Source organism: Artemia sp. Qi Xiang Cuo, chromosome 7, assembly GCF_049724085.1.
Source record: "Artemia sp. Qi Xiang Cuo chromosome 7, ASM4972408v1, whole genome shotgun sequence".
NCBI classification, from domain to species: Eukaryota; Metazoa; Arthropoda; class Branchiopoda; order Anostraca; family Artemiidae; genus Artemia; species Artemia sp. Qi Xiang Cuo.
This window is the reverse complement of record NC_142800.1, coordinates 45,925,186-45,997,274: the sequence shown is the minus strand read 5'-3', so window position 1 is coordinate 45,997,274 and position 72,089 is coordinate 45,925,186.

The window sequence follows — 72,089 nt, the reverse complement described above, 5'->3', positions numbered from 1 at the left end:
AGTTTTCTCTATAAAAACAAGTATTGTAAACAGATTTATCGGAAAGGAGTAATTTTAAAGCCCCCAAAAAACTGAATTCTAGTTGTTCCTTTATTCCTATAATAACTTAACAGCGTCAATCGATTGATTGATAGTCAATTTAAAGCATGATTCTTTCCTTGATTGACATCCGTTAGCATTTACCGATTGGATCCATCTTAGCCACTCCTTGATTTACATAATGAGGAAACCCTTTAATTTATCTAATCAGAATTCAGGAGGAAAGGACAGAGAAGTCAAAGTATTGCCTTGTCACAAAGACAGCTCAAGAGAATTTAAAAAGCTCATTGAAGTACTTTCTGAAACTCTTGCGGCTCGTTCTTTCAATTCCAAAACCTGATTTACTTCATTTGTTGTTTCTTTTATTTTGAACGTTTTATGCCTTTAAGAATGTGTTAAATGTTTTTCAAGTTTTAAACAAAGAATTAAGAGTATGTCTTGTATTAGTACGCTACCATTAGTGACCTCTTTTTATGTTCTTCATTGTCAAAGAAATCCCGACCTGAAATGCAACCCCTAAGGAATCAAAAGTTATTTAAGAAAGCTTAGCCACTTATCATATCAAAAAATAAAACTATTGACAAGGAAAAATATTTATTTCACGCAAAATATATAAGCCCTTATCAAAATTAAAGGATTTTCATTTTTTCGACAATAGAAGAAGTTAAGAATAGCCCATTATGAAATCTCCAATATAAACTTATCTAAGATCGTCTTATAAGTTCCGGGTCTCTCTTTCTTGGGGGAAGAAAGAGGTAAGGTGATCTTTAGACTCTACTGTCACTAATGTTTGTGTGATCATAGCTTAGTCTTAACGGCGAGGGGTTGCCCTCTATCCCGGACCAGATGGATAACTTAGAACACCACTTGTCAAGCCACGATCGGTATATTTTAACCCTTTTGCGTCACATTTTGTACCACACTTGGCAGTTCTGTACCAGACCCCTTAGCTAACACTTCAGGCTCAATTCCTGTAGCATCATTAGTTTGACTAATACACTCTAATCATTTCTATGTACTTGTTGAAGCACAAGAGGGTTCTCTTTTTTTGGGAGGGGGGGGGTGGCTCTAATTTTCATTTTTCTGAAGATAAGGCTAAGATGGCCTATTCGAAATAGTTTGAGCTCAATTGACAGATCTTCATGTATCCAGACAATGTTTTTCAGAACATCACTTAATTCTATAAAACTCCCTATATGGCTGAATGTAGGAAATTCTATTAAATCAGAAATCAGCGCAGCAGCGCTGATGGGCCTTATGCCCAAATCATTGATAGCATTTTAGTTTTATCTTTGTTTTATCTTGTCTGGTCTCGTGTAGCTACGATCTGGGAAGACAGGAAATTCAGGCAAACTCACTATTACAATGTTCAGTTTATACATAACATAGTATTTTCCATCTTAATATAGCAAGTATTTTAAAGTATCAGATCTCTATTGATTTATTTGAGTCCTTCTGGACATAGGATTTTTTGATTTTCGAACTAGTAAGTACATAAATAAATCGAAAGGTACGGTTCCAATTACGGCTCCATAATGGAACCGCTCCATAGGGACGTACCTCCAGCATTTTAATTGGGGAGGCAACGGGTCTCCATCCAGAGAGTCAAGGGGCATGGGCTACATAATAACTTTTTCTCCGAATTATTGGTTAGGAAACTGCCCCCCTTGCCCACCCACCCCCCTCCCCCAAAAAATGATGCCACTGCCGCTCCATATATATATATATATATATATATATATATATATATATATATATATATATATATATATATATATATATATATATATATATATATATATATATATATATATATATATATATATATATATATATATATATATATATATATATATATATATATATATATATATATATATATATATATATATATATATATATATATATATATATATATATATATATATATATATATATATATATATATATATATATATATATATATATATATATATATATATATATATATATATATATATATATATATATATATATATATATATATATATATATATATATATCAAAAGAAAAGTATTTATTATGATTCTGAATATGTATAACTCATTCAGTTTAAAGTTAAACATCAAAAGTTAAGAGCCTGATAAAATTTGGTCAATTTTTAAAAAAGAGGCCAACAGTCTTTATTTAGTCTTCAGCCTGTGAAGATCTATCTATTCTTCGAAAAAAAAAGGTGATCTTAGTTTTGAACCAATGTTGAAAAAGGATTATATTATTAATTAATTAGACACTGAATCCATTTAGTAGTAACGAAAAAGTGAGAAAACTCTTAAGTATTGTAAAATTACTGAAAGTAATTATTCAGAGATCGAGGAATTATAACGAAAATTCTAGTTTTGGATTAAATTTTATTCTAATTCATCTTGCCTACGTATTCAAAGACTAATTGAATTGAACATACTTAAAGGACATGTTAAGAATTGTGTAATGAAGATGAGCTGTCCTCAGCCCCCCTCAGCCGTCACTCCAAGATAAGTTTATGTCTCTGTTTATATTGCTTTAATAGCCATGGCTTTCCAAAAGTTTGATTTTGCTCTTGCAAAATTTAAGGACTTTCCTCTTTGGCCGTTTAGAATTATAAGGACTGCTAAAAATTCACGAGGCAAGCACGATTATAAAGTATTTTTTTTATGAATCTCATGGCAAATTCCGGCTGATTGATGCTGATTTCCATGTTTACGATACTACTGTTGACAGCTCATCTACTCCTGGTGTAAAAAAAAGGTTTGCCTGACCTGCCAGTAATCCTGATATTTTTCGAAGGTTGTGCAAATCCTACCTTGCCCTTAAGGTCAATTTCCGAGACAAATCTAAATTCTTAGCACCGTCAAGGTGTATTAGCCCGATTCACCAACAGCTTGTTACGACTCAAGCAGATAGGGAGAAAACAAACCACGACTTGATGGACAGCATTCTTTACATTCCTATTATTTTCATATGATCTATCACTCAAATATTTCTTGTACGAGCACCTCCTCTTCTCTACTAAAAGTAGTGTTTTCACTCTTATTCCTAGCTGTGTTTCCAACTTTTTTCCCCAAGACACCAACTGCTACTTTACAAACTAATTTCCTAAAGTCATTCCGTTCATCTTCTAAACTGTCCAGTTTTAGACTCTTTATTTAATATTTAACTGCCCCGCAAAGTTTCTCTCAGGTTCTCATCTTTGAGTCTACCAATAGTCGGAATAGTAACATCATAGATTCCCGGAAGGTAGTTATCCTTCCTAAATTTCAGCTTTAGATTGACTCTAGACCAGTTTGTTCCAAACTGGGAGGCAAGATCCAATCCTAGACCAGAAAATTCATCTAAGTCAGTACTATCTCCATCACCCGGTTCTATGGGACCATATGCTACCATGACCGACACACTTAACTTTATAGTTGTAAAATGACCTACTAGCATTCTATTATTATTTACGCCTTCCCTGCCTAAACAAAACTTAGCAGCTTCTTTATTAGTCATAAGCCCTAATTCCTGTCTGTGCACTTCATCCTTCCCGTCTGAGGAAATAAATTCCATGTCACTTAATTTCATGTTTCCTATCACCTCAAACAAATTGCAACAGTTTAGATTTTGTTACCATTCGAACTGGAAAAAAAATTGCCTACAACATATAAGAAATGAGCCAAAATCGTACAAGACAAAATTGACCGTTTTTCGTCTTTTCATCTAAAATGACGACTTTTTACAAACAACTTAATTATCACGTAAACAAAGTCGGTAATACATAAATCTGGTACGTAGAACACGAGTATGCAGCTTGTTTTTGTTTTTAACGCTCAGGTTCAATTTCCCCTCTCTCCCGCCCATAAATCAAGCGTTGATATAGGTCCAAGAGCAACATTACGCGAAGTTGAATTCATACAGAAAAAATTGGGCTGCTAATGCAGAAAAGAAGTCCATGTCATTTTACGCCCCCACCCTCCACCCTAAATGTTACCACCCCAAAATCTTCTCACAACTAGCTAAGTCATTGATATTAATTTGAACAAAAAAATCAAAGATAATTTGAAATTGCAAAAGGATTTGAGATTTATCACATTTATTTGATTAATAAAATGTCTTTCATCTTCGATTTGAATCTGAGTATTAGAGCAACGAGTTCTCTTGCAATATTTGCAAGCAATGTCGCATTCGATGCCATTTCGATGACAGCTGCACCGGTTACTATCAGAGGATCCCTTACAACCGCCCTTCACGTCGGTGAGAATTTTCTTTGGTGCCACTGGAAGATCTGTCAGGATAGGGTACAGCATGCCGTTCTGGAGTCTCCATCTCCAATTCTCAAGATAAAGGAAAGGGCTTTGAAACCCAATCCAATCTTGTACTTGAAGGTAGGTTCGGAAACAGTAAAATTTTGCTGCTGCTGAAGTAGGAGGTAGATCTTGGGGATGAACGAAAGTTGTAGACGTTGCTACTTTTTACTGGAAGATTCGGTGTCGTTAACTGTCGAGATTGTCAGTAGATTTTGCACCGTACAATAAAGAAAGTGCAGCCTGTTCCGCTGCTTTAATTTCTTCTTTTGAGGCATCAACTCGAGAAAACGTTGAAGCATTTCACCTAGGCTGTTTGCTGTCTCTCAATCGTATAGCCCAATCCCTTTGCCAAGTTATGAATTGAAGTTATCAAGTATTTTGGGCAATAGGTTGCACCAAGACTGGGCTGGGTAATTGTAGACAGAGAAAATCCAAGACCAGATAGTCCAAGTAATTGAGAGGCAAATGTTTCAATGGCTGAGGCACGGGTAAATGGCAGGAGTATGAATGACTCTCTTATTGGACACATACTTGTCAGGTTAGTTTTTGGAAAGGCATACCTGCCTAGAGTCTTAGGCATGCTGATGAAGAATTTAAAAAAGAGGCATTTTAGACAAAAAGTTGTGTCGCAGCCAAGAATTCTGTGAACAAAAGGAAGCAATTTTCAGATTTTAGTCCCAATCTTCTTTACAATGGCTTTGATATCCCAAGTACCCTCTGAACTGGATGGCTTAGGCTCACTGTTCGGGTAGACCTTGTGGTGCTCAGGAATAAAATGATAAAGTTACAACACCAACAAGTCGGTATCGTCACCGATAACTACAGTGTCCCAAATCTTCAGATACTCAACCGCTGTGAGCACAATAAGCAATTCAGCATCGACTTTAGCTTGGATGGTTCGCAGACCTTCGCCTCGTAAAAAATCAGGAAGTACATTGACGAAATGGCTTTATTCTTTTTGCACGAAAGAAATTCCTCTTTTTTAAGGGTCATTCTCATTTCAGGTCTAAACAGTAGATTACTTCCCGTCCAGTGACACAGTTTCGCTTAAGATATGTCATATCTTTTGTCGAAGAAGCGATGTCGTAGCCATCAAAGACAATAATTGCGGCTGGATATTTGGCCGAAACGTAGTTCCAGTATCGCTCTAATATCTGTGAATATGTTTCTTTCTTCACCCAGGGAATTCTGTGAAGCAAAGCACTCTTGTCTAACACGTAGGTTTAAATCAGACTAATATTTTCCCAAATGGTATCAGTATCTGAAAGTTGCCTGATAGCTTTTGCTAGCTCTGGTTTATTTGGCTTTTGAAACGTGCCAGAATCATCAAAAAGCTACGCAGGATAGGAGCAAAGTTCGTATTCAAATGAAGAGCAATGAAAGGAAATGGGGGATTTCTCCTCCATTTTTTACTTCACCGTCCTAAGGGCTGCCTGTTGCTTCCATTTTTCATAAATTCTTCTTCAGAGATTTCCCTACAATTCTGTCAAGAAGCTTCTTCCCGACTTCAACTGTATTGTCAGCGTTCAAGTTTTCTGCAGCAGTCACGCCAGTAGCAAGGCTTCGAAGCGATAGTGGATCACCCTTAGAGGAGACGGCTGCTTGACAAATCAATAACTATTTGTGTGTCTTTGTAGTCCCTCTGCTACCTTGATATACCAGATTCTTTGTGTTGGTCGCTTGTGTGATACTAAATTTGCGTCAGTTCTTGCATCAGAAGTTTAGCGTGAGCGCAAGCTGGACGTCCCATTACCCAATGAAGTCTCTGTACTTCCGCCATTCCTATATCTCTAGTCAATCCAGATGCCGTTTTCAGACTTCTCATCAGTTCTTGTTCTATGACCAAATCTGTAGATAAATTGGCCCGAAAGCTTTCCAATCTTCTCACAACGTGCAAGCCTTTTTCGAAAGACTGGACAAGTGTTAAGCTTGTATGTTCAAGCCTGTTAATCTGCTGCAGATACAGCCTTGCTACCTTCGTGCAGTTGTTGTGACCAGCAACTGCGAGGTAAGGGAGTATGTCGGAAACTGTTTGTAAATGAAGTTTCCATTGACCTGTACGTTCAACTCTGAGGAAATTTCGAAAAATGGCAACCATGTCCATGTACAGCATCCACAGTTTTCCTGTTCGAGTCTCGTGACGTCTCTCTGATTTAAGAGCCGACAGAGAAGCTTTGACTTTCATGAGACTTGAAGACTGGGAGATATGTTCAAGAGAAGCTCGTCCATATATTTCAGCTTGTCAAAACCTACCTTGGATCTTGAATGTAACTAAAAACTAACTAGAAGCCAAAATTCATCAGTAAGCGTACTGCTTACGCGTTTTTTCAAACTCGAATGTCAGCAAAATGGGTCAGCTTGTTTTTGCTCATCACCACATCTATTGAATAATTTCTCACCAAGAGTGTTGATGAGTTTTAAGATGTGTGCAAAACCATTTGCTTTACTGGGTGTGTGTTAGGGGGGGGAATATTCAAAATACTAGTACATGACTTTTTCCTAGCATTTCGGCACAAGAAGTGTAAATTCTCTATGCGTGGATCCGACTTCGTGTATATCCAATGTACATTAATGCACGTTTTATCTTGCGAGTGTGTGTCTGTCTTTGGGAGGGGGAGGGGGGGTTGCAAACGACTCGGAGATGGTCAAGACACAGACTGAGTCCATATTCATGATCTATGTACCAGATTTTCCTATCATTGGATCTTTAAAAGTGTAAATTAATTTTTTTTAAAGTCGTTATTTTAGAACAAAAGACTAAAAAATGTCAATTTCGCTTCGACCGGTCTTGGTCGATTTCTATATGTTGTAGATAATCTTTTCTGGTTCGAATGACACCAAAATCAAAACTAAGGCAATTTGTTGGAGGTAACCCCTAAAATTAATTTAGATTGACTGCACTAACAAGTCGAGTTCAAAATGTCGGAATTTATCTATCGGAATATAAATGCGATAGTCGTTTTTCAACGTTGGAAAGTTCCAAGTTGCAACTTTCTTATTATTTGAATCGTTTAAATCATATGAGAATAAAATAGTCCGTTTAACTTACGATAGAGATTTTCTTTTTCTATAGTCTGAAATACAATTGTCAGACCATTCATAAAAAAAAAGCTCCGCTCTGTTCCAGAGGTCCACTCTGGACATGCTCCCCCAACCTTCTCCAATCACGCGAATTGGAAGTTCTCATGATTCGAGCACACATCGTCAATGCATTCAAGTCAGTCGACACTGCAAAAATATAATCTTTTCTGCACATTAGTTGTTTTGACCATAGATTTATTAGATAAATATGTATGTATTTTATTCAGTGTAATCTATAAGATGTTTTGTTTCAAGAAATCACGGTGATCGAATCATTACTATTTTTTTTTTTAGCCTATTTCGGCCCGCTATACGTAATAATTTTTGTTTACCGTTCCAGTTCGAACAAGGAGCTGCCTACTTACCTTTAAATTAAAAAGTTGACAGTGGAAGGAAGGGATGTTGTTAGGTTTCTAGCACTATTTTGATCCTCCAATCATACAAGTTAATAGCCGCTGCATATTTCCAGTTTAGGTAAGATGCTAAAGGAGCTATCTGCAGTCTTTTTGCTAACGCCACCATCACCTGCCTCTTTAACAAATTGTTGTCTTTGATTTGTTTTAGCTGTTTCTTTCAGTAAGTTATCCATTCATAGCTACTACATTACACATCTCTGGGAATATGGATAAAACAGATTTGGTCGAAATATCAATTATGCTTTTCTAGAGGTATTAGATCACTGTTTTGTCAATGGACATGGAATAAATAAAAATTTTATTTTCAGCTTTATGCATGAATAGTCTGACAATTGTATTTCAGACTACAGAAAAAGAAAATCTCAATCGAAAGTTAAATGGACTATTTTATTCTAGTTCCCACACCAGAAGCCAATGACAAAAGCCAGTAAACAAAAGCCTAACCGTTACATCACAGGAAAGTTTAAAAGTCTTTGAAAGACGATATAAGGCACACGACACGCGTCTTAAGCGTCAATATAAGAAAGGGGCGTCAGTTTAAAGGGACGCCCATTATGACGCTGCCATCACCTGCCTCTTTAATAAACAATCGCTTTGATTTAAAATTAGGGATAGAATAAAAGTGCTTGGGCTTAAAGGGCGACGGTTGACTTGGGGAGGAAACATCTGGAGTCGATTTAAAGGGAAGGGTCTATGTTCTACCAGAAAGCACTAGTTCTCACAGAAATCACGCGGAACCCTTACTATTTAATAGCAAAGGCTATACTTTAATTTACTTTGCAGTATTGGAATTTCAAATAGTCAGCTTGTAAATGTAGGAGCACGCGGATTTTACAGCTTATGCTTTACTTTCTTGGGTACTATCCCATTATCCGGGCCTCTCGGGTTAATCACTATAGAGTAGGAAATGATAAAACCCGTTTTTGGCATCTTAACTGTTATAGAGCAGGCAATGATAGCAAGATTTTCATAAAGTATACGATATTAAACTGTTTTTTGGGGTTTAGGGGGGGGGGTAGGTACCTAGGTTAGGTTAGGTTACGTATTTAATATATGCAATGCTTTACCCTCCACCCCCCTCCCCTAATGTGCAAATATATAGCCCAAAATTGTTTCTAAACTATTATATATTCATCTTGTTTTATTTTATTTCATTAGCACTTTTTAGAGAGGCCCGGAAAATGGGATAGTACCCTTTTTTGTTGCTGTATAGTCAACTTAAAGGTTATTCGGTACTGGTGCATTATGCGGACACCACTATATACTGTATGTGGAATATCAAACGGAAAATGCTACAGTCATCCGACAAAACCCGTCAAACGGGCTATCAAACAGTTCGTGGTAATGAACTGTAAGTAAGGAGCGACCCGGCTCAGTGGTAACCGAAACTCTAGAAAACGGTTTTTTGATACCAATATATACATATAGTCCAATGAAGCCAAATGAAGTAATCCAAGTCCAATGAAGGAATCAACCGAAAAGATTAAAAAGGAATTTGGAGAATCTACTGGGTTTTTGGAAAATAGTAGTATGATCCTAGTAAAGTTGAATTAAATAAATCTGATTTTGCATACACTGTCCAGGGGCCCATTTGACCAAGTCCAATGAAACAATCAACCGAAAAGATTAAAAAGGAATTTGGAGAACCTACTGGGTTTTTGGAAAATAGTAGTATGATCCTAGTAAAGTTGAATTAAATAAATCTGATTTTGCATACACTGTTCAGGGGCCCATTTGACCAAGTCCAATGAAGCAATCAACCGAAAAGATTAAAAAGGAATTCGGAGAATCTACTGGGTTTTTGGAAAATAGAAGTATGATCCTAGTAAAGTTGAATTAAATAAATCTGATTTTGCATACACTGTTCAGGGGCCCATTTGGCCAAGTCCAATGAAACAATCAACCGAAAAGATTAATAAGAAATTTTGAGAATCTACTGGGTTCTTAGAAAATTTTAGTATGATTACAGTCAAGTTGACTTCAAAAAGTCTGATTTTGCATACACTGTTCAAAGGCACATTTGACCAAGCTCAATGAAACGATAAACTGAAAAGATTAAAAAGGAATTTGGAGAATCTACTGGGTTTTTGGAAAATGTTAGTATGATCATAGTAAAGTTGTCTTCAGTAAATCTGATTTTGCACACACTGTTCAGAGGCCCATTTGACCCAGTCCAATGAAACAATTAACCGAAAAGATTGAAAAAAAAATTCGGAGAACCTACTGGCTTTTGGAAAATGTTAGTATTATCCTAGTAAAGTTGAATTAAATATATCTGATTTTGCATACACTGTTCAGGGGCCCATTTGACCAAGTCCAAAGAAACAATCAACCGAAAAGATTAAAAAGAAATTTTGAGAATCTACTGGGTTCTTAGAAAATTTTAGTATGATTACAGTTAAGTTGACTTCAAAAAGTCTGATTTTGCATATACTGTTCAGAGGCCCATTTGACCAAGTCCAATGAAACAGTCAACCGAAAAGATTAAAAAGAAATTTGGAGAATCTAATGGGTTTTTGCAAAATGTTAGTATGATCATGGTAAAGTTGACTTCAATAAATCTGATTTTGCATACACTATTCTGAAGCCCATTCGACTAAGGCGAATGAAACAATCAACCGAAATGATTAAAAAGAAATTTGGAGAATCTACTTGGTTTTTGGAAAATGTTAGTATGATCACAGTAAAGTTAACGTCAATAAATCTAATTTTGCATATACTGTTCATAGACCCATATGACCAAGTTCAATGAAACAATCAACCGAAATGATTAAAAAGAAATTTAGAGAATCTACTGGGTTGTTGGAAAATGTTAGTATGATCGTAGTATAGTTGACTTCAATAAATCTTACTTTGAGTATACATTTGACCAAGTCCAATGAAGCAATCAACCGAAAAGATTAAAAAGAAATTTGAAGAATCTACTGGATTTGTGGAAAATGTTAGTATGATCATAGTGAAGTTGACTTCAATAAATCTTATTTGACATATACTGTTCATAGGCCCATTTGGCTGAGTCCAATGAAACAATAAACCGAAAAGATAAAAAAGAAATTTGGAGATGTTCAGAGGCCCATTTGTCCCAGTCCAATGAAACAATTAACCGAAAAGATTGAAAAGAAATTTGGAGAACCTACTGGGTTTTTGAAAAATAGTAGTATGATCCTAGTAAAGTTGAATTAAATAAATCTGATTTTGCATACACTGTTCAGGCGCCCATTTGACCAAGTCCAATAAAATAATCAACCGAAAAGATTAAAAAGAAATTTGGAGAACCTACTGGGTTCTTGGAAAATAGTAGTATGATCCTAGTAAAGTTGAATTAAATAAATCGGAATTTGCATACACTGTTCAGGGGCCCATTTGACCAAGTCTAATGAAACAATCAACCGAAAATATTAAAAAGAAATTTTGAGAACCTACTAGGTTCTTAGAAAATTTTAGTATGATTACAGTCAAGTTGACTTCATAAAGTCTGATTTTGCACACCCTCTTCAAAGGCACATTTGACCAAGTTCAATGAAAAGATAAACTGAAATGATTAAAAAAGAACCTACTTGGTTTTTAGAAAATGTTAGTATGATCATAGTAAAGTTGACGTCAATAAATCTGAGTTTTCATACACTGTTCAGAGGACCATTTGACCAAGTCCAATAAAACAATCAACCGAAAAGATTAAAAAGGAATTTGGAGAATCTACTGGGTTTTTGGAAAATAGTAGTATGATCCTAGTAAAGTTGAATTAAATAAATCTGATTTTGCATACACTGTTCAGGGGCCCATTTGACCAAGTCCAATGAAACAATCAATTGAAAAGATTAAAAAGGAATTTGGAGAATATACTGGGTTTTTGGAAAATAGTAGTATGATCCTAGTAAAGTATAATTAAATAAATCTGATTTTGCATACACTGTTCAGCGGCCCATTTGACCAAGTCCAATGAAACAATCAACCGAAAGGATTAAAAAAGGAATTTGGAGAACCTACTGGGTCTTTGGAAAATAGTAGTATGATCCTAGTAAAGTTGAGTTAAATGAATCTGATTTTGCATACACTGTTCAGGGGCCCATTTGACCAAGTCCAATGAAACAATCAACCGAAAAGATTAAAAAGGAATTTGGAGAATCTACTGGGTTTTTGGAAAATAGTAGTATGATCCTAGTAAAGTTGAATTAAATAAATCTGATTTTGGATACACTGTTCAGGGACCGATTTGACCAAGTCCAATGAAACAATCAACCAAAAGATTAAAAAGAAATTTTGAGAATCTTCTGAGTTCTTAGAAAATTGTAGTATGATTACAGTCAAGTTGACTTCAAAAAGTCTGATTTTGCATACACTGTTCAAAGGCACATTTGGCCAAGTTCAATGAAACGATAAACTGAAAAGATTAAAAAGGAATTTGGAGAATCTACTGGGTTTTTGGAAAACGTTAGTATGATCATAGTAAAGTTGTCTTCAGTAAATCTGATTTTGCACACACTGTTCAGAGGCCCATTTGACCCAGTCCAATGAAACAATTAACCGGAAAGATTGAAAATAAATTCGGAGAACCTACTGGGTTTTTGAAAAATAGTAGTATGATCCTAGTAAAGTTGAATTAAATAAATCTGATTTTGCATACACTGTTCAGGGGCCCATTTGACCAAGTCCAACGAAACAATCAACCAAAAAGATTAAAAAGAAATTTTGAGAATGTACTGGGTTCATAGAAAATTTTAGTATGATTACAGTCAAGTTGACTTCAAAAAGTCTGATTTTGCATACACTGTTCAAAGGCATATTTGACCAAGTCCAATGATACAATAAACTGAAAAGATTAAAAAGGAATTTGGAGAATCTACTGGGTTTTGGAAAATGTTAGTATGATCATAGTAAAGTTGTCTTCAGTAAATCTGATTCTGCATACACTGTTCTGAGGCACATTTGACCAAGGCCAATGAAACAATCAACCGAAAAGATTAAAAAGAAATTTGGAGAATCTACTTGGTTTTTGGAAAATGTTAGTATGATCACAGTAAAGTTAACTTCAATAAATCTAATTTTGCATATACTGTTCAGAGACCCATATGACCAAGTTCAATGAAACAATCAACCGAAATGATTAAAAAGAAATTTGGAGAATCTACTGGGTTGTTGGAAAATGTTAGTATGATCGTAGTATAGTTGACTTCAATAAATCTTACTTTGAGTATACTGTTCATAGGCAGATTTGACCAGGTCCAATGAAGCAATCAACCGAAAAGATTAAAAAGAAATTTGAAGAATCTACTGGATTTGTGGAAAATGTTAGTATGATCATAGTGAAGTTGACTTCAATAAATCTTATTTGACATATACTGTTCATAGGCCCATTTGGCTAAGTCCAATGAAACAATAAACCGAAAAGATAAAAAAGAAATTTGGAGAATCTACTGGGTTTTTGAAAAATGGTTCTACGATAATTGTAAAGTTGACTTCAATAAATCTGATTTTGCATACACTGTTCAGAGGCGCATTTCACCAAGTCCAATGAAACAATCAACCGAAAAGGTCAAAACTAAAATTTGGAATATCTACTGGGTTTTTGGAAAATGTAAGTTTGATCATAGTAAATCTGACATTAATAAATCTGATTTTGTACAGACAATACAGAAGTCCAATGAAACAATCAACCGAAAATATGAAAAAGAAATTTGGAGAATCTACTCTCTCTGGAAAATGTTAGCATGATCATAGTAACGTTGACTTCAATAAATCTGACTCTGAATACACTGTTTTTAGAGCCCATTTGACCAAGTCCAATTAAACAATTAACCGCCGACATACAAACAGACAAATACCAGCCAGTCAATTTGTACCTAGGCCCGGGTACCTGCATCCAACATTAAATCCCCGCTTTTCAAATAACTTCCTTTAAGATAGGTTCATTTAGGTTCACTTAGCGTGGCGTGCTACTCTAAATGAGCCTAAATACACCTAGCTTAAATTAAGTTATTTGAAAAAAAATTGGGGATTTAGGTTTGCTGCAGATATCCAGGTCTAGGTAAAATTGACTGGCTGGTCTTTGTTTTTTTGTATGTGTGCGATTGATTGTTTCATTTTACTTGGTCAAATGGGCCTCTTAACAGTGCATGGAAAATTATATTTATTGAAGTCAACTTTACTATGATCATTCTAACATTTTCAAAAACCCAGTAGATTCTCTAAATTTATTTTTAATCTTTTCGGTTGATTGTTACATTTGACTTGGTCAAATAGACCTCTCAATAGTCTATGCAAAGTCAGATTTATTGAAATCATCTTTACTATAATAATACTAACATTTTCCAAAACCCAGTAGATTTTTCAAATTTCGTTTTCACCTTTTCGGTTGATTGTTTCATTGGACTTCGTCAAATGGGCCTCTGAACAGTGTATGCAAAATCAAGTTTATTGAAGTAAAATTAACTATGATCCATTTTCAAAAACTGAATAGATTTTCCAAATTTATTTTTAATCTTTTCGGTTGATTGTTTCATTGGACTTGGTCAAATAGACCTCTGGAGAGTCTATGCAAAATCAGATTTGTTGAAGTAAACTTTACTATGATCATACTAACATTTCCACAAGCCCAGTAGATTCTCCAAATTTATTTTTAATCTTTTCGGTTGATTGTTTAATTAGACTTGGTCAAATGGGCCTCTGAATAGTGTACGCCAGATCAGATTTATTAAAGTCGAATTTACCATGATCATACTAACATTTTCCAAAAACCCAGTAGACTCTCCAAATTTGTTTTGAATCTTTTCGCTTGATTGTTTCATTGGACTTAGTCACATGGGCTTCTGAACAGTGTATGTCAAAGCAGATTTATTTAAGTCAACTCTCCTATGATCATACTAACATTTTCCAAAAACCCAGTAGATTCCCAAAATTTTTTTTTAACCTTTTCAGTTTTTTATTGGACTTGGTCAAATGAGGTTATATCAAATCAAGTTTGAATCGAATAAAAATAACTACAAACAAGAGTTTGGGTATTTTCTCACTGCAGAAGCCTAAAGCCTACTGTGTCATTGGCGCTTTACTGAAAACAATTCTTTGAAATATTTTCACTTTTGTAACTTTAAGAAATCAAAAATTAATTAAGATTTTGGGGAATAAATATCAGCATATGTATATTAAATTGACAATGCACACTTTTTCTCAGTAAACTCATTTGAATTTTTTTTCAGTAAAGTACAAATTATATTCTGGCTTTTAGAAGGCATAGGGGTTTTACACCCTACTCACATTAATTTATGTTCGTTTTGAGTTTGACTGTAATATTTATTTTAATTTTTGTTTGTTTTGGGTTTCATTTATTTATTGATACAAATTTGGGGTAGTTGTATGCTTGGTAGATTATATGATAGTCCGGACGCAAGGTGTTGAAAAAGTGAACCATACCACGACGGAATGGGGCTGCTATGAGAATTAGCGTACCCTCCAACGCCTAAATTGACCATACGGATTCAAAAATACCAATAGCACTTGCTTGCGAGTGGTGGAACACTCCGAAACTTGACATTTTGTTATATTTTGGTGTTTCATGCAAGAAAATGCATGTTCCAGAAAGTTTCCGCTCAAATAGTTTCCGCTCAAGTTTTCCGCTCAAATAGAAATGCCTAGAAACCATAGAATGTTTTTATAACAAACTAACACGATTAGTTACAAAAAATGGCAGAGTTCAAAAAATGGCAAAACTATATGAGTCTTGAACAGTCTTGGAAAGTATGAACAAAATCAAATTGAATATTACATATATAATGACATTAATTGTTGAAAGATCCATCAGTTCAAGATTTTTTTTTTTCACTTTAATTTTTTATTTTCATTTTCAATGCTGTAAGAACTGGAAAATAATAAATTTGTAATATACGAGTAATTCGTTTTCAGTGAAGCACCAATGATGCAGAACTCTTTAGGTTTTTTACAGTTAAAGAAGGGGGCAGTATCCAAATTTTGCTTGTAGTGAAACTATATTTGTCTTGACCAATCTTGAAAAGAACTAATAAATAAAACTGAATATTTGATGCATAATGATATTAATTGCTAAAAGCTCATCAGTTCAAAATTGTACTGTAATTTTAATATTTATTTTCAATATTAAGTACAAAAGAAAACATTTATAGTATAATTCTTTTTCAGTAAAGCGCCAATGACGGAGTAGGTTTTAGGCTTCTGCAGTGAGACAATACCCAAACTCTTGTTTGTAGTTATTTTTATTCGATTCAAACTTGATTTGCATATTCAATTTAAGTTTCACTCGTTTTAAGATTCATTTATACTTTAATAGCAAAATATTTTTTTCGTTTTAAGCTTGATTTTCATATTCAATCTAAGCATTACTCGCTTTAAGATCTATTTATTCATTTATATTATTACTTGTGGTATGTTTTTTGCTATGGTTGTTTATTCAATTTTTGTTTGTTTTGGGTTTCATTTGTTTTTTAATAGTATTTTCTGGTCGTTTTGAGATTTAATTTTAACATGTATTTGCATCTCGTGAGATTAAGTTTTAAATGGCCTTTAATTTTATTTGAAAAATTTATTTTTCGGAAATTTTTTTTTAAATAGTTTTTGTTTGTTTTTGATTTCATAAATTTTCAAGTTTCTATTGCTTGAGGGGGAGGGGGGCGCTTACTCTTCGATTATTCTTGACTTTAAAAAACGGATCTAGAACTTTCAATTTAAATCGAATGAGGCTTTTTTCAAAGTCTATACGATTACCTCTTTGATAAAAACCGTATGTATGAACAATAGACAGCTTGCATAACTTTTGGACAGCGATTGACAACAATGAATGGATTGAAAAAACAGCTCCAATAAGGGGGTTTAGGGCATTTCACTTGCTGACACAAAGGAATCACGGCTGTTTGGAATTGACCTTAATAGGAATTTGTGTGCCAAAGCAATTTTGCATCTATCATAGAGTATGTATTTTAACCTTATAATTGGATAATTATAATAGATTTCCTATGTGTTCTTCCCATACAAAACCCCTTCCCATAAGTTATAAGCCCCTCTTAATAAGTTATGCCCCAGGGAATAATTTACAATGCCTGCCCCTGGGCCCTGGTCGGCTGTGTCGACACCGGAGTTTTTTGTTATGAGAACTTTGAACTATTTTAACAAAATGTCTATCTCAAAATTTTTATCTGATGCATTTAGGGCGTGGAGGAGGGAGAGCGGCTAGTTGGCCTTCAATCTCTTTTGACTCTTAAAAAGTGAACAAGAAATTTCAATTTTCAATCAAATGAGCCCTCTCTGAAGTTTATACGAGCCTCCCTTCCATAAGAAATAATATGAAGGATTTGGAGAATCCTTAAATTACCACCCTTGCCCTGAGGGTTGTGGGGGAGTGTCCTCCTCAAAAATATATTTTCTATCTGGAAATCAACTACGCTGAACAAAATGGCTATCTCAAAATTTTTATTGGATGTGTTTGGGTGAATGATGGACGTGGTGGGGGGCTAGTTGCCCTCCAATCCCTTTCGACTATTAAAAAGGGCACTAGCTCTTTGAATTTCCAATTGAATGTGCCTGTTTTGAAGTTTCTACGACAACGCCTTCTATAAAAACCTTATATGCCCCCAAGGCATAACTTAAAACTCTTACCCCAAGGGTTGTGGGGGAGTGTCCTCCTAAAAAACAAATTTTCTATCTGGAAATCAACTAAACTGAACAAAATGGCTATCTCAAAATTTTGATTGGATGTGTTTGGGGGAATGATGGGCGTGGGAGGGGGCTAGTTGCCCCCCAATCACTTTCGACTATTAAAAAGGGCACTATCCCTTTGAATTTCCAATCGAATGAGCCTTTTTGAAGTTTCTACGACAACGCCTTCTATATAAACCTTAAAAGCCCCCAGGGCATATCTTAAAACCCTTGCCCTGAAGGTTCTAGGGGGGTATCCTCCTCAAAACTATATTTTCTATCTGGAAATCAACTACGCTGAATAAAATGGCTATCTCAAAATTTTGATTGGATGTGTTGGGGGGAATTATGGGCGTGGGGGAGGGGGTATAGTTGCCTTCCAATCATTTTTGACTATTAAAAAGGGCACTAGCCCTTTAATTTCCAATCGAATGAGCCTGTTTTGAAGTTTATACGACAACTCCTTCTATAAATACCTTGTATACCCCTAGGGCATAACTTAAGACCCTTGCCCTGAGGGTTGTGGGGGAGTGTCCTCCACAAAAATATATTTTCTATCTGAAAATCAACTCCGCTCAACAAAATGGCTATCTGAAAATTTTGATTGGATGTGTTTGGGGAAATGATGGGCATGGGGGGGGGGGAGGGGGGCTACTTACAATCCAATCACCTTCGACTATTAAAAAGGGCACTAGCTCTTTAATTTCCAATCGAATGAGCAGAAAAGAGAAACTAAAACTAAAAGAGAGACTAAAAAGAGAACTAAAACTTTCAGTTTCCAATCAAATTAGGTCCCCTCCAAAGTATATGCGACTACCCATTCCATGGATACCTTATATGCCCCTGGGCTATAACTTAAAACACTTGCCTCCTGGCTCTGGGGGCTGTGTCGACCCTGCAGTTTTTGTTATCCATTTTCTAGGCCATTTTGAACAAAATGGCTATCTCAAAATTTCCATTAAATGCATTTGGAGAAAAGAGGGTGTGAGTTAGGAGGGCTATGTGTCCTCCAATCTCTATGAAGTCTTAAAAAGGGAACTAGAACTTACAATCAAATGAGCCCACTCCAAATTTTATATGACCACTTCATCCATAAACACCTTATGTGCCCCCGGCTCATAACTTATAAAACCTGTCCCTGGTTTCTGGGGGTTGTGTCGATCCCGAAGTTTTTGTTTTCTGATCTTTGGACTATTTTGGACAAAATGGAAATCTCAAAATATTCCTCGGATATATTTGGGGAAAAGAGTCCGTGGGAGAGGGAGAGGGGCTAGTGGCCCTCCAGTCACTTTTGACTCTTGAAAAGGGTACTAGAACTTCCAATTTCAAATCGAATGAGCACCCGCCAAAGTTTACACGACCACCCCTTTTGCATTAAGTGCCTCTGGGAAAAATAATGAATAGTAAAACATTGAAGCCATAGCCTACGACCTTTACTATAGGCAACAATTTAGTGTTGACTCTGATCATATTCATACCCCTCTCTAACTTCACAACCACCATATTTAGAAAAATTATTTGTCACACTATCAAGACCTGGGGGCTCACTGTTTCAAGTCCTTTTAGTGCTGTAACCAATTCTTCTTCCCTAAACAAATCTTCCTTAACTTCCCAAGTGCTACAGACTTTTTTACTCTTTTCTTTATCTTTTCCTGTAACTTTAACATAGTTTAGCACGTTTTCAAAAGGACCTGCGCATCTCTTTACAACTCTTCCCTTATCAGTAATTGTGGTCTCACTCCTACCTTTAACTTCGGGAAGTCTATATTGCCTGTTCCCTCTCAATTCTTTAAATTACCAGTATTAAGATTTACTATAACACCATATGGCTGCATCTTCCAGATCTTCAGCCATTTTATCTACAAAATCCACTTTACACCTTCTTAATTCATATTTTCATAATTACTTTACTTTCCTGACCGTCTCCTTATTTCCATATGATCTATCACTCAAGTATTTCTTATACAAGCCCATCCTTTTCCTTACTAAACTAAAAGTATTTTTAATAACATTCATAACTGTGTTTCTAGCTTTTCTCCCTAAGGATACTATTTGCTACTTAAAAAAATATTTTCTAGAAAAGAATTATATCTATCTTCTACATTGTCAAATTTTAGACTCTCCAATTCAGTTTCAGTCTTCAACTGTTTCTGGAGGGTTTCTCTCAAGTTCTCATCCTGGATTCTACCAACGTCATAACTTTCCGGCAGGTACTTATATTTCATAAATTTCAGCTTTAGATTAAACCTAAACACTACTAGATGGTGACATTTACTTTCAACATCAATACTAGAACTTCCATCTTATATCGATCGTGCCAGTCTTCGGTATATAATAAATAAGTTTAGGTTAGCTTTTTAACCATCATGTGAATACCATGTTATGGGTCATTTATGACCAAAAACTGTATTAGTTTTTACTAGATAGTATATACCAAATATTGTATACTATTGCAGCACTGTTTGCAGTCACGGTTCTGCCTATAGTATCCAAGGCTCGTTATCGTTCAAAAAAGGGAGGGGGTGGCTCACATCAGCCGCAGTTGGTTTGAGGGTGGATTCTGGGGTAATTGGGAGCGCTGATAACGAAATATTGGGGTGCGGTAGTTCGCACGCCTGTAGAACATGGTTATTTCAGCCTATAAAGTCAAATTTGACCTATAACGACGTCATACCACTCTCGATTTTTTTTACACTGTAAAATAAAATGAAAACTTTATAAACTTAACATATTCTGAATTCTAAGAACAAGTGCTTTCACCTAGTATTTTTATTTTTTCCCCGAAACCTTTATTTTTTTTTAGTTAACTCCTATCCAATTTTGAAAATAAGGCTTTTTAATATACTTTTTCTTAGTTCTGAAATCAGGTTTTCTGAAAATTTTCCCTACATAAGTATTTTTTATGCTTTATTTGAATTCTCTCGTCATTGCGAGTCTAACTATGCGCCTCTTTTCCAAAAAATCTTAACTCTTTAGCAACTACTTGTTTTTTTCTAAATAAGGTCATAGCTTTCAGAAATTAGCCTACAATGACCAAGGTTATTTAAAAATTTTAGCTGTTAAGAAAAATGAAAACGAATCAAACTGCACATCACTAAAAACCGTCAGAATTTCCTTTAAACGTTGTTAATAAAAACAAAGTCGAGACTTGCATCTGAAAAACTGCACAAGTGGTTTAACAAGAAAAATCCCCCCCCCCCCAAAAAAAATAAAATTTTCTGAATAGTGGCGTTTTACTCTAAATATTTTCAACAGAACCTATATTTTTTATCTCACCAAATGATAGATCACTCTTTTCTGAATCAAATAACGTATTTACATTGGTTACAACTAATATTTTTAACCAGGAAAAAAAAACAGATGCCTCGTTCTGCGATCGCATGTGCGAATTTGGTTTCCATAGCAATAAAAACACCAAGCATCTTACATATCGGGTGTTTGTTGCATAAAGTACTTAACCATAAAAGGCTAATTTCTCCTTTATAGGCTAAAATCGTCCCGTTCTAAATTAGTACGAGCATGTGCACCCCGATACTCGTTTTAAGCAACTTAGATTACGCCGGCATCCGTACTCAAACCAACTGCGGCTGATGTGAGCCACCGCCTCCCTTTTTTTTAATGATAGCGAGCCTTGGATCACTGACTATTGCATAAAGTACTGAAAACTACGACATAAAAGAAAAGGATTTAGGACATTTATCTGATCTAGCTAAAGGTAAGGATTCCGTCACCAATGATTTTAGGGGGTGTAAGTTGTCTTGCGTGAGGTACACGATGTTGGTACAACTAGTTCTGAAGCATGTAAACAGATAGGGGATGAGTTGGACAGCATTGCACCGCTTTTCTTGAAGTACAACGAGTCCAGATCTACCATAAGGAATCATAACCTCTGGATAAACTATTTAGATCTTATCCGTACCAGAAACGACTATCTTTATGCTGAAAGAGCTGCGGACTGGGGATCACACTTAAATGCCACAAAAGAAATGACGCATCCAGCCTCACTTGCAGCATTATCATCAAGTCGTAGGGAGCCTCAGCTACGTACTGGTACAAAATCAATAGCCTTGAACTACATTCTGCAATATTCTGGCTTGCAGTCATGGCCAAAATTATTCCACATACACTTTTTGAAGATTCGATCTTATTATATAAATGATGTCATGAGTGTCATAAGGTGTTATCGACCAGAACAAAATGAGACACTAGCAAATTTTGGAATAAGAGTTTACAATGGGATTCTTAGAAACACGCCCGAAGCGTGTCAGTCTGTCCATCCCTTTCATTGGAAACAGGTATGACGGTCTTAGTGACGATAGAATCCGTGATGGCTACTCGTTCAACGTCCAAGAAACATTTGGTTGTCGAGAAAGAAGAGAAAATCCCAGAGGAAATATTTCCAGCCCGTTCACTTCCTAAAGCAAAGTTGCAACACTCTGGGACGGGATTATCAGTAGTCGCTCAGCCAAAGGTTCTTTTCGAGGTCTGGGAGTACAAAATTTCGGCCTGTCTGATGGTTCATCTCGCTGGAGGTTTTGAGAGTCGACATAGAGCTGTTACCGTTCCACCCCATGGAATCTCCGTTGATGGCGATCTCTCGTCTGGCTCTGAGGAAGCAGACACTCGGGTGTTATACTACACAGCAGTTGCCGCAAAACAAAATACCACACTTGTGATAATACAAGCCAACGATACTGATATCGTCTTACTAGCTTCATACTATTTCCAGTATCTTGCTAGTTTCGGCCTCAAGCAGCTCTGGGTTAAGTTTCCATCCTACTGCATACCTATTCTTACGGCAGCACATAAACTAGGAGTAAAATTTTGCAACGCCTTGCCGCTTGTCCACACCTTGAGTGGATGTGGCACCACAAGATTTCTGTATGGAATTGGAAAGGTCCGCTTTTTTCGAGCTGCGAAGTCTTTGGAAACTTTGCTGGGGTCATTAGGTGATGAAGTTCGAGCCCTTGCAGAGAAGCCATCATCTGCGCAAAGTGACGGTTTAGTCAACGTCTGTAAGCAGCTTGTGGTTAAAGCGTATGGCAAAAGTGCGACTAACTTCAATAGTCTGAATGACCTTTGAGCACATTTGTACCCAAGATTGGAGGATTTGCAGCGTTTACCACCAACTCATATCTTGTTTCTGCTTCATTTGAAAAGGTACATGTTCCAGTCAATGATTTGGATTCAAAGCTACATGCCCCGTATTGATTTACCTCAGGCTACCGATATGGGCTGGAGAGTTGAAGATCATGAACTGAAGCCAGAACTAGTTTCTGCGATGCCGCATGGGCTAGCATCACTTTCTTCTTGAAACTGTGACAAGACAAGGTGTGGCTCACGCTGCAAATGTTCCAAAATAGGTTTCTGTGACAGCGCATGCAAGTGTGGAGCTGACCCCCAAAAATGCCTAATTTCCGATGTGAATCAGAACGAGTCCGAAGACCAAGATGAAGAAGAAAAAGGGATTTGAGCCACAGTTTCATGTTCAGTTTTAAATATTTAATTTTTATTTGTTTTGATATTAAACTGCGAATGCAGTCGTCTAAACCTTACTTTCGGCTGATCATGACAGTTACCATCTACTACTCAGTGGCCGATGACTCGATCCAACCAATCGGATCATTGGCTCCTGCTATGCTGGGAATTAAAGAAAATGGTGTCTTAAATCAGCCTTAGTCACCTTTGCACCACACGTTCACACGGCTTCGCCACCTTGAGGCTCGTATATGAGAGTACGTAAGCCAGGTGGTAGTTACTACTACGGTAGTAGTAGTTTTTTTTCCTCGTTAAAAATATTAGTTGTATAGAATGTAAATAAATGATTTGATTCAAAAAACAGCGATCTATCGTTTGGTGAAATAAAAATTATAGGTTTTGTTAAAAATATTTGGAACAAAATGCCATTATTCAGAAAATTTTCTTTTTTGGGGGGGGGGGGGGGGGGATTTTCTTTTTCAAACGCTTATATATTCTAATAGATTCAAGTCTCGACTTTGTTCTCATTAACAAAGCGTAAAGAACATTTTGAAGGTTCGAATTATGTGCTGTTTGATTCGTTTTCGTTTTTTTTAATAGCTAAAAAAATACAAAAACTTGGTCATTCTTGGCTAATTTGTGAAAGCTATGACATTATTTAGAAAAAATACATAGTTGCTGAAGAATTAAGTTTTTTTTGAAAAGATGCAAATGGTTTGACTCGTAATGACGAGCAGAATTCAAATAAAGCATAAAAAAATGTACTTATGCAGGGAAAAATTTCAGAAAAACCGAAAAAACTTTGTTTTCAAAATTAAACAGGAGTTAACTAAAATAAAGGTTGTGGGGGAAAACTAAAACTACAAAGTGAAAGCACTCGTTCTTAGAGTTCAGAGTATGTCAAGTTTATAAAGTTTTCAGTTTTTAGTAAAAAAATCAAGAGCAGTATGACGTCATTATAGGCCAAATTTGACTTTATAGGCTAAAATGACCATGTTCTACACGCGTGCGAACTTGTGCACCCCAATATTCGTTATCAGTGCCCTCGATTACCCTGAAATCCACCCTTGAACCAATTGCGGTGAATGTGAGCCACCCCTTGAAAGATAACGGTCCCTGGATCACTGACTACTAGGCAAACTCGTGAAAAATTCACCCTGACGCCTTACGCTACTAAGAGGCAACGCGAGCAGGATTTCAATTTCAGGACAGGGACAGGGGAAGGAGTTTATAACGGAGTGGACTTATCTCATCTATCCCACACCAAAACAACTCGAACATTTTACACTTATCCCAATAATCACTACTCGTATAAATTCACCCGCCCAAAAGGGACAAATTCCCTCATGAACTATTTCCTGTACAAATAACTTCCATTTGAATTTGACTAAACTAAAAACTTAAATTTTCTGTCTATGAAAAAGTCTCCCCGAAATTTTCACCAGTCCCATCCCCTTCACATAAAAGTTTGGCTTTGAGACACTGTTCATAAAACCTTAGTTGCGACCAACCATTTCCAAAAGAAATTACTTATTTTCGTGTCAGATCTAATAGGGTGTACTAACCGGATATATCTATGGTTTAAGGAAGGATTTACCTGTTAAACTTTGACAGCCTTGTAATCTATAAATACCATACAGACTCTAGGAAAGATCTTATCGAAAGGGCATAATTAGAAGGTCTAAAGTAACCGGAAGAATCTATTTTACGGAGAACAAAAGTTTAATAGACTTTTAACTGGACATCTAAAACTTCAAAACAGCTGGACAACGTTTATAAACTTTATATAAAATATCATAATATATATTCCTCGCAAATTTAATGTTGCAAAAATATATGCTCGATAATACAGAAAATTCGGCATTTTGATAAAGTCTAATTGTCTATCTGAATTTCGGTAAAATAAAAGCTGAAAAATAACCAATTTGCATTAAAAGTAAAACTCTCGTTTATACTGATGCTGATTAAATAGCCATAAATTAAACATGGGTACCCATAAGGGGGCAAGGGGGCGCCAGACCCCTGGCTGAATGACGGTGTCATATGTTTGTATTAATTAATAAGACTTTATCTGCAGAATAAGTTTTTAAAGAAAAGTAAAGAGCTCTATTAAGCCAAAAATGCGCAGAAATAAAGTCAAATAATCTTCCAAGCTTAAAACTACCACAAATCACTATCAACAATTAAATGAAACTAAAAAAAAAACCAGAAAATATAATAAATAGCCGAGTCTAACTCAAAACGAGCAAAAATTAACATTACTAGGGCTGACAACCTCCATGCCTTCAAAAGACCAGAATATAACTTAGGTATATAACTTATATAAGTAAAAAAAGTGAAAATATTTAAATATTTTGTTTTCAGTAAAGCGCAAATTGTGTTCTGGTCTTGAGAAGGCATGGGGGTTATCAGCCCTACTAATGTTAATTTTTGCTCGTTTCGAGTTTTACTCGGCTATTTATTCTAATTTTTGTTCATTTTGAGTTTCATTTATTTATTGATAGTAATTTGTGGTAGTTTTACGCTTGGATGATTACTTGACTTCATTTCTGCCCATTTTCGGCTTAATGGAGCTCTTTACTTTTCTTTGAAAAACTTGTTTTGTGGAAAAAAAAATTCGATTATTTTCTTTTCGTTTTTTATTGACAAAGTCATTTTCATGAAAAAAATAAAATTTTATATCTTTTCGTTTTTTTTTCGTTTTTTTCTCTATAAAAGAATTCATAGTTTGGCTTGCTATTTGTATGTTGGGAGAAACTTTCTCAACAATTTTTAATCCTGACAAAAAAAGTATTTTTTTTTTATATTCAATTTTATGCCTCCTCAAGTTGACCTGAAAGAATAAAATTTAATATAATTCCCAAAAGATTCAATCTATGCTCTTTGACAACCTAGATATACTTAAAATATATTTATTTGTTTAAAATGTAAGAGCAGAAGTAGTAATAGTAGTCGTCCCAAACGCTTTAACTTAATACCCCAGTAGTTTTCGATATATTGCTGAAGTGTCTTACTGGCAACAACCGCAAAAACAATGCGTTTTGATTAAGTTTTAAAGTAGCATTCAGTTATATAGCATAATGGACCAATTGCATAATTGTGGTGATTTGACATGTCCAATATCCCTAAAGACATAGTTGCTGGACTATTCTACTATGCTGAACAAGTTGTCTCAAAATTTTGACTAGATGTGTTTGGGAAGTAAATCCACTTGAGAGACGGGCTGATTGCCCTCCAATCTCTTTTTACTCTTAGAAAGGACCCTAGAACTTTTAATTTTAAATCGAATCAGCTTCTTTAAATCTTTCAATGATATTTCTAGCTATTATAGGGTGGTGCTGCCTATGATATTGCTTATATGCCTTTTTGAAAATCTGCATGTATACAGTTTTTTTGTTCAATTGGAACGCCCCCTAAACACTTTCTGGAAGTTTCACCTTACTACTCTAAGTGTCATTAGTTACAGTAACTGTAGTTGTAGCATTAAAAGTATACACTTAGTGCCTTCTGGCTAGTTCAAAATCCCCCACAACCTACTCTTAAAGATCTAACTTAATAACACAAGTTGTTCTTGAGATATTGCTTTGTCACCTTTTTGAAAGTCCACATGGTCATAGTTCGTTTTGATTTAGTTCAACGTCCGACTAAATATTTATTATATTTTATTACTGAAGACATTGTTATATTCTCTTTGGACTATTGGCTACAAAATGGCTATCTCACAATTTCGATCGAACGTGTTTGGGGAAAAGAGGATATCACGGAGGGGGGCTATTTTCTCTCGATCACGCTTGACTCTTAAAATGGAACTAGAACTATGGATTTCTAATTAAATGAGCATTCTCTAAAGTTCACAAGACCACCTCTTCAGAAAAACCTTACATCCCCCCGGGGTATAACTTAAAACCCTTTCCCCCATACTCTGGGGGGTTGTGTCAACACCAAAAGTCATGTTATGAGATCTTTGGAATATTTTATAACAAATAGCTATCTTAGAATATCTATCGGATGCATATGGGGAAAATATGACATGGGGGGGGTATAGCTGCCCTTCGATAAATTTTACTCTTAAAAATTACTCTTCAACTTCTGATTTCCAATTGAATGAGCCGCCTCCAAAGTATATACGGCACACCGTTTTCATAAAAACCTTAAATGCCCTCGGAGCATACCTTACAACCCTTGCCATGAGAACTGTGAGGGGGTTCTCGTCCTCAAAGACATAATTTCTGAACTTCTAAACTGCGTCAAACCAAATAACTATCTTGAAATTCTGACTGGGAGTTTTTGGGGGAATTATGGGCGGGGGGGGGGGGTGATGGTTGCCCTCCGATTAATTCTGACTATAAAGAGGGCTGAGCCCTTTCCGGAGTTTCTACAACAACAAATGGCCATCTTAAAATTTATATCAGAATCATTTCGCGAAAATACACTGTGTGTATGTGTGGGGGGGGGCGGATTTGCCTTCTGATCACTTTGACTCTTAAAGGCCAGTAGAACTTCTGATTACCAATCGAATGAGCCCCCTCTGAGGTTTATACGACCACCCTTTCTATGAAAAACCTTATATCCCCTCAGGGCATAACTTACAACCCTTTCTCTGAGGTTTGCAGGGGGGAGAGGAGTTATCAATCTCCAAGTAATAATTTCCAGACCTTTAAACTACGCTGAACAAAATGGCTATCTCAAAATTTTGATTGGGTGTGTTTGGGGAAGTGATTGACGGGTGGAGGGGGGAGGGGGAGGTGGTTGCCCTCCATCAGCTCTTTTTGAAGTTCCTATGACCTTTCTTTCTATAAGAAGTGCACTGGTCTAAAAAACAAAACAATATAGTGTGCCCACATTACTCTTTACTTTCACTGCCCGCATTGCTCTTTGTGTTATTTTGTCTTGAGGTTTTCATTATACGGCACTGGAAGTGACGATTAGACCAGGTAAGCCCCCCCCCCTAAAATTCAGCCTATGGGCGCCCATGAAATTAAATGAACATACATATTATACTGACTCGCAAAAAAGATTATGTATTCGGTAATTCCTTTTTTACATCTAATGCTATAAATGAAATTCGAAAAACTTTACGCAAAAACCTATATATGATATGTTATGAATTATTCTGCCAAGCTTAACCCTTCAGTTTCTTACTAATTGAACTGACCTTCTTTTCGAGTTGCAAAAACTTCTTCTAATTATAAACTAACACAAATTGTTGCTGGTCACTGTAAATTAAATTCATTTTTAAGTAGAATTAATAAAAGTATTTATTCCACTTGTGATTGTGGTGGTGAAGCGACTTTATATCAGTATCTTTTTGAACGTAAACGTTTTGAAAACGAAAGAACCGAATGAAATTTAAATTATAAGAGTTTTTTTTACTCTGATATTTTTAACATTACTGTTATTTGGTTTATTAAAGCGGCTCGGTTTGCCGTTTTAGCATACTTGAACCGAACAAACAGACTGGACATTGTTAAAATTTTTTTTGCCTTTTTGCTATTTAAGAATTTTGTAGCTGTATTTGTGAAATAAGCTACGGGCTGTATTTTGTAGACTAGATAGTGAAATACTCTGCACGGGTTTGTCACGGTTGCAGCGGTAGCTGCAACCTAGTAAAGAGCGAACAACAGCCCATAGTAACCAAAAGTTAAAAAAACGCGTTTAGAAAAAAAACTGCCTAGTAAAAAAAATTGCCATCTGACACTGATTCAAAAATTATAACTATTATTTCTGTTTGTATTAAAAATAAAAATTTATTGCGAAAAGGAATTTATAGTAATTTTGAAAAAAAGCCTGACATCCTCAAAAATGACGTCAGATCGAAATGGAAAGTGTTGTATTGGAATGAGCATAGTCGAAAACCTGGCACAGGGAAATTACAGTCCCCCACCCTGAACAACAAGGAAAATCACCTTTTTGCATGGGAAGCACTGATCTGTCTCCCGTTTTTTTTTCTCCAGGGCTAGTGGTTTACCAGAAATGTTTAATGGCTGATTTAAAAGCTATTTTTTATATATAAGTAGCTTTTTATAAATTCTCTCACCTGCAAGTGCCATAAGGCACTATAAATGGCCCTTTTGTGTCATTTATCAGGGTGTGGGGCTAGCGGGCAGCATGAACATCGTAGACAGATTTTTAATAGCACACATAAAACCTATTTCTCATTTCTATTTTTTCTTTATAAATTCCACTACCTACAAGTGCCAAATGACAATATTGATGTCATGTCTCAAATGGAAAAGCTAGGGGCTAGTGGGCTGCCAGAACTTCTTAGAGAGATGTTTAATGACTGATTTGAAAGCTATTACACATATCTACGTGCTTTTAATCAGTTTTGTCATCCGAAAGCGCCAAATAGTACTGAAAACGGCACTTTTGGTGCCATGTCTCAAGTGGAAAAGCTTTGGCTAGTGGACCGCCAGTACTTTTTAGGGTAACGTTTAATGGCTCATTTGACAGGTATTGATCATACCCACATGATGTTTATCAATTCTACTATCCGTAAGTGTGATAAAGCACTAAAAACAATACTTTTGATCTCACTTTTTAAGTAAAAAAGCTTGGAAGTATAAAACGAAATCATCATTGTAATAATGATGGTCCATAACCCGTACCCGGAGGTTTGTAATAACACCTCTCGTATGTTCCTCCTCCAAGCCCCCTTAATAAGCTACGCAATTAAGGTACACGCATTAATATTTAAAATCACACTGTTAGAGGCGTGGTTCTGTTGGTAAAGCGTTTGACTTCGAAATAGAATGTCTTGAGTTCGATTCCTGCTTAGGAGTCTTGTTTTCAATTATGGTTTTCTCCCTTCTATAAGATCATTTTCAGATAATTTCACTGTTTTTGTAAATGTGATGCACTCATTTTTCAAAAAATGTCCCAGGAAGGTATTTCGTCAAGCATTTTGATTCAAAAGGGAATAGAGGTCATCCAGTTCATGGTTTGCAATGACATTCTGAGTAGATCTCTAAATCCATACCCCAACTAATGGCGTACTTTCGTCAAAATCCTCTGGAACTTTTCAGAATCAAGTGAAACTGATAGAGAAAACTGAATGACTAGCCGTATAGTAATAAAAGAGGTAAAAATGTACTAAAGAAAAATGACCTGTTTCAGTTGAAGCTTGAATTGTGCAGGTTTATCTTAGTTTTGACAATATTTTTGGAGAAACTGAATTTCGGCTGGAAGGGGGGGGGGCAACCTGGGGTTTGGAGAACTGAAACTGGGGTTTGCAATTATGGTTTTCGCCATTCTATAAGATCATTTTCAGATAAATTCACTATTTTTGTAAATGCGATGCACTCAGTTTTTAAAGAATGTCCCAGGAAGGTATTTGGTCATGCATTTTGATTCAAAAGGGAACAGAGGACATCCAGTTCATGGTTTGCAATGACAATCTGAGTAGATCTCTAAATCCATACCCCAACGAATGGCGTACTTCTGTCAAAATCCTGTGAATTTTTCAGAATCAAGTGAAAATGATAGAGAGAACTGAATAACTAGCCGTATAGCAATAAAAAAGGTAAAAATGTACTAAAGAAAAATGACCTGTTAGTAGTGATAGTGTACGCTACGCGACTGGGACAAGGAACGGGACAAGGAATCCTACGCATGAGGCATGAATATACAGTGCAGTTTAACCGGTACATTGACTTACCAAGGACAGTCACCTATTACTATGAGTAGAGTGTATCTATGGAATTCTATAGAAGCTCTACACCTTTTCAAAGAGAGTGAGTACCCCCTCACATGGCCTTCCATTTCTATAGAAGCTCTACACCTTTTCAAAGAAAGTGAATATCCTCTCACACCTGTTCCATTTCTTTGAAGTATGTGCTATCAGACTGGTTTTTCTGATTTTTTGGACAATTGCCTTAACTCGAGAGTAGTTTGTTATTAATGCGTCGTTGCTAATTAAAAAATTGGATGCTGCAATCAGAATTGTTTGATTGGCATTTGCAAAAAGGGATAAGGGATTCGCGAATTGGACTGTACGAACGATCTTATTTGAATAATAGGGGAAAAACAGAGCTAGATAACATTTGCGAATTAGATCATATGAAGGTGGAGAAAAAAAAAAGGTTAAACCGATTAGCAGTTAAGATAACCTCGAAGAGCATGTTAACTCATAGCTTATTTATTATAAATTTGGAACAATATCCATCTATGTAAATGGTTAACGATGATAAAATGGTCTTATGACTTGACCTAGCTTTACTTCTTCGATGTGCTCTGTATAATACAGAAGTGGTGTTTGAACAGTGTTGTCAATTTAAAATAGAGTTTAACGTTATAGTATACAAAGCAGATGATGCTCAAAGAAATGTTGATGGCAAGAAAATAATTTTAATAATGAAATTCAGAACAAACCTTAGAAATCCTTGCAAATCAAGTAGTAAGGTGTATGTGAGTACGAACCATCAAGGATCATAAGCACCAACGACCCTAACCACCAGACCTCAACCCTCCCCCTAAAGGTCCCCTATCCTTGAACTCGAAGGGCGCCCCCTCCCTCCAACTTTTTGGCCCCCTCCCTCCAACTTTTTGGCCCCCCCCTCCCCATTTTTTTGAATTTTTTTTTGAATTTTTTTTTTAAGTTTTTTTTTTAACTTTTTTTTATAATTTTTTTTAACATGATATATTTTTTTCAACTTTTTTTTACAATGTCTTCGAATGAGATGAAACATACTTAAAACAAAAAAAAATCACATTTACTATATTCCAAACTCAAAAATGAGAATGGTATAGACATTTTACTCATGACCTTTACTATTAGAAAAATAATGTTTGTAGTAGCACTTTTTTTGTATTGAACTAATTTTTTTGGACTTCGAAATTATTCAACTTTTTTTTACGTATCTTAAAATGACATAAAATATGCTTACGGCTCAAACAATTGTACTCTCTGCTTGCTCAAGGACACGATGCGGCTTTCCCACTGGTACTTTATGGCGGTTTATCGACACTATCTAGTTTATTGCATGGATCAAATCAGTATTTTTAACGCAATGGAACAATAAACAAATAAGTCATATCTTTAAAAAAAAGATGATGGAGCACTTTAATAAAGTGTGTTCACATGACAATGTTATTGCAGCATTGAATGCCGACAAGGAGAAGTATTTAAACATAGAAACAAGTAGAAGTGGTAGCACTATTGGAAATGCATGCATGCATTGTCATGACAGTAAGGAATTAAGTTTCTTTGGAGTATCGAAAAAAATCAACTCTTATGTTGATGGATATGCAAGATTGAGATCTCCAGAGATGATTGCACTCAAAGAGAATGCCAACATAAATATAATTGTTGATGATAGAGGAAAACTCATTGCTACTGTTGCAGGTAACTTATTACCTACTGATACATCCTATCGTCAGCTTTCGGGTATTAGCATTCAACGGAAGGTCAAAAAAGAAAGGCCTACTCTTCTACTAATATCATAAACCATATCTTGTCTAAGTGCCGAAACTGTTACCTGTGTAAAAATAATGTGATAATAGACTGTGAAATTGCCAGAAAAATAAAAAGGGCAATGGCAGAAAATATCACAATGGAATATAAAGATGAATCGATGAAAAACAAAGCACCAGCAAACGTTACTGCCATTGATCAAACAGTCAATGAACCAAATAATACAAAAGACGAAAAGCATATTTAGCATTTCGATGACACGCCAGTAAAAGTTGTGAGTGACTCAAAATGGAATAATGATTATTCTACTGATTACGAACTAAGAGAAAACAATAGCTACAATATCAAGAGAAAACATGGTGAACTATTTTATGAAACAGATTCAAAATGTCCAAAGTTGATCATTGATATTAATAATGTATCATAATGTATTTTTGTATTAATATTATACATAGCATTATTTCATTAAAAATATATTATGCATTACATTGTTATGTGTTCATTATTTTTAGAGTATGCTAGCATATCAAACATTTAGAATGTCTATTAAAACATTGGAGATGTAGGAAAAGGAATTTGCATACATCTATTGTCAGACACATGGGATGACATTGACAAAATCTAGGTATCAGAATGAACAAATTCTTTATCAACATCCGTTGTTGGATATGTCATTATGAAAAAATTGTAAATAAGTAAGTAAGTAATTAACAAACTCTTTCTTGAATTCACCTCTGGGATACACAATACAGAAATTTTATTCAGAAAATTATGAAAGAAAATTGAACAAATTCTTTATTAATATTCATTATCGATTGAAGTCACTTCCTAGACAGACACTAAAGCCATTTTACAAAATCTAAGTATAAGAGTGATTAAATTCTATATCAACATCCATTTCTCGGATACATAGGAACAAGTTGACAAAATTTAAGTGCTAGAGTGAATAAATTTTTTTTTTATCAACATCTTTTGTCGGATACATCGGATAAAATTGACAGAATCTAAGTGACAGAGTGAATACATTTTCTATCAACATCCTTTGTCAGATACATCAAATAAAATTGACAAAATCTAAATTTCAGAATGAATAAATGCTTTAACAACATTCTTTGTCGGATATGTCGGATGAAATTGACAAAATGGAAGCATTAGAGTGACTGAATTCTATATCAACGTCCTTTTCTCGGATACATAGGACAAAATTGACAAATTCTAAGCGTTAGAGTGAATAAATTTTTTGTTATCGACATCCTTTGCCAGATACAACGGATAGAATTGACAAACTCTAAGTATCAGAGTGAATAAATTCATTATCAACATCCTTTGTCGGATATGTCGGATAAAATTGACAAAATCTAAGTATCAATGTGCACAATTTTTTTAACAACATCCTTTGCCAGATACATCGAATAAAATTGATAAAATATAAGTGTCAGCGTGAATAAATTTTTTTTATAAATATCCTTTGTCAGATACATCAAATAAAATTGACAAAATATAAATTTCAGAATGAATAAATGCTTTAACAACATCCTTTATCGGATATGTCGGATAAAATTGACAAAATCTAAGTATCAGAGTGACTAAATTCTATATTAACATCCTTTTCTCGGATACATAGGATAAAATATACAAATTCTAAGTGTTAGAGTGAACAATTTTTTTTATAAACATCCTTTGTCAGATACATCAAATAAAATTTACAAAATCTAAAATTTAGAATAAATAAATGATTTAACAACATCCTTTATCGGATATGTCGGATAAAATTGACAAAATCTTAGTATCAGAGTGACAAAATTCTATATCAACATCCTTTTCTCAGATACATAGGATAAAATTGACAGAATCTACGTGTCAGAGTGAATAAATTTTTTATCAACATCCTTTTCTCGGATACACAGAATAAAATTGACAAAATCTAAATTTCAAAATGAATAAATTCATTATCAACATCCTTTGTCCGATATGTCGGATAAAATTGACAAATCGAAGTATCAGGGTGAATAATTTTTTTTTTTATCAACATCCATTGCCAGATACATCGAATAAAATTGATAAAATATAAGTGTCAGAGTGAATAAATTTTTTTCATCAGCATCCTTTGTCAGATACATCAAACAAAATTGACAAAATATAAATTTCAGAATGAATAAATTCTATAACAATATCCTTTATCGGATATGTCGCATAAAATTCACAAAATCTAAGTATCAGCGTGACCAAATTCTATATCAACATCCTTTTCTCGAATACATAGGATAAAATTGACAAATTCTAAGTGTTAGAGTGAATAATTTTTTTTATCAACATCCTTTGCCAGATACATCGGATAAAATTGACAAAATCTAAGTATCAGAGTGAATAAATTCATTATCAACATCCTTCGTCGGATATGTTGGATAAAATTGACAAAATCTAAGTATCAAGGTGAATAATTTTTTTAACAACATCCTTTGCCAGATACATCGAATAACATTGATAAAATATAAGTGTCAGAGTTAATAATTTTTTTTTATCAACATCCTTTGTCAGATACATCAATTAAATTGACAAAATCTAAATTTGAGAATTAATAAATGCTTTAACAACATCCTTTATCGGATATGTCGGATAAAATTGACAAAATCTAAGTATCAGAGTGAGTAAATTCTATATCAACATCCTTTTCTGGGATACATAGGATAAAATCTACAAATTCTAAGTGTTAGAGTGAACAATTTTTTTTATCAACATCCTTTGTCAGATACATCAAATAAAATTTACAAAATCTAAAATTTAGAATAAATAAATGATTTAACAACATCCTTTATCGGATATGTCGGATAAAATTGACAAAATCTAAGTATCAGAGTGACTAAATTCTATATCAACATCCTTTTCTCGGATACATAGGATAAAATTGACAGAATCTAAGTGTCAGAGTTAATAAATTTTTTTATCAACATCCATTTCTCGAATACATAGGATAAAATTGACAAAATCTAAGTATCAGAGTGACTAAATTCTATATCAACATCCTTTTCTTGGATACATAGGGTAAAATTGACAAATTCTAAGTGTTAGAGTGAATAATTTTTTTTATCAACATCCTTCGTCAGATACACCGGATATAATTGACAAAATCTAAGTATCAGAGTAAATAAATTCATTATCAACATCCTTTGTCAGATATATCAGATAAAATTGACAAAATCTAAGTGTCAGAGTGAATAATTTTTTTATCAACATCCTTTGCCAGATACATCGAATAAAATTGACAGAATCTAAGTGTCAGAGTGAATAAATTTTTTTATCAACATCCTTTGTCAGATACATCGAATAAAAATTGACAAAATCTAAATATAAGAATGAATAAATGCTTTAACAACAGACTTTATCGGATTTGTCGGATAAAATTGACAAAATCTAAGTATCAGAGTGATTAAATTCTACATCAACATCCTTTTCTGGGATACATAGATTAAAATTGACAAAATCTAAGTGTTAGAGTGAATTTTTTTTATCAACATCCTTTGTCAGTTACATAGGGTAAAATTGGCAAAATCTAAGTGTCGGAGTGATTAAATTCCATATCAATATCATTTTCTTGGATACATGGGATAAAATTGACAAAATCTAAGTATCAGAGTGAATAAATGCTTTATCAACATCCTTTAAATGCATTATCAACATAATTTGTCGGCTATATCAGATAAAATTGACAGAATCTAAGTATCAGATTGATTAAATTCTATATCAACATCTCTTTCTTGGGTACATGGGATAAAATTCACGAAATCTAAGTATCAGATTGATTAAATTCTATATCAACATCCCTTTCTTGGGTACATGGGATAAAATTGACAAAATCTGAGTATCAGAGTGAATAATTTATTTTTTATCAACATCTTTTATCAGTTACAACAATTATAATTAACAAAATCTAAATGTCTGAGTGAATAAATGCTTTTTCAGCATTCTTTGTCGGATATGTTGAATAAAATTGACAAAATCTAAATATCAGAATGAATAAATGCTTTAACAACATCCTTTGTCGGATATGTTGGATAGAATTGACAGAATCTAAGTATCAGAGTTATTAAATTCTATATAAACATCCCTTACTCGGATACATGGGATAAAATTGACAAAATCTAAGTATCAGAGTGAATAAATTCATTATCAACATCCTTTGTCGGATATGTCGGATAAAACTGGCAGAATCTAAGTATCAGAGTGAATAAATGCTTTATCAACATCCTTTAAATGCATTATCATCATCATTTGTCGGCTATATCGGATAAAATATACAGAATCTAAGTATCAGATTGATTAAATTCTATATCAACCTCTCTTTCTTGGGTACATGGGATAAAATTGACTAAATCTAAGTATCAGATTGATTAAATTCTATATCAACATCCCTTTCTCGGGTACATGGGATAAAATTGACAAAATCTAAGTATCAGAGTGAATAATTTATTTTTTATCAACATCTTTTATCAGTTACAACAATTATAATTAACAAAATCTAAATATCAGAGTGAATAAATGATTTTTCAGCATCCTTTGTCGGATATGTTGAATATAATTGACAAAATCTAAATATCAGAATGAATAAATGCTTTAACAATATCCTTTGTCGGATATGTTCGATAAAATTGACAGAATCTAAGTATTAGAGTTATTAAATTCTATATCAACATCCCTTACTCGGATACATGGGATAAAATTGACAAAATCTAAGTATCAGAGTGAATAAATCCATTATCAACATCCTTTGTCGGATATGGCGGATAAAACTGACAGAATCTAAGTATCAGAGTGATTAAAATCCATATCAACATCCCTTTCTCGGATACACGGGATAAGATTGACAAAATCTAAGTATCAGAGTGAATGCCTTATCAACATCCTTGAAATGCATTATCAACATCATTTGTCGGATACATCGGATAAAATTGACAAAATCTAAGTGTCTGAATGAATAATTTTTTTTATCAACATCCTTTGTCAGATACATCAAATAAAATTGACAAAATCTAAATTTTAGAACGAATAAATGCTTTAACAGCATCCTTTGTCGGCTATATCGGATAAAATTGACAAAATCTTAGTATCAGATTGATTAAATTCTATATCAACATCCCTTTCTCGAATACTTGGGATAAACTTGACAAAATCTAAGCATCAGAGTTATTAAATTCTACATCAACATCCCTTTCTCAGATAAATGGGATGAAATTGACAAAATCTAAGTATCAGAGTGAATAAATGCTTTTTCAATATCCCTTAAATGCATTATCAACATCACATGTCAGAAACATCGGATAAAATTGACAAAATCTAAGTATCAGAAAGAATAAATTCGTTTTCAATTTTTTATCGGATACATCAGATAACATTCATAAAATCCGAGTTCTATTCATTTTGACTTTTTGTATTGTTAAGTGGAATTTAGGTTCGACTGGTAATAGGTGGTAGTACACCCGCTCAGCCACACAGTTTTAGTGAGAGCGACATTCAAAAAGTTGGGTTAATTTAGGTTCACTTGGAGTGGTGGGACATGCATTGGAATAAGCAAACACCCGCCCAGACACAAACGCAAAAAGAGTAAGAGAGATAAAAACACATACAAATATGTAGATTTAGACACAAAAACCGAGAAAGATATGGAGTGTACCCCACGACGGCGCATACATAGTGAGAGAGATATGCAAAGTCGACATAGCTTTATTTTATTTTTTTAAGGTAAATTAGACTAGGTTACGTGCGCCGCACGTAACCTATCATAGTAATAGGTGACAGTTATTGGTAAGTCAATGTACCGGTTAAACTGCACTGTATATTCATGCCTCATGCGCAGGATTCCTTGTCCCGTTCCTTGTCCCGGTCGCGTAGCGTACACTATCACTACTAACAGGTCATTTTTGTGTCTAAATCTACATATTTGTATGTGTTTTTATCTCTCTCACTTTTTGCCTGTGTGTCTGGGCGGGTGTTTGCTTATTCCAATGCATGTCTGGCCACTCTAAGTGAACCTAAATTAACTCAACTTTTTGAATATCTCTCTCACTATGACTGTGTGTCTGAGCGGGTGTACTGCCATCTATAACCGGTCTAACCTAAATTCAACGTAACGACGCGTGAAGTCAAAATGAATAGAACTTGGATTTTATAACTGTTATGTGATGTATCCGATAAAAACTTTGAAAACAAATTTATTCTTTCTGGTACTTAGATTTTGTCAATTTTATCCGATATATCTGACATGTGATGTTGATAATGCATTTAAGGGGTATTGATAAAGCATTTATTCACTCTGATACTTAGATTTTGTCAATTTTATCCCATGCTATCTGAGAAAGTGATGTTGATATAGAATTTAATAACTCTGATACTTAGATTTTGTCAAGTTTATCCCAAGTATTCGAGAAAGGGATGTTGATATAGAATTTAATCATTCTGATACTTATATTTTGTCAATTCTATCCGATATAGCCGACAAATGATGTTGATAATGCATTTAAAGATTGTTTATAAAGAATTTATTCACTCTGATACTTATATTTTATCAATTTTATGCCATGTATCCGAGAAAGGGCTGTTGATATAGAATTTAATCGCTCTGATACTTAGATTCTGTCAGTTTTATCCGACATATCCGATATTGAAAAAGCATTTATTCACTCTGATACTTAGATTTTGTCGATTTTATCCCATGTATATGAGAAAGGGATGTTGATATAGAATTTAATAACTCTGATACTTAGATTTTGTCAAGTTTGTTCCATGTATTTGAGAATAGTATATTGATATAGAATTGAATCATTCAGATACTTAGAATTTGTGAATTTTATCTGATATAGCCGACTAATTATGTTTATAATGAATTTCAAGCATGTTGATACAGCGCTTACTACATCTGAAACTTAGATTTTGTCAATCTTATCCCATGTATCCCAGAAAGGGATGTTGATATGGAATTTAATCACTCTGATACTTAGATTTAATCAATTTTATCCCATGTACCAAAGAAAGATATGTTGATATAGAATTTAATCAATCTGATACTTAGATTCTGTCAATTTTATCCGATATAGCCGACAATTGATGTTGATAATGCATTTTTAGGGTGTTGATAAAGCATTTATTTACTCTGATACTTAGATTTTGTCAATTTTATCCCATGTATCCGAGAAAATGATATTGATATGGAATTTAATCACTCTGACACTTATATTTTGTCAATTTTATCCGATGTAACTGACAAAGGATGTTGATAAAAAAAATTCATTCTAACACTTAGATTTTGTCAATTTTAATCTATGTATCTGAGAAAAGGATGTTGATGTAGAATTTAATCACTCTGACACTTAGATTTTCTCAATTTTATCCGACAAATCCGATAAAGGATGTTGTTAAAGCATTTATTCATTCTGATATTTAGATATTGTCAATTTTTATTCGATGTATCTGACAAAGGATGTTGATAAAAAAATTTGTTCACTCTGACACTTAGATTCTGTCAATTTTATTCGATGTATCTGGCAAAGGATGTCTATAAAAAATTTATTCACTCAGATACTTAGATTTTGTCAATTTTATCCGATATATCCGACAAAGGATATTGATAATGAATTTATTCACTCTGATACTTATATTTTGTCAATTTTATCCGATGCATCTGTCAAAAGATATTGATAAAAAAATTTATTCACTCTAACACTTAGAATTTGTCTATTTTACCCTATGTATCCAAGAAAAGGATGTTGATATAGAATTTGGTCACTCTGATACTTAGATTTTGTCAATTTTATCCAACATATCCGATAAAGGATATTGTTACAGCATTTATTCATTCTGAAATTTAGATTTTGTCAATTTTGTTTGATGTATCTGACAAAGGATGCTGATGAAAAAAATTTATTCACTCTGACACTTATATTTTATCAATTTTATTCGATGTATCTGGCAATGGATGTTGATAAAAAAAAAAATTATTCACCCTGATACTTAGATTTGTCAATTTTATCCGACATATCGGACAAAGGATGTTGATAATGAATTTATTCATTCTGAAATTTAGATTTTGTCAATTTTATCCTATGTATTCGAGAAAAGGATGTTGATCAAAAAAATTTATTCACTCTGACACTTAGATTCTGTCAATTTTATCCTATATATCCGAGAAAAGGATGTTGATATAGAATTTAGTCACTCTGATACTTAGAGTTTGTCAATTTTATCAGACATATCCGATAAAGGATGTTGTTTAAGCATTTATTTATTCTAAAATTTAGATTTTGTCAATTTTATTTGATATATCTGACAAAGGATGTTGATAAAAAAAAATTTATTCACTCTGACACTTATATTTTGTCAATTTTATCCGACATATCCGACAAAGGATGTTGATAATGAATTTATTCATTCTGAAATTTAGATTTTGTAAATTTTATTTGATGTATCTGACAAAAGATGTTGATAAAAAAATTTATTCACGCTGACCCTTTTATTTTATCAATTTTATTCGATGTATCTGGCAAAGGATGTTGTTAAAAAAAATTATTCACTCTGATACTTAGATTTTGTCAGTTTTATCCAACATATCCGACGAAGGATGTTGATAATGAATTTATTCACTCTGATACTTAGTTTTTGTCAATTTTATCAGACGTATCTGGCAAAGGATGTTGATAAAAAAAATTTATTCACTCTAACACTTAGAATTTGTCAATTTTATCCTACGTATCCGAGAAAAGGATGTTGATATAGAATTTAGTCACTCTGATACTTAGATTTTTTCAATTTTACCCGACATACCCGATAAAGGATGTTGTTAAAGCATTTATTCATTCGGAAATTTAGATTTTGTCAATTTTATTTGATGTATCTGACAAAGGATGTTGATAGAAAAATTTATTCACTCAGACACTTAGATTCTGTCAATTTTATCCGATGTATCCGACAAAAGATGTTGATAAAAAAATTTATTCACTCTAACACTTAGATTTTGTCAACTTTATCCTATGTATCCGAGAAATGGATGTTGATATAGAATTTAATCACTCTTATACTTAGATTTTGTGAAATTGCTTTATTGTCTGTCTAGGAAGCGACTTCAATCTATAATGAATGTTAATAAAGAATTTGTTCAATTTTTTTCATAATTTTCTGAATGAAATTTCTGTATTGTGTATCCGAGAGGTGAAATCAAGAAAGAGTTTGTTAATTACTTACTTACTTATTTACAATTTTTTCATAATGACATATCCAACAACGGATGTTGATAAAGAATTTATTCGTTCTGATACCTAGATTTTGTCAATGTTATCCCATGTGTCTGACAATAGATGTATGCAAATTCCTTTTCTTACATCTCCAATGTTTTAATAGACATTCTAAATGTTTGATATGCTAACATACTCTAAAAATAATGAACACATAACAATGTTATGCAAAATATATTTTTAATGAAATAATGCTATGTAGAATATTAATACAGAAATATATTATGATACATTATTAATATGAATGATCAACTTTGGACATTTTGAATCTGTTTCATAAAATAGTTCACCATGTTCTCTCTCGATATTGTAGCTATTGCTTTCTCTTAGTTCGTAGTCAGTAGAATAATCATTATTCCATTTTGAGTCACACACAACTTTTACTGGCGTGTCATCGACATGCTCAATATGCTTTTCGTCTTTGGTATTATTTGGTTCATTGACTTTTTGATCAATGGCAGTAACGTTTGCTGTTACTTTGTTTTTCATCGATTCATCTTTATATTCCATTGTGATATTTTCTGCCATTGCCCTTTTTATTTTTCTGGCAATTTCACTGTCTATTATCACATTGTTTTTACACAGGTAACAGTTTCGGCACGTAGACAAGATATGGTTTGTGATATTAGTAGAAGAGTACGCCTGTCTTTTTTGACCTTCCGTTGAATGCTAATACCCGAAAGCTGACGATAGGATGTATCAGTAGGTAATGTGTTACCTGCAACAGTAGCAAGGAGTTGTCCTCTTTCATCGACGAATATTTTTATGCTGGCATTCTCTTTGAGTGAAATCATCTCTGGAGATCTCAATCTTGCATATCCACCAATATAAGAGTTGAATTTTTTTGATACTCCAAAGAAACTTAATTCCTTACTGTCATGACAATACATGCATGCATTTCCAATAGTGCTACCACTTCTACTTGATTCATAGTTTAAATACTTATCCTTGTCGGCATTCAATTCTGCAATAACATTGTCATGTGAACACACTTTATTAAAGTGCTCCATCATCTTTTTTTTAAAGATATGACTTATTTGTTTATTGTTCCATTGCGTTAAAAATACTGATTTGATACATGCAATAAACTAGGTATCGTTATCAAACAGCCGTAAAGCGTCATGGGAGAAGCCTTATCGTGTCTTTGAGCAAGCATAGAGAACAATTGCTTGGGCCATAAGTATATTTCATGCCATTTTTGGATGCGTAAAAAAAAGTTGGTTAGCTTTGAAGTACAAAACAAATTTAGTCCAATAAAAAAAAAGTGCTACTACAAACATTATTTTTCTAATAGTAAAGGTCATGAGTAAAATGTCTATACAATTCTCATTTTTTAGTTTGGAATATAGTAAATGTGATTTTTTTTAAAGTATGTTTCATCTCATTCGAAGACATGTAAAAAAAAAGTTGAAAAAAATATATCATGTTAAAAAAAATTATAAAAAAAAAGTTTAAAAAAAAAGCTTAAAAAAAATTCAAAAAAAAAACTAAAAAAATGGGGGGGGCAAAAAGTTGGAGGGAGGGGGCCAAAAAGTTGGAGGGAGGGGGCACCCTTCGAGTTCAAGGATAGGGGACCTTTAGGGGGAGGGTTGAGGTCTGGTGGTTAGGGTCGTTGGTGCTTATGATCCTTGATGGTTCGTACTCACATACACCTTACTACTTGATTTGCAAGGATTTATAAGGTTTTATCTGAATTTCATTATTAAATTCTTTTCTTGCCATCAACATCTCTTTTAGTATCAACTTTTTAGTATACTATAACGTTAAACTCTATTTTAAATTGACAACACTGTTCAAACACCACTTGTGTATTATACAGAACACATCGAAGAAGTAAAGCTAGGTCAAGTCTTAAGACCATTTTATCATCGTAAACCATTTCCATAGATTGATATAGTTCCAAATTTATAATAAATAAGCTATGAGTTAACATGCTCTTCGAGGTTACCTTAACTGCTAATCGGTTTAACCCTTTTTTTTTCTCCACCTTCATACGATCCAATTTTCAAATGTTAACTAGCTCTGTTTTTTCCCTATTATTCCAATTAGATCGTTCGTACAGTCCAATTCATTAATCCCTTATCCCTTTTTGAAAATGTCAATCAAACAATTCTGATAGTAGCATCCAATTTTTTAATTAGCAACGATGCATTAATAACAAACTACTCTCGAGTTAAGGCAATTGTCCAAAAAATCAGAAAAACCAGTCAGATAGCACATACTTCAAAGAAACGGAACAGGTGTGAGAGGATATTCACTCTCTTTGAAAAGGTGTAGAGCTTCTATAGAAATGGAAGGCCATGTGAGGGGGGTACTCACTCTCTTTGAAAAGGTGTAGAGCTTCTTTAGAATTCCATAAATACACTCTACTACTATGAACGATACACGAGTTACCAAACTGGTTTCTGAGGTAACACCCATTTTTTGGGTGGTCAATCAGAGAGAGCGGATACAGAGGGTACTCCATATATGGTAACTTAATTAGAGGCATGAATATACAGTGCAGTTTAACCGGTACATTGAGTTACCACGGTCATTCAACTATTATCATGTTTGGTATATGCCTTAGCAGACAGGTTTCTGACTCGACAGTCAAGCCGCTCAGATTTCAGTCATAATTCAACTATTATCACGAACGGTATATGCCTTAGCAGACAGGTTTCTGGGCCAAAACCCATTTTCTGGGCCAAGCAGAGAGAGGTGATACAGAGGGTATTCCATATACGGTAACTTGATTAGTAATCGGATTCAAATATAAGGAGTAATTTTTATTATCGAGATTGTGTAATGCAACCAGACTGGTTTCTAAGCCAAAACCTATTTTCTGGATAATTGCCTTTAGTCAAGACTGGTTTGCTTAGGAATGCGTCGCTGCTAATTAAAGAATGGGATGCTACACTCAGAATTGTTTAAGTTGAAAGTTATAACATTTGCGTAAACTAATTCAATTTTCTTAGGAATGCATTACTGGTAATTAAAGAATGGGATGGTACACTCAGAATTGTTTCAGAACATTCGCGTAAACTAACTGAATTTACAAAAAAAAGATATTCAATTGGCATAAATCTATGGAAATGATTAACAATGACAAGTTGACATTATGACTTGACCTAGGCTTCACTTCTCGGATGTGTTCCGTATAATACACGAGTACCATTTGAACAGTGTTGTCAATATAAAATATGCTCTAACATTATAGTATACTAAAAAGTTGATACTAATAGATATGTAAATGCCAAGAAAGGAATTTTAATTGGACTGTATGAACGATCTTAATTGAATAATAGGGAAAAAACAGAGATAGATAAAATTTGCGAATTGGATTGTATGAAGGTGGTAAAAAAGGGTTAAACTGATTACCAGTTAAGGTAACCCCGAAGGGCTTGTTAACTCAGGCAATTTATTATAAATTTGGAACAACATCAATCTATGAAAATGGTTAACGATGATAAAATGACCATGTGACTTGACCTAGCTTTCCTTCTTCGATGTGTTCTGTATAATACACAAATGGCGTTTGAACAGTGTTGTCAATTTAAAATAGGGTCTAACGTTATAGTACACTAAAAATATAATACTAATAGAGATGTAGATGTCAAGAAAAGAATTTTAATAATGAATTTCAGAACAACCCTTAGAAATCCTTGCAAATCAAGTAGTGAGGTATATATGAGTATGAACCGTCAAGGATCATAAGCACCAATGACCCTACCACCAGGGACCTCCAAAGGTCCCCTATCCCCAAACTCCAGGGGGCACTTACCCCCAACTTTTTGGTCCCCATCCCCCCCCCCCATTTTTTTCTACTTTTTTGAAGTTTTTTTTTAACTTTTTTTAATTATTTTTTTGACATGATATATTTTTTCAACTTTTTTTTTACATCACTTAGAATGACATGAAACATACTTAAAACATAAAAATTCACATTTAATATTTTCGAAACTCAAAATGAGAATGGTATAGGTTCTACGAGTGATTGCGTAATATGACTACTGGTATATGCCTTAGCAGACAGGTTTCTGACTCGAGAGTCACCCCGGTCATATTTCAGTCATAATACATACGAAGTGCACACCATTTAAGGTAAGTTCAATATCCCCCCTCTCCCCCCCCCCAAAAAAAAAAACCGGTCCATCTTGGTTAGAGATTAATATATACATTTTTTTGAGTATAAAATACAGGTTCAAATTACAATTTTGTATACTTTTAAAAGCTCTTTCAGCGAGTCAAATAGATTTTTGGGTTTTTGATTAATTATTTGCACTGATAGTGATATGGAGAATTACAAGCGAATACTGGTGAGTAAATTTTATCTTGTTTTATAATAAAAAGAAAACCCTTTTTTGCTGTCATTAAGTCCCCATTGAATTATATTAGACTTATATGTAAATATGCATGTATCAGATACTAGAATTGTAACAATTAACAATTACTTATTCAAATTCTTCCTTGAGTAGCTACCACTGTGAGGGGTTTAAGCCTTTCTTGACCCTCGATGAAATAGGCTATGAGATATTATCGTGAACATAGCTATCAGTTTAATAACATAAAATATGTGATTCAAGATGAAAAATGTATTAAGAACCTTACCTCTTTTCAGAGGTTAAGAGACGTATTTTTTTATTAAAATAGGAAGGTTTTTTTAAAAGTATAAACAGCTTTAACGTAGAGAGCATCATACTAAAAGTATACATGGTTTAGCCTCCATCTAGGACTACCGCTCTTTTCTCTATGTGTTTAAGTAGGTTGAAATTTAGGTCTAAGTTTACGAGCTACTTACTGAGAAAACTGAAAATGATTTTTTATTTTAGGATGCTGTTGATCAAGCCCCCCAGCAAAAGCGGGCAAAGTTGAATGTCACCCCTGGCAGCAATGTGAGTCATAGCAAAATTAACAATGAAAATATCCCCTTGCGCATTTTCAAAGATTCGCTTGCTACAAGAAAACGGATAAGGATGCTTGTAAAAACACAAGAAAAAGAAAGACATTCACTTCTACTTAAAGGCAGAGATGTGAGGCACTATACTTAGTTAAACCATGCAAGGAAGTATCCTATAGTGTCGTTATGTTAAATTTCCAATTGATCTGTGAATGTTCCTTTCTAAAAGCAGTTATTTTATGATTTCAAATAAAATTCGTTGACTTTTTTAATACTCCCATCACTCAAAAGGTCCAGAGGTTCTTAGAATATATTTTATATCCTAATCCCCTACGATATAACCTATTCATCACTTGAAAAGCCCATTATAATTGTTGATTTTTTATCTAAAAATATACTTTAAAGTGGATTATAGAATGGGTTTGTTCAAGTTCAGCACCCATAGTCGAAATTCTGGTACTATTCCTACTTGCATCGATAGCTAAACTACCAAGCGAGAAAAAATTGTCATTTATAGCTGATTTGGAAGGGTAAATATCAACTTGACAACATAATCATTGAATGTCAAGGTTACTAGTGCTTCCATTCATAGTTCTATTCACGAGACCCAACTGATCATGTATCTAGCTTTATCAATGTTTTATGCATTATATTTAGGTTTCTTAACCTTTCGTAGGTGTGTATTGCATAAAACTCATGATTTTGGATGTCTAGTTTGCTATTTTCAACTTTTCTGAGCTAGATTTCCTAACCTTTCGAAGGTGTATGTCTGGTTTTATTAATAATATTTGATTTTCTAATAAAGTTGGGTTTTAATTTTCAGAAATAAGAACAGACATGTTTAAAATACATCTGATTTTAATAATTGGGTACATTTTTGGAGATTTTTTAATAAAGTTGGGGTTTAGTTTTCAGAAATATGGACATCCCACTTTACAATACATCTGATTTTATTAATAATATTTGATTTTTTTATATAAAGTTGGGTTATAGTTTTCAGAAATAAGAACATCCATAACGTTCTGTTCTAAATTTTTCAGTAGATGATAGAAACAGTTGTACTTTGATTGTGAATATTCGCCATGAAGATAAAGAGTTCTTCTTTAATTCTGCGTTTTCTCAAAGAGGTGTAAAAATATTCAAGTTCTCTTCCGAAGATAAAAAGTTCCTCTTTAATTCTGAGTTTTCTCAATAAAGTGAAGAAAAAGTTCAACCTCCCTTTTGAATTTTCTCAAAGAAAAAAAAAGTTACAGATCAATTCTAATTTTTTTTCAAAAGAAAATAAAAAGTTTCAACTTCAGTTCTGAATTTTTGCAAAGACGGAAATAATTTTTGAGTTTCCTCTGGAGTTGACATCGTACCCTAAAAAAATAATGGAAACAAAGACGAAATAATGCATTAAAATATCTTTATTGTTATAATTATATGATAAATATCATCCTAAAAATGAACTATGACACCAAAATGGAATAAGTATCATATCACGAGAAAAAATTATAAAAAAATTTTATAATAGGCTTTGAAATAACCTTTATTTCTATGGATGAATGGGTGAAGGCTAAAACAAACATAAATTAGAAATCCTTGGAAATCAAGCAGTGAGACGATTATGAGTATTAGGCGTCAAGGATCGTTAGCACCAATGACCCTAACAACCAAGGACCTCAACCTCCAAAGATCCCCATACCCCCAACCTCCAAGGGGCCCCCTCCCCCAACTTTTTGGCCCCCTCCCCCAATTTTTTGGACTTCTAAATTGTTCAACTTTTTTTTTCGTAGCACGTTTCTTATAGAAAATCAAATTCAAAACGAATTTGAATTTAATAATTTTCATTTAAACTCAATACACCCTAAAAGACATGCAAAAAGTTGGGTTAATCTAGATTCACTTAGAGTGGCGCCACTCTAAGTGAACCTAGATTAACCCAACTTCTTGCATGTCTCTCTCACTATGACTGTGTGTCTGAGCAGGTGTGCTGCCATCTATAATCTATCTAACCTAAATTCCATTCAAGAACCTAGATTAACCCAAATTGATGCAAGTCTCTCTCTCACTATGACTGTGTGTCTGAGCGGGTGTGCTGCCATCCATAATCTATCTTACTTAAATTCAATTCACTCTGACACTTTGATTTTTTACGTATCTTAAAACGACATGAAATATGCTTACCGCTCTAAAAATCGTACTCTATGCTTGTTCACAGACACGATGCAGCTTTCCCACTGGTACTCTATTTCCGGTTATCGACACTAGCTAGTTTATTGCATGTATTAAATCAGAAGATGTTTTCCGTGAAACTATTGCAGTTTCTATAAGAATGGATGGATTTTTATCCAACATCAAAATCAAATTTAATTTTCATTGAATGCTTTACATTTAAACTTAAAACACGCTGAAAGATAGTTCCCGTGAAGCTATTGCAGTTTCTATAGAAATGAACAAATTTCAAAATCAAAATGAATTTGCATTTAATACTTTGCATATAAACTTAAAATACGCTAAAAGATGGTTCTGCGTGAAACTATTGCAGTTTCTATAAAAATGAATGAATTTTTAATCAGCATCAAAATCAAAATGAAATTGCGGCATTTACTACTTTTCGTTTAAACTTAAAAAACCCTGAAAGATTCGTCCCATGAAACTATTGCAAATTCTATAGGAATAAAGGAATTTTTATCCAACATCAAAATCAAAATGAATTTGAATTTAATAATTTTCATTTAAATTCAATACACCCATAAAAGATGATTCCCGCGAAACTATTGCAGATTCTATAAAAATGAACGAATTTTTATCCAACATCAAAATCAAAACGAATTTGAATTTAATAATTTTCATTTAAACTCAAAACACCCTAAAAGATGATTCTTGCGAAACTATTGCAGTTTCTATAAAAATGAACGAATTTCTATCCAACAGCGAAATCAACATGAATTAGCATTTTATACTCTTCATGTAAACTTAAAATACGCTGAAAGATTTTTTCCGTGAAACTATTGCAGTTTCTATAAGAATGAATGGATTTTTATCCAACATCAAAATCAAATTTAATTTTCAATCAATGCTTTTTTAAAAACTTAAACACGCTGAAAGATGCTTCCCGTGAAACTATTACAGTTTCTATAAAAATTAACGAATTTTTATCCAACATAAAAACCAAAATGAATTTGCATTTAACACTTTTCATTAAAATTAAAAAACGCCGAAAGATTTTTTCCGTGGAACTATTGCAGTTTCTATTAAAATGACTGAATTTATATCCAACATCAAAATCAAATGCAAATGAAGCTTCCGAGCCATTGCCTATAATAGTATTTCACTTTTAACTTACTGCTTTTATGCTCAAATATGAAAAATGTCGCGTGGCAACCTGCCTTCAGAACATTAAAGATTGTGTACAAACTTTTTCGATAATTTCAAGTTGATTGCCTTTCTCGTAGCCTTTATGCTTGATAGCTTCTTTGTTGTATTTAGGCCAAAATATTTGTGTTGCTGCACAAACCAGTTGTAAACGACACTTTGTCGCTGCATGATATCTTCTAATGCTTAAAAAGGGTACTTCAACTCAAGATATGAAAGTCAGTCCCCACTGGGGTGTTTCCCCCTTTTCTTTAATTTATGAGGAGTGGCTTTTGTTTGTAACTTTAACAAATAATCTAAAACCTAGTAAACTATACATATTTGGATACAGAATTAAAACTAAACAACCTTTCGTGCCTAATTAGTTTTCAGCATTCAGTTTTTGGAGTTTTGGTAAGTAATACCGGGGGTTGATCTGATTATCCACTCATTGCATCAAACCCTTTGTGAATTTTTTCACATGGTAAAAAAAACTATTTCAGACTCGTACGATACAATGTTTGGTTTTCTGTCAAGGCACAGAAAAGATTCATATGACCATGGTTACGAAGTGTTTATAGATCTGTTGGTTTTTAAAAAGACCGTTGGATAGTCATGGGGGTGATGGGTGTTATAAAAATTCATCATCGTTCATCATCCACTTGGTGCGATCCCAATCTATATCACGGATTTTTTTGTTCTTCTTCTTCCTGGGATATCTTATACACATATTCCGAGAAGGAATATTTATCGGCATCCATCTGCTAAGAAATCGAACCTCGTCCTCTGGGTTGTGTATTTTACTCGGAAATACATCACAATTAAAATCTTCCAAGTTGAATGTATATCAAATTTGCATTTCTCGATTAAAAGTTTATCAGTGGGTACATTCCCTTTCGCGTATAGTGCTGTTACACCAAAAAAAACTACATATTTCTCTAACTTCCTCTTGTACCATGGATAGATCATTCCCTTCATCATAGAATGGGGGTATCACTCTATTATATAAAACTAGTTTGTTTATAACGCATAATGTATTATAAGCTCTCTATTATAAGCATACATATTGTAGTTGATATAACACTGATAACAAGAGACTTCTCTACGGTATGTAGTCAGCAATAAAAACGCACATTCAAAATTCACCCCACATGAGGACTTCTTCAAGCCATTGAATTAACAATCGAAAACACCATACATCCTTTAAGTTATCTTTTCAAACTATACAAAATTGTAATTTGGACTTGTATTTTATACTCAAAGACTGAATATATTAAGCTCTAACCCGGAGATCTCAATCTCGCATATCCTTATCGAGTACGATTGCTATAGCCTTAAGCATATTTCCTGTCATTTTAAGATACGTAAAAAAAGTTGATTAATTTCGAAGTAAAAAAAATGGGGGGAGGGGGCTAAAGAGTTGGGGAAGGGGGCCCCGGGGTGGTTGGGGGTAAGGGGACCTTTGGAGGTCGAGGTCCTTGGTGGTTAGGGTCATTGGTGCTAACGATCCATGACGATTCATACTCATAATCGTCTCACTACTTGATTTCCAAGGATTTCTAATTTCTGTTTGTTTGAGGCTTCACCCATTCATCCATAGAAATAAAGTTTATTTCAAAGCCTATTATAAAAAAAATTTATAATGTTTTCTCGTGATATGATACTTATTCCATTTCGGTTTCATAGTTCATTTTTAGGATGATATTTATCATGCAATTATAACAATAAAGATATTTTAATGCATTATTTCGTCTTTGTTTCCATTATTTTTTTAGGGTACGATGTCAACTCAAGAGGAAACTCAAAAATTGTTTCCCGTCTTTGCAAAAATACAGAACTGAAGTGGAAACTTTTTATTTTCTTTTGAAAATCAATAGAATTGATCTGTAACTTTTTTTTCTTTGAGAAAATTCAGAAGAGAGGTTGAACTTTTTCTTCACTTAATTGAGAAAACTCATAATTAAAGAGGAACTTTTTATCTTCAGAAGAGAACTTGAACATTTTTACACCTCTTTGAGAAAATGCAGAATTAAAGAAGAACTCTTTATCTTCATGACGAATATTCACAATCAAAGTAAAACTGTTTCTATCTTCTACTGAAAAATTTAGAACAGAACGATATGGATGTTCTTATTTCTGAAAACTATAACCCAACTTTATATATAAAAAAACCAAATGTTATTAATAAAATCAGATGTATTTTAAAGTGGGGTGTCCATATTTCTAAAAACTAAACTCCAACTTTATTAAAAAATCTGCAAAAATGTACCCAACTATTAAAATCAGCTGTATTTTAAACATGTATGTTCTTATTTCTGAAAATTAAAACCCAACTTTATTAGAAAATCAAATATTATTAATAAAACCAGACATAGACCTACGAAAGGTTAGGAAATCTACCTCAGAAAAGTTCAAAATAGCAAACTAGACATCCCAAATCATGATTTATATGCAATACACACCTACGAAAGGTTAAGAAACCTAAATATAATGTATAAAACATTAATAAAGCTAGATGCATGATCAGTTGGGTCTTGTGAATAGAACTATGAATGGGAGCACTAGAAACCTTGACATTCAAAGATGATGTTGTCAAGTTGATATTTACCCTTCCAAATCAGCTATAAATGGCAATATTTTCTCACTTGGTAGTTTAGCTATCGATGCAAATAGGAATAGTACCAGAATGTCGACTATGGGTGCCGAACTGGAACAAACTCATTCTATAATCCACTTTAAAGTATATTTTTAGATAAAAAAATCAGCAGTTATAATGGGCTTTTCAAGTGATGAATAGGTTATATCGCAGGGGATTAGGATATAAAATATATTCTAAGAATCTCTGGACCTTTTGAGTAATCGGAGTATTAAAAAAGTCAACGAATTTTATTTGAAATCATAATAATACTGCTTTTAGAAAGGAACATTCATAGATCAATTGGAAATTTAACATAACGACACTATAGGATACTTCCTTGCATGGTTTAACTGAGTATAGCGCCTCACATCTCTTCCTTTAAGTAGAAGTGAATGTCTATCTTTTTCTTATGTTTTTACAAGTATCCCTATCCGTTTCTTGTAGCACTCAAATTTTCGAAAATGCGCAAGGGGGTATTTTCATTGTGTCTTTTGCTATGACTCACATTGCTGCAAGGGGTGACATTCATCTTTGCCTGCTTTTGGTGGGGGGTTTGATCAACAACATCCTAAAATAAAGAATTATTTCCAGTTTTCTCAGTAGGTAGCTTGTAAACAAGAAGAGCTAAATTTCAACCTACTTAAACACATAAAGAAAAGAGCGGCAGTTCTAGATGGAGGCCAAACCAAGTATATTTTTAATATGATGCTCTCTACGTTAAAGCTGTTTATACTTTTAAAAAAGCTTCCTATTTTAATTAAACAATACGTCTCTTAACCTCTGAAAAGAGGTGAGGTTCTTAGTACATTTCGCATCTTGAATCACATATTTTATCTTATTAAATTTATAGCTATGTTCACTATAATATCCCATAGCCTATTGCATCGAGGGTCAAGAAAGGCTTAAATCCCTCACAGTGGTAGCTACTCAAGGAATAATTTGAATAAGTAATTGTTAATTTTTACAATTCTAGTATCTGATACATGCATATTTACATATAAGTCTAATATAAGTCAAAAATGACTTAATGGCAGTACAAAATGGTTTTCTTTTATTATAAAACAAGAAAAAATTTACTCACCAGCATTCGCTTGGAATTCTCCATATCACTATCAGTGCAAATAATTAATAAAAAAACCAAAAAATCTATTTGACTTTCTGAAAGAGCTTTTCAAACTATACAAAATTGTAATTTTGACCTGTATTTTATTCTCAAAAACAGAATATATTAACCTCTAACCCAGATGGACCGTTTTTTTCTTTTTTTGGGGGAATATTGAACTTACCTTAAATGGTGTGCACTTCGTATATATTATGAATGAAATCTGACCGGGGTGAGTGTCGAGTCAGAAACCTGCTGATAAGGCATATACCAGTATTCATATTACGCAATCACTCGTTGAATCTATACCATTCTCATTTTGAGTTTCGAAAATATTAAATGTGAATTTTTATGTTTTAAGTATGTTTCATGTCATTCTAAGTGATGTAAAAAAAGTTTTAAAAATATATCATGTTAAACAAAATAAAAATAAAAGTTAAAAAAAAAATTCAAAAAAGTATAAGAAAAATGGAGAGGGGGGTGAGGACCAAAAAGTTGGGGGGCGGTGTCCCTTGGAGTTTGGGAATAAGGGACCTTTGGAGGTCCCTTGTGTTAAATGTAACGAGTGCTTACGTTCCTTAATGGTTCTTGCTTATTCACATCTCACTAATTGATTTTCATGGATTTCTAAGGGATGTTTCGAATTTCATTTTTAAAATTCTCTTTTTGACATTTAATTCTCTAGTAACATCAACTGTTTAGTATACTAAAACGTTAGACCGTATTTTAAATTGACAACACTGTTCCAACGCCACTTGTGTACTATACAGAACATATCGAAGAATTAAAGCTAGGTCAAGTCACAAGGTCATTTTATCATCGTTAACCATTTTCATAGATTGATGTTGTTCCAAATTTATAATAAATAGCCTGAGTTAAGAAGCCCCTCAGGGTTACCTTAACTGGTAATCAGTTTAACCTTTTTTTACCACCTTCATACAATCCAATTCGCAAATATTATCTAGCTCTGTTTTTTCCTTATTATTCAATTAAGATCGTTCATACAGTCCAATTAAAATTCCTTTCTTGGCATTTACATCTCTATTAGTATCAACTTTTTAGTATACTATGATGTTAGATCATATTTTATATTGACAACACTGTTGAAATGGTACTCGTGTATTATACGGAACACATCCGAGAAGTAAAGCTACGTCAAGTCATAATGTCATCTTTTCATCGTTAATCATTTCCATAGATTTCTTCCAATTGAATACCTTTTTTTTCATAAATTCAGTTAGTTTACGCGAATGTTCTGAAACAATTCTCAGTGTACCATCCCATTCTTTAATTACCAGTAATGCATTCCTAAGCAAATTTATTTAGTTTACGCAAATGTTATAACTTTCATCTTAAAACAATTCTGAGCGTAGCATCCCATTCTTTAATTACCAGCGAGGTATTCCTAAGCATACCAGTCTTGACTAAAAGAAATGATCCAGAAAATAGGTTTTGGCTTAGAAACCTGTCTGGTTGCATTACACAATCTCGATAATCAAAATCACTCCTTATATTTGAATCCGATTACTAATCAAGTTACCGTATATGGAATACCCTCTGTATCACCTCTCTCTGATTGGCCCTGAAAATGGGTGTTGGCCAAGAAACCTGTCTGCTAAGGCATATACAGGTCGTGATAATAGTTGAATTATGATTGAAATCTGAGCGGCTTGACTGTCGAGTCAGAAACCTGTCTGCTAAGGCATATACCAGTAGAGTAGTACCTTATATTTCTAGTACACTATGTTCCTTCCCATGCTATTCTAGTACATTATGTTCCTTCCCATGCTATTTCCCTATAGCTCTACACCTTTTCAAAGAGAGTGAGTACCCCCTCACAATGTTGTATGGATTCTACGACTTTATGTTCCTTATCGTGCTATTTGGGGACATTATGTTCCTTAGTACCTTTCCAGAGCATGGTATTATGGATTTGCTTGGTTTATGTTCCTTACTGTGCTATTCTATGGGACCTCTACACCTTTTCCAAGAGAGTGAGTAGCCCCTCTCAATGTCATATGGATTCTATGACTTTATGTTCCTTCCCATGCTATTTGAGGACATTATGTTCCTTCCCATGCTATTTGAGTAGATTATGTTCCTTGGTACCTTTCAAAGCAAAGCGATCAAACACGTTTTGGAACTAGGGACGAGATAGTGTAATGCAATCAGACTGGTTTCTGAGGCAACAACCACTTTTTGGAGCCAATCAGAGAGAGCAGAGGCTACTCCATATACGGTAACTTGATTAGTAATTGGATTCAAATATAAAGAGTGATTTTCATTGTAGTTCATATTAGTAAGAGAATTAAATTCAGAGAGAATAGTTTATTTGAGACGATATTAGTACAGAAAATGAGTGGAACATTTACACTATTGGAGCTTGATTTTGGAGCAGGTAGCAGCAGCAATGATACAAGAGTACCGATCGTGGCTGTGGAAATAACATGAGGATGAAGACTAAGCCTTGAATGGGATGTTATTTATGGCAGATACGTGATATCATTGAGCAAATTTAAAATGGAGGAGCAATTATGCTTTGCTGCGAAACTGAAAATTGTGCATATAATAGACTTTAGGCAGCATTAGATTCACTAGTGAAATATATTGATGAAAACAAATTGAATCAGTGATTATTATTGTTGTAATTATGCTCAATAAAACTGTTTCTAAATCAAAGATATTTTTGTGTCAATAGTGGGCTAACGTAAATTTTTCAGAGTAGAAAAAAAAAGTCAAAGTTATTCTGAAGTTGGTTGTGAGAGTGTTAGGAGTCTAAGAAATGGATAGATTTGAGAAAGAGCAAATGATGGGGAATCTTGTATTTATGGAAAAAAGTTTGATTCTAGATGATGATTTTCTAAAGCTGTCTATTCAAAGGAAGACATTTTCTCAGGGAATGCTTGTTGATGTAATGAAAACTGATTCTCCATCATTAGACTATTGCATGAAGCTTTTGCGTTGTGGTCCAAATGCATTTACACAATTTATTGACATATTAATCACGAAACAGAAAAATGATATTGTGGATATACTTTTAAACACTAGCTTAGAAATTTAGGACTTTTTTCATGAGAAAGAGGGTATTCAAGGATTGTTAACTGCTCTCTCTCTCTCTCTCTATCCCACTCAATTTGTTGTTGGTAGCTCAGTTTCATTTTGGCGGTGAGAGTGTCAACACATGAAAAAATGTTCCATACATGTCCACTATGCATGTACGCACTGGGCAGCTGGTCATCATGTGAGAATTGTACAATGATTGATAAGTATGATGAAAAGTGCAAATTATGCAACCCGTGTAAATTGCATAGAGGATATGCTGTACAAATTAAAGGGTGTAATTCTTGTCTTGAAGTAGTGTGTGACTCTCATCCTAGAGGGCACCTATGCTCGAATTGCCTCTATGATAAATGTAATCAGTGGGAGAATACATATCCTGGTATAATTGGAAAGAATCGTAAGCGTGACTTTAGTTAAGTGCTGAGAGATTCGTATCGTCGTGGTTTTAGATTGTTTTGGGAGGAGGAACTGGGTCAGTAATTCAACTGTTGGAACAACAAAAGAATTTGGTTTCTACGTCATCGTTGTAAATACAATGGCTACTATGATTATAAACCCACTGATTTTTATTTGACTGTGACGGACTGTGATTCGCCACTTGAGGAAACTGTTTGCGAAATTGCGTCAAGTAGGCACACTTAAAATCCGAATTCTACAGAATGAATGTGAACAGTACCATTGACTATAAAGAGATATAACAAGAGTGAAGTTACACTCTACTGTAGAAAATGCGAGCCTGACATTGCAGCAAATCAGGATCAGTATACTGTGAATTCAGATAATCTACCTGCAATAGTTGTTCTCGACAAATACCTATACCTAGTAGAAGATGAAATCTAAAGAGTAGAAAAATCGTTTTTATCATGTGCATACATAATTTTTATTAATAAACAATTTCACATACATTTTTAGAACATTTTATTCGTATATTGATTCCTAAAATGAATATTAAACACGCTTGTAAGTACATTTTCCAATAGAAAGTCATTCAATCGAGGAAAGTCAACGTAGATGTTGAGAAACTGCTTGTAGGTATAGCCACAACATCTGAACATGAAAAAGAGTAGTGCATGAAAGCCGCATTTCTTAGTCGTTAAATCCTTTACTCTCCTTTGATTTTGAATAATAGTTTTCCCACTGCTCTTAAAAAAGTTGCTGATGTGGGGAGTGTAGAATTTGTATGATAGGCCAAGAGGATCAAAACATTCAATATTCTTCGCTGTTTGAAAGATGCATAGCCAATGATCAATCTTAAAATTCGATGGACTGCAATTAACGATGATTAAGGTATGGTTAAGAATTAGAATTTGTTTAATGAATTCCAATGGCATAAAATAGAACTTGTAGCGGGAATTGACTGTATCCATACCGAAAACGTTGATTATTTGGTTTATGTTCATGGTGCTAGGTCTGGTAGAACACTGCCGTCGGGTTGGATTTACCAATAGGTTTCAAATTGACTCAATGATATTAGCGTGATACTTTCAGTCAAAGTATCGATAAATATGCACTCTTAACGTACATTCCCTGTTCGTACTATGCTCATATCCTGAGTCCCCGACAAGTCCAAAACAATTACGCCATGATTTCTTGAAAAAATTGAATCGGTTATTTCATTTTCAAATAGTTGGGAGTCATGGTATAGGGATTGCATGGTCAACTCATACAGAGTTCTATAGGATTTTTTGTCAAATGATAGAGTGTACAGTAGAATACCATTCACTTTGCACACAAGGCTAGATAGACCGCAAAAAATTAAAATCATGGGGGGATTCAGTCCAGGATCCAACGACACTCCCAATGTTCACAAAGGCAAACGCAAGTTTTGGTGGGATGTCTTTATTAATAAATAATGAATCTGTATAACTACGAGACCCAGTAGCAATGTGACGTTGACTTGTGATCGCATGGTGAGAAAAAGTTTAATGTTGCTGCGATTGGCTCCTAGCTTTTCCACTGTTAGTGCAACGGAGTTCATCGCCACTTGTTTTCTAACATGAAGGGCTGTCGATATGATACTAACATTTGCACCGGGTACTGCAGGAAATGTTTTTCTCAAAATGAAATTCGACGGGGCCAGTTGCAAGTTTATACCAATCTTGACACTGGAGAGTAAACACTAGGATATATTTAATGTCTTATAAAGTACATTTCCAACTAAATGATGCTCATCTGTCACACTACCGGTTAATTCACCGCCAGTATTGACTCTTGATTAATATTTATTGCCCAGTGCCCGACCTCTCCTCTCTTTATATGCCTTTGGTGTCATCATCATAAATTTTATATAACTTACATAGTTGGATAAATTATTGCTAGTGCTCACCAATGTTCCATTAAGAGATCTATTAATTTGTTTGAACAGGTTGTTTAGAATACAGTTTTCATAAGAGAGACCATTGGCAGCAGTTGGAGTTGTATTATCTGACTTTTTCTTCACCGCAACATTTAAATTAATAAATGTTGATGACAAATCAATGAAATAGTCTTCATTGAAAAATATTTGAAAGATATATTTTCCGAGAGGGGTGGCTGGGGATGATATTGTTCATAGTAGCCATACTTGACACTGACATCAACATTTTAAGCATCGAACAGATTCAATGAGGACCTGATTGATGGATGTGATTCTTTGTGGTGGAGATTAGTCATCTTAAGGGACGAAATCCTTCTTTGATCTAACAATCGTTTTCTTTTTCTCCGTATTGGTCTTCGTCGTTTTATTCTTCAAAGTCCTTGTTGATGTCCTTCGCTTCCCGCTTGGGTAGAGATTGATGAGTTAATGACGCGCACCGCATCTTTTTCAACCCCTCCCCATTTTTCTGGGATTTTAATTGCTCACCAACGGCTCTTGCTGAAGATCTAATATTTTCCTTAACACTCTCGTTGAAATTCTTGCCCGACACCCAGTCCTGTAGTGTTGTGGCAACAAAATTTGATGCAGCAGGTACAAGATTTTTTCTGGCAAAAGGTAGTACAGAACGAAATAGCCTAGCAAACCCGCTACCAAGACCATAGCCAGACATTGTAGTATGCCCCTTGTAGTAGTAATAATCCATGACCTATTTGACGTGGACTCAGAGCACCAACATAGCAATTAATATCAGGACAGACAAATGGAATTCTTTTATTGTTCATTTTAGGAGGTGCTGTCGCCGACAATGGGTCGAAAATGACATGTAATCACTGCTAAGCCATTTGTTATTGCTAGAGGATCACCCAATTCACTTCTTAGTGTAAACTGACAGAGTTCCAAACACGAAGTGTTTACAGGAACATACTGAAGATGCTTTATATTATAGTTATGAACAAGTTCATGAGTTGTTTTTTGTTCAAGAACACTTAGGAGGGGGACATTTGAATTTCCAACTCTCCATGTTTCCACAAAGGATGCATAAAGGAATATACAAGAGTCCGAGGTGAAACCAGGTGTATAATCAGCAAAAATAACTTGATCCATCCCGTTAACAGTGCCAGCGTTTTTCCCATTGATTTTATTCTGTTTTAAACCAAGAACATCTCTCAGATTATCATTGAAATGAATCATTTCAGTGTCAACAGGAGAGGTAATGTAAATCCTATCGTGTTCCAGTGACTAATTAAAATGGAATGTATTATTCCTACGATATGAGATTTTTTTATTTATTGTACGACACAAATCTGTCATGCTATCATATTCAATATATTTCAATTTGACATGTGGATATTCACTAAAATTAAGTGCTTCAACCCATTCATACTCGACAAAGAGAGACCAATCGAATGGTATAACTTTTATATCATAAACACGATCCTTTCTCAGGATGTCATATATATTTTTGAGAATATAATCGACAAGAGTCACTTCATACGCACCGTCGAACTTAATGGCGGGGGACAATTTAGTCAAAGATTCACTTGTTTTATTCAAGTCATTGTAGAGTGGATCGGAGAAGTTGGACATAAATGTTACATAAAAATCATTGAGCATTGTCAATATCTTCAACACCGATCCAAGAATCGAAATCACAGTTGTATCCTAGCCCCCGAACAAGTAACTGTTTCTTACCCCTGCGAGTACGAGTCTTTAATATCTTTTCAATTTGATAGATTTCACTATTATTTTTAACTTTTTGTAGTTCATAGTCATAAAAACTACCGAGAATCTCTTCATCTTTGGTATCGCGCAGACGATAAGTTATGGGTTTAGTGTCTAGGATTTTTGCCACTTTAAAAAGTTCTGTGGACTACAAGTAATTCCCCTTTTCAAAAACATTAGTTGTTCTATTAATTCGAACGGTATCACCAACATTGAATTTTTTCTCCTTGACAATCGTTTCATTAGAATATTGTTTGAGAAAAGTATCAATTGTATCATAATCAGAATGATGAACTTCCGTTGGGTTTGAATTGGACAATGATCGATGAGGTCGTTGATGCATAAGTCAACATCATTTTATCTAAATCATGAATAAAAGCAGATGTATTTTTCAATGTACAATATCTTGAAATTAGACTTGGACTTTTGAAAGAGTGGGGGGGGACCTTAAACTTCCCGCTTCACCAATATTTTCATAAACACGTTTCAGAACTTCAACCATTTTGAACGTAAACACGTAGTGTAACGTCCGCTACCCTTTTGTATACTAGTTGTTGGCGGTGGTGGTGGTGACGTTGACTTGATACGTCTTCACTTTTGTCTAGCTATCAATGGTGTGCTCCTCCTCCTCATTGTCAAATCAATGTTTCCACTAGGTGTGCTAGCATTTTCCAATATTGATTTAAAATCTTCTTCTTCTTCTTCATGTTCATATTTTAATGGTGTTGATGATGGTGTATATCCATTTATTTCTTTTTAGAATTTTCCTATTGCTAATAAGGCTTTTGGGAAAATTTAATGTATTTAGAAAGTTGTATAGATGAGCGTCAAATGATAATATTCTTTTACGATTTGTAACCCTATCATAGATTAAATAAAGTAGATTATAGCTCTTGCCCTGAATTATAATCCCCTTCCCATTGCTATGAACTTAAATAAGATCTTGACCACTTTCCATGAGGTATGTTATGAGTCGTTTACTTTGTTAACGATGTGAGTGGAGCATTAGATTTCCAATGTTTGACACTATTGAATCCAATTCCTCCTTCTTTAAATGGGTTCCAGCAGCAACAGTAGCGATAGCAGAAGAAGAATCCTGAGGAAATAGTTCTTTTTTGTGAGCAATACCACTGGCCTTCACATGATAGGGCGTATGTTTTTCCACTCGGAGAAGTGCATCTTTAAGTTAAAATAGTTTTTTTTTATCATCCTTAATGTTCTCGTTGTCAATGAATTTACTCAGATTGTCCTCAAAGTGTTCACGGGTGAGAGAGCGAGTTCTATTGGAGTCAATTTATAGGGTTTAGCCATCTAGAGAAAACTGTTTACACAATTATCGGTAGTAAAAGTGTGAAAAAGCTACCGCCCGCCTGAAGAAGATGTTTCCTTTTAAAATTCTTTCCTTTCTTTTTAGAGGCCAATGTACGTACAATGGAACGATGTTGCTTTGTCTGTTGTTTAACTACTTCTGGCAGTTAAACACTGCCCTCAGTCAAATTTAAACAAAGTTCGGATATTAGATTAATGAAATCATTTTCAATACCAAGTTTGAGTATGGCTTTCCTAATTGGGGGTTTTGAAGTGCTTAGAACGGAAAATAAATGTCTATTTTCATGTAGTTTCTTCAATGTCTTAATGGCAACTAATAGGACTTTTACTGTTCACGGGGAGATACACTGTAATTTCATTTTAAAAAATATCTGTGACTACAAGCAAATCCTCGGGTGTATTTTGATTAAGATGCAATAGGATGTAGCCGTAGGGTTTATTAGTTGCCTGATTGTATGCTGAGAGCAGAAATTTAGGTGCATCGGGGTATATTTGTTTATTTAGAGTTATTAGCGAGCTAGAATCACGAACAACTCTGTAGATAATATAGTAGGTGCAGTTCAATGCAAGTGTTCGCATACATTTGCTCTGATGAAAGAGGTTGTGTAGAACCAGAGTAATGGAAATCCGTTCATGATGAGAGCGAACAGTGAGCAGTTGTAGCATTTCCTGGGACCATTGTTCAATAGATTCAGCTAAATCGTCAATAATCAGCCAATATTTTTATGCAATTGTGCTTAAAACATCAAGTCCCTTTGTGAATTGTATAGGTATCAACCCCGATATAGCATTTGGTTTTATTTTATTGTATGACTCCTGCCAAATACTGTAACAACCGTAGATTTTTTTGGCTTTTCCACAAACATTTTATCGCAATTTTTAATTATTTTACTTAAGAGTGTCGTTTTGTCTGACATTGATGGACCGCACAGAAACGATCTGACTGGTGTTTAAAATTGATACATGTTCCTTCAACAGTTCACCTACAACTAACTGTAGACTATAGTTGTCTAATGACTAAATAATTTCCTTAGTAGTACTACTAGTACGTTCAAGAATAAAGAGAAGAACAAAATCAATAAAGAATCATATTTCTTGTATTATTAACATAAAAAAACATAACTTTACAAATAATACATTACAGAAAAAAAAACACACTAAACAAGAAAAATACACTTAAGATTTTTTTTTTAAATCTATTTATAGGAAAAAACAAACATTTATTTTAAAAATGCACTAGAAAAAAACAGCACTTTAATAAATATTCTTTTTTTATTTATAAAAATACAACATTTATTGGAAAATACACTTAAAATAATATCACTTTTTTTACACCATTTTTTAATTTGAATGCAACAACTTTTATATTCACAAAAGTACAAAAAAATCTGCTCTAATTAAAAAAAAAGATACCAGTGGTGGCGGCCCCCCCCACTGGCGGCTGGCCGGGCGGACGAAGGCCCCCCGGGCCGTGAGGCCCCCCCCCCCCCCAAGGTTTTGGGGAAATTTGTTTTATTGGACTTTATTCAGACCGAAACTTTCCCTATGACTAACACATTCGGCTCGGTCAGAAGTTAAATAGTGCCCCAGGGGGAGGGAAGTCACACCATCTTGACAAACATTGACCTTGTTGGAAATGGTACTCATGGCAATTTTTTTATATTTACAGTGAAGTTCCTGTAGTTTAAAAAACGAATTGCCAACATTTTCGCTCGTGGAACTGTATTTACAACAATACAATTCCTATAGACGTCCATGTCAAAATTCTTATCCACATAGCGCTTGGGTACTCCTTTGCAACGTTTTTTGATTTCCTCGTCGTGTGTCAGTATAAAGTACACCTTCGGAGTTACAAACCTACCACGGGAAATCATGTCACTTCCCGTTTCTGATTTTAAAAATAAAAGTTGACTTGGCGCCAGACGTTTCACTAGCTCTGGGTAGACGTCCCCACTCCAGTTGGTGTAGTCCATCCACGAGCTGATGATTTCACCGTGTGCCAAATCATCAAGTAGGTTTTGAGTTTTTACTTTTAACAGTAGAGAATCTGTGTCCCCGTAGCAGACCTCTACTTGTCCCTTCTCCGGCCACTGTACCCTAGCCACATTGTAGTAGAATTCCAACATGAACTTTTTAGAGATCTCCAAGATCGCACTGCCTGCAGCAATATTTTTATTCAATACAATGCTTTTTTTTCTATTCAATAGTACCAGATCCGGGCCAATGATTGTAAAGGAAGTGTAGTTTGGATCGGCAATAATTCAAGCACATTGTTTGGGATCGGTCACGACGTCACAACGATTCCTATCGCGAACACTTTCGCACATTTTACCAAGAGCCGAAATTAAAATGAGCTAATAGATTTCTTTTTCGGCTTTTGTCTTCGCTTCAGAACGTTTCTTGACAAAAGTGTCAAGAAACGTTTTCAGATAGGGCTTTGGACTAAACTGGAGGGCTCCAAGAACCTTTATGACATTGAAACCGTTGTTGCACATCCATTTTAAAGCCACATGATGTACAACGATATTTTTCTTTGGCGGGAGGTCGGCAAAAAGTTTTTGTTTAGAAGGTGACCAATGCAATCCCTCCACCTCGACCAAACGTCTCTTGCGAGGACTCAAAAAGTCCCTAGACACAGGTATATTGATCCATGGGAAAACAAAATCCTTTACCGAATCGTGAAGCTCAACTGGTATCTCCCATCAATTTCAAAAAACCATCCAACCGGCCGATTCTCCTCAACACTGTCAATGTTGGGGAAATTTGAGCCTTGAGGGTCATTGAACCATTTATAGTCTTCGCAGGGTAGCGCATAATGGGACATGGCCGAGGGGTAGATGGAATTCATATCAAGGAACACTGCATCCGATTTTGTTCCCTTCTTCTCTCCAGTTGGATCAGTTTCCAAGATACGATCTCCATGAGAACCGTATCTAACCCTCATTGACCTCGCGATGAACAGGTGCTGATTGATGTCAGTGATCAGCCCGATTTTTTCACTTCTAATTTTTAGGATGAGGTCCATTACCAGATGAGGAGATGAAAAAAATATCCTAAATCAAGATTAAATTCCTCATATATTTTGTCCGTATTTTTACACAGACTTTCTAACAAGATTAGCATATCACTCAACAAATGCAGCTTGCAGTTGTCAAATCCATTCTTAAACCCTCCTACTGCCCAAACTTTTTTGTCACAACTGTATTCATTCGGTTAACCCGAGCGATCATGTAGACTATTGTGACATGACTCAATTGTGGGAATTACTTCATTGGTGAATCTTAACATGGAACAGTAATAATTGTAAGGATATACGCCATTTACCGTCAACAAATCATATAAATCATTTGGAAATTGCTGCTCGAGAAGGGGGAAAGCGTTGCAGCCGTCATTGTTTTTCTGCACTTGAATTAATTCGCTCAAAAATTTGGGAAAAAACTTAAGGAATCTAAAAAGTGAATTTTATTCGTGTACTCAACGTCGTGTTCAACATATCTCCACATAAACTCCAAAACAAGCAACTTTTCCAACAATTTAGGAATGGTTTTGTAGGAAAAGCTGTCTATCACCCATGCATCATCCACAACTCCATTTCTTTGAAGATGTGCCATTGCTGGTAGCACATACTTCAGATCATAGTTAGAATTATGTATAAAAACTGGAAGAAAGGGCTGCTGTTTAATTTTTAAATTACATGAATTGTGAGCCCACCTCCGAAAGTTACTTTTCCCCGTTGAATTGGGGTCAGTAAGGTGATTATAATCCTGAATAGCGTCTTTTGGGGCAAGAGCACCTCTACAAACCCAACAAACTGTCCCCTTTTCTAGTGCCCGTTGCTCCTTATCTGATAATGAAATTGGGTAGTTGGTGTGACGCAATCGTGAAATAGATTTGTTTGCTGTTTTTATTAAACACACCACTAATTTCTCCATGCTACCCTCCTTATCCATAGTAAAAAAAAACTCTTCCAATTGCATATTATTGTTGGAATCGCGTCGGGCATGCGCATAGGAAAACGCAACGAGTTTGTGTTCCTTGACTATATTTGGCCTTGATGGGTCCGATACCTCCAACAGTCTTGATTCACAGTCCAAAGATACTTTATCAATCTGTAGCAGGGAATTTTGGAATTTTTTAAATTGTAAAGTAGCTTTGGCCCCTGCCGGCATTTCTATTCTTTAATTGCCGTGAAGTTTGCAATATCTGATGTGATCCGTGAGTGTTCGTTCAGTTGTAAATAGGGAAAGACACATGGGGCAATAGTGACGTTCCTCTTTCCGAACGCCTTGAGATAAGAGTTGACTTATTGCCGTAACGGGGAAAAAATGACCATAGGAGTTTAGATCTTTGGGGGGCTCATAGAAAATCCAAACCCAATTTTTAACATTATCTACCAACGGTGTCCTAGCTGGATATAAAATCCCTTTTTATTCGGTTTCTTTCCACCATTTACCAATTCTGTGTCATACTGAAGAACAACCACCCCAAACCCGAGATTTTCGTTTGCTTTTTCAAACATTGCTATTTCTTTTAAGGACACCGGATACTTTCCCTCTAAACAATCGAAAATTACTTAGGGAAATTGTCTCCACCATTACGTGCAAGTCTGTCGAGATTTTTCATTCTTGAATCATAACGCAATGTTTTATGGGCTACTGCAAAAAATGCATATTTAAAGAATTGCAGCCCCGTGTCAAAATTTAAACTCTGAACTTCTTTGGTAGCCAACAAATCTAGGTGGCATTTTATTCGTCGACTACTACCCGCACCCCTTAAAATAAAGTCCTTTTTAAATCTACTGAAATTCAGATCCATATATTCAATGTATAAAATTGTGGACCCGCTCCCCCTCTCGTTGAACGTGTCCAAAGTTGATATTAATTTATTAAACCAATTGGAAGAGTTGCCCTAAAATTCATTTGGACCAGGGTAAAAAGTTTGGTTGCCAGTTGAAAAATGAAAGTAAAAAATGTCTCCAGATGTCCCATTTTGTAAATAAACTTTTGGATTGACTGATGCCTTAATCTTCCCTGACCCCCCCCCCAATTCTGAATCTGAATCTCAATAATTGCTCGAACTCGGTCTATGTATGTATGAAGAACATTTACAGGATCTGTTAAAATGACACTCCCGTCAACCAGGTTTTCCTCAGGAGGATTAAAATCTACCCTATGTGTTTGCAAGTGACCTAAAGCAGATTCTAACAAATAAAATTCACGTAGTTCCGGGGACGCGACACTATTTTCATGTCCTGCACCTATTTACACAGGACCCAATTCACTAATAATAAAGTCATGGTCAAAAATGTCCCCGGAAACATTAGATTCAACAATTTCCATAAGACTATTCATTTCTTTTGTTGTAAACTGGAAATCCAGGGGAATGGTAAACGCCCTACCTTCACAACCAACATGTGATTTTTACGGCGACATTTGACAATTGCCCGTGATATTCTGAAGTCCTGGGCCAGGGAAGGCAGTTGTTAGTGTAGCTTCCCCCTGAAACTAAAATGAATGGATTGATTTTTTTTTCTTTGAGGAAAGTTTTATCATAATTATAGCACACTATTTATTTTTTTCTTAGTTGTATTTGTATTCAGATTATTTATCAAACAAATTTTGTTTTTTTTAATTGGATTCATATTATTATTTATCAAACAAATGCATAATAAATTAAAAATTTTGCTTATAGCATTATTTATAAAACATGTGCATAATAAATTACGAATTTTGTTAATAGCACACATACACACACGCGCACACACACACACACACACACACACACATACAGACACACACACACACACACAACGCGATAACAATACAATAAAAAATATATCTGTAGAGGGGTTAGCATTAGCTCAGTAAGAAGTGGTCACCTATTTTTCCATTGAACCATTTCGTTATAGTACCACTCGCGTGTTTACTGGATACTACAAAAGTACCAAAAGTCATGTAGCAAAGTTATGGTTTTCTTCCCCACCCTCCCCCCACCCTTTTCTACAAAACCCCTTTATATAGCTAAAAGACTACCAATTTTTCACCCCACCCTCAAACCTCAATTCCCCCTCCTAGAATTATATTGAGTAAATACTCGCCTCCCACCCCCCTCACCCAATATAAAGTAGCCAAAATAGAGCTTGATCAATTTTATATTTTATCATTTTTTATGATATTATTTTAACTGAAAATATTTGAGCAGAAAAAAGTCCGATACATATTCACTAGTTGCTATGACACACACACACACACACACACACACACACACACACACACACACACACATAGACACACACAAAAGCACACACACACGCACAAACACACAAACGAGCACACAACGCAAACACACACAAACACATAAATTTAATTTTTTCCTTACGTTTCCAACAGAAGAGCTGGCCAATGTTTTATGGGAAGGGTCCATTGTTATCAAGGGGAAGAATGGAATTCTTAAGGATTTTGAATTCTTTGTACCATAGCCAATAAATCGTCTAATTTCGATATATCCGAATTATGAGGAGACGGCATGCCTTTTTTCCGTGTCATTGGTGCGAACCAGGCCGGCATCGAGCTTTTGGTCGCTTTTGTTCAGGAAGACTTTGATCATCAATCCCCTTGAATAAAAATCATTTTCAGTTTTTTTCTAGTCACATGTTTTACATAACCCTACATACGATAAAAGAAAAATAACACAATTTTTTTATTATTTAGTCCGTTTTTGTGTTATTTATTCAGAATAATAATTGTGGGGATTGCACCCCTCCCACCATCCCCAAAGCCCACTCCAAATACATTAACGATATTGTTTGTATTTAAAGGACACGTATTGTTCTATTATAGTCTTAAAAACGTGATATTTCTGTAAGGTACATAAGAAACATTTACAGCCAAATAGCCTATACCTGTATGGAATGCCATAAAAGACATTTTTAAAGATTATAAATGAAAAAAGAATATAATTTTAACTATGAGCGAATATTAATATTTATTCAGAATGTTATTGGTGGGGATTGGAACCTTCCCACCTCCCCAAAGCCAATAACAAATGAAGTAACGATCAGGTTTGTAGTTAGAGGAGAACTGTTGTTAAATTATAGTCTTAAAAAACGAAATATTTCTGTAAGGTACATAAGAAACATTTAGAGCCAAATAGCTTATGCCTGTATGGAATGCCATAAAACACATTTTTAAATACAATACATGAAAAAAAAATACAATTACAACTATTAGCTACGTCTAAAATTTATTCAGAATATTAATGGTGGGGATTGCACCCCTTCTCCAACTTTTATTTTTAACTCTACAATAATTTACCCTGATTATTAGCTGAGTAGGTGATGTTCCTTTCGTCGAGTTTCCCTAATTAAGACTGCAGTGAAATATGGATTGGAATTTCACGAGAAGCGACAAGGTACCCTTTTAGTCAAAATATCTAAACAGCTGTTATAGAGCATGCGAATTTTATCGTAGATCTGTAATTATGATTGTCTACTTTGAGGGTTTGCATCATGTAGTTACAGGAGTTTGCTTTCTGTGGGAAACCTAGATGATAGATAGTTAATTGGTAACTATAGGAAAAAAAGGATTATGATAAATCAAGAATAATGTGTATTTACTTACCACCATAGTTCTTTTGTTGTCCAATAGATAGAATATGTTTGATTGTAATAGGCTTAATATAAGTTCTATTAATCAAATGATCCAGAAAGATCAATTGCATCTTAATTTATACCGGAAAAACACGAGTATAAGCCATCCAGCTGTAAACTAGTATTTTTACAAAGAGACCACCTTTGAATACGCAATTTGACGATTTCTAGTATTGGGGTTATTGAACTTAAAAAATATTGTAAAAAATTGTACCGTTCATATCAATTGATGCATGCTAAGGAACATAATGTACTAGAAGTATAACATAGGTCCGAGGGGCTACTCACTTTCTTCGAAAAGGTGTAGAGCTGTAGGCAAATAGCATGGGAAGGTACATAATGTACTAGAATAGCATGGGAAGGAACATAGCGCACTAGATATATAAGGTACTACTCTACTTATACCAGTCATGATAATAGTTGAATAACCGTGGTAACTCAATGTACCGGTTAAACTGCACTGTATATTCATGTCTCTAATCAAGTTACCATATATGGAGTACCCTCTGTATCCGCCCTCTCTGATTGACCACCCAAGAAATGGGTGTTGCCTCAGAAACCAGTCTGGTAACTCGTGTATCGTTCATAGTAATACGTGACTGTCCTTGGTAAGTCAATGTACCGGTTAAATTGCACTGTATATTCATACCTCAGGCGTAGGATTCCTTGTCCCGTTCCTTGTCCCGGTCGCATAACGTACACTATCACTACTCCTGTTTCAGTTGAGGCTTGAATTGGGCAAGCTTATCTTAATTTTGACAACATTTTTGGAGAAACTGAATTTAAGCTGGGGGGGGGCAAACTGGGGTCTGGAAAAAAACTAAGGTGTGGGAGGGGAAGTTGCCCCCTCTGCCCCATAGCAAATTACACCCCTGATCCCAACCTCCTTGCCACTAAGTGGTTGGAGAAGTGTAGGCGTGTGGTTCTGAAACCACTCAAAGTTGTATATTAAAAGAAGGATTACTTGTTGTTATACTTACTTACTCAAATTATTTAATTGACAATTCCACCGTAATATTCTCTCCATACATGAGATTGTGCATCCAAAGAGGTAGAAGACAAATGAAAACAGTTCTGTAAAAGAATTCAGGTAATTCTTCCCAAAATTTTTGAAATGAAAACAAACTTAGTTTGTAACACCATTTATCGTACCTAAACAAGAAATTATCTTTTTGAAACTTCCATTCATTTCTGAATAATGAGTGGCTTTTTATTTAGGGACAGGTCAAGTAAATCCCTAAGCCTAAAGGCACATTTCTGTTGAGCTAGCAAAATTTTCCGCAAGCATGTCGATATACAAACCTGTCCGCTCAGTTAAACTTTTGTGTCGAAGCTACTCACCTGGAGCTAGTTTCAAGTGTTACTAAATTTAATTTTTTTAAAAACAGAATTAAAGATCTATTTCTTCTTTTATAATTTTTCTTTTACAAAAAGAAACGACACCATGTTTTGATTTTTTTTTCCCGACTCTAAATTTATTTTCATGGTTGCAGCGGTAGCTGCAACGTAGTAAAGTGCGAACCACAGCCGATAGTAACCAAAAGTTAAAAAACGCGTTTAGAAAAAAAACTACCTGGTGAAAAAAATTGCCATCTGACATTGATTCACAAATGGCAACTATTATTTCGGTTCGTCTTAAAAGTAAAAGTTTATTGCGAATAGAAATTTATAGTGATTTAAAAAAAGCCTAAAACCCCTTGATGGCGTCAGATTAAAATGATCTAACGCCCTAAAATGGCATCAGATCAAAATGAAACATGTATCATTGGAATCAGCATGGTCGAAAACCTTGAATAGGAAAATTAAAGTCCACCTCCTTGAACAACAAGGAAAATCACTTTTTTGCATCGGTAGCACTGATCTGTCTCCCTCCTTTTTCTTTTTTTCTACCAGGGCTAGGGGGCGACCGAAACATCATGGAGAGATGTGTAATAGCTCATTCAAACGGAAATTAAACTTGCTAGCGTCCTTTTTAAGTGAACAAAAAGATTAGAGGGCAAATAGCCCCCTCTCTACATGCCCTCTCCCCCCAAAGTCATCCAATCAAAATTTTGAGATAAACATTTTGTTCAACATAGTTCAAAGGTCCATTATCTGTGGGTTTTTTTATGATATGACCCTCCATAGTCCGTGGGGAAAGGGATTTACGCTATATCGGTATCGGAAGTATCGATATCACGCGTATAGGTATGGCGGTATTATTATTAGGCGTATTGGTATTTGGTAGGTATCGGGATCGGGCATATCAGTACCGGGTGTTTTCCAATATTTCCAACGTTTTCTACGGTTGGCCAATATTTGAAAACAAATATGTCAAAGACCCCATAAGAAATGGCACTAGATCAAATTAAAAGTGC